At 47.0% G+C, this 71,761-nt stretch overlaps 3 protein-coding genes across 6 annotated transcripts in view; 2 read left to right on the forward strand and 1 right to left on the reverse strand.

The window, feature by feature from the left end:
• Positions 1–2,871: 2,871 nt before the first annotated feature.
• On the forward strand, positions 2,872–30,924 carry PAPOLA (poly(A) polymerase alpha). Of its 4 annotated transcripts, none has more exons than XM_040412644.1 (22): positions 2,872–3,044; positions 11,542–11,709; positions 12,271–12,337; positions 13,289–13,370; positions 13,490–13,599; positions 13,850–13,903; positions 14,505–14,616; positions 15,722–15,811; positions 15,894–16,032; positions 16,790–16,862; positions 17,723–17,843; positions 17,983–18,067; positions 22,567–22,620; positions 23,178–23,297; positions 23,383–23,492; positions 23,577–23,698; positions 26,332–26,474; positions 27,142–27,236; positions 27,328–27,554; positions 28,039–28,107; positions 28,942–29,001; positions 30,348–30,924. In XM_040412644.1, exons 1-22 carry the CDS (start codon positions 3,037–3,039, stop codon positions 30,441–30,443), a joined length of 2,205 nt encoding a protein of 734 aa, XP_040268578.1. In that variant the 5' UTR covers positions 2,872–3,036; the 3' UTR covers positions 30,444–30,924. The 4 variants fall into 4 exon arrangements, with proteins under 4 accessions (XP_040268578.1, XP_040268579.1, XP_040268580.1 ...); XM_040412643.1 differs by having other exon boundaries at positions 2,873–3,044; positions 27,139–27,236; XM_040412645.1 differs by lacking the exons at positions 22,567–22,620; positions 23,178–23,297; positions 23,383–23,492; ... (5 more) ...; positions 28,942–29,001; positions 30,348–30,924 and adding an exon at positions 19,765–20,035.
• A 19,738-nt stretch (positions 30,925–50,662) lies between these two features.
• RPS29 (ribosomal protein S29) lies at positions 50,663–52,614 on the reverse strand. Its single transcript, XM_040412648.1, has 3 exons — positions 52,466–52,614; positions 51,182–51,281; positions 50,663–50,795 (listed from the first exon to the last, which is right to left on the reverse strand). Exons 1-3 carry the CDS (start codon positions 52,525–52,527, stop codon positions 50,787–50,789), a joined length of 171 nt encoding a protein of 56 aa, XP_040268582.1. The 5' UTR covers positions 52,528–52,614; the 3' UTR covers positions 50,663–50,786.
• An 8,481-nt stretch (positions 52,615–61,095) lies between these two features.
• The window catches only part of LRR1 (leucine rich repeat protein 1), a 13,103-nt gene continuing 2,437 nt past the window's right edge, over positions 61,096–71,761 (forward strand). Inside the window, exon 1 of the mRNA XM_040411686.1 lies at positions 61,096–61,334. Coding sequence (XP_040267620.1) covers positions 61,149–61,334 — 186 coding nt within the window. The 5' untranslated portion in view covers positions 61,096–61,148. The remainder of the gene's footprint in view (positions 61,335–71,761) is intronic.

Genomic DNA, 71,761 nt, shown 5'->3' on the forward strand with positions numbered 1-71,761 from the left:
GGATTAACGTGTTTTTTGCACAGATAGGACAGATAGATCATCCATAATCTACATGCATAGTTCATAGAAGTTACCCAAATTTGTAAATTAGATTAATTGCTTTATCATGGCTCTACAGAAAATTATGTAATATGTTACATTGCCTAGTTTGTAATTGTATTTGCAGGCACTAGATGCCGCTGGTATGCGTGCTGCCTGTGTGTGGACGGTAGGTGTCGCTGGTGTCCCATGATATGTCAGCCCTATCTAGGAGCTTTAGTAACTCCGATCGACTTTACTCATTTGTAACACCAGGTGTCGCTGGTGCTTAAGGATCTGTATATGAGAGCCGCTGCAGATGAGAACTGAGAGCAGGAATACTGATGTCCAACACCAGGTGTCGCTGCTGCCCCTGCAACCAGACCTCTGTGTCATTAACCCCTTTAGAGCTGAGCAAAACCAGACCTCTGTATTATTAACCCCTACAGTGCTGAGTAAAACCAGACCTCTGTATTATTAACCCCTGCAGTGCTGAGCAAAACCAGACCTCTGTATTATTAACCCCTGCAGTGTTGGGCGAGACCCATAACTTTATATTAACCCCTGCAGTGCAGAGCAAAACCAGACCTCTGCATTAACCCCTGCTGTGCCAAGCAAGACCCAGACCTTTATATTATTAACCCATGCAGTGCTGAGAACCAGACCTTTATATTATTAACCCCTGGAGTGCAGAGTGAGACCCAGACCCCCAATATTATTAACCCCTGCAGTGGCAAGACAGACCCCTGCAGTTCGAGAAAGAGCAGACCTCTATATTAACCCCTGCACTGCAGAGCAAGACCAGACCTTTTTATTATTAAACCCTGCAGTGTCTTTTTATTATTAACCCATGCAGTGCTGAGTGGGACCCAGACCTCTATATTATTAACCCCTGCAGTGCTGAACAAAACCCAGACCACTGTATTATTAACCCCTGCAGTGCTGAGTAGTCTGGACACCACAACGAAAACCAGACTATTAGGCGAGGGCTACACGACGACATGTGTCGCGCGACATTGTTTATAATGATAGCTTATGGTGTCGCACTGCGACATATTGCGACAGTCACAGAAAAATCAATTTTGGATGGGATTTTTGCGACTGTTGTGTCGCAGTCGCAGCATGTCACATATCGCAGACTATCATTATAAACAATGTCGCGCGACACATGCCGTTGTGTAGCCCTCGCCTTAATATTAAAACTGTTTTATTCAATGTAATTTTCAGATCATAGACTTGTATAGAGCTCCAATGCAAGTCTATGGGAATGAATAAGCCGTTTTTCCAGACATAAACAAATCTTCAGACGTAAAGAACAGAACTAAACCAGACGGTCAGGTCAGTGGGAGACATTTACTAACCATGTTGTGCCAAAATAAGTCCAGAGAGTCGGGGTCTGCAGTAACCAGTGAGCTTCGTTACTGGAGGAATTCAGGTGCAAAACAATACAGGTGAGGCATAGGGCCGGCGTCTCCAGTCTCCTCCCTGAGACGAGGCATAGGGCTGGCGTCTCCAGTCTCCTCCCTGAGACGAGGCATAGGGCTGGCGTCTCCAGTCTCCTCCCTGAGACGAGGCATAGGGCCGGCGTCTCCAGTCTCCTCCCTGAGACGAGGCATAGGGCTGGCGTCTCCAGTCTCCTCCCTGAGACGAGGCATAGGGCCGGCGTCTCCAGTCTCCTCCCTGAGACGAGGCATAGGGCCGGCGTCTCCAGTCTCCTCCCTGAGACGAGGCATAGGGCCGGGGTCTCCAGTCTCCTCCCTGAGACGAGGCATAGGGCCGGGGTCTCCAGTCTCCTCCCTGAGACGAGGCATAGGGCCGGCGTCTCCAGTCTCCTCCCTGAGACGAGGCATAGGGCCGGCGTCTCCAGTCTCCTCCCTGAGACGAGGCATAGGGCCGGGGTCTCTAGTCTCCTCCCTGAGACGAGGCATAGGGCCGGGGTCTCCAGTCTCCTCCCTGAGACGAGGCATAGGGCCGGGGTCTCCAGTCTCCCCCCTGGCAGAAGAAAGTTCTGTGCTGAGGTCTGAGCTAGCTGTCTCTCTCTCAGAAGGCTGGCGACCAATGGTCAGTGACAGAGTATCCCCATCTCAGCGTCTTCTTCTGGTCACTCAGCAGTCTGGCAGAGTCTCTTCTATCAAATTGGTCCCTATCTGCAGACAACTAGGGGCTCTGACCGCCCTCCTTATATACAGCTAATCTAAAGCTTTCTATTGGGTGGAGTGAAGTGGAGAAGCACAGCCTAAACAGATACACTGTTACAATTTCTGTCTATCATAGAATTGTATGGCTCCAGTGCAAGTCTATGGGAATGAATAAGCAGTTTTTTCCAGACATAAACAAGTCTTCAGACGTAAAGAACAGAACTAAACCAGACGGTCAGGTCAGTGGGAGACATTTACTAACCATGTTGCGCCAGAATTATGACGGAAAATGCGCCAAAGAGACTGGTGTTTTGATTTGCGCCAAATATATAGTTTTCTCCAGAATGCATCATGCCAGAAATGAGTTAGAAATGTCAAAGTGGGCGGGGCTATCAAATTGGCGCATGTTACACCTCATTTATCATCCCCTTTATCAGCAGAAGGGGCTCAGATTGTTGCGGACAATGAAACCAGCTTCCACCAGTTTGATAAATCTCCTCCTGTCAGGTGAATGGAGCCCTGTGGTTACAGGAGGAGCTCTTCTCATGGCAGCTGCACAACCCGATGTGAACAGCCCCTCACTCCGGTGTAAGCAGCGCTCATGGCCGCTAGGAGCCGCTGCTGGGCACAGAACTACATTTCCCATGATGCCCGGAGAAAATCATGGGCGTGGCGAAGCAAGGAGACGCACGGGCGTCGCGACGTTGACGTATTCCAGAACGTTGCTGTGGTAGCGGCGGGCGCCATGTTGGGACAGACGGGAAGCGTTTAGGCGGCAGGTTCCGGTCGCTCATTGTTGTCCTCCAAGCCGGGTTTGTTGTGGAGAGCGCCGGCTTCCTCATGCCCAGGATCGGCCGGCGGCGGGCGGAGTGAGGTCACCATGCCTTTGTGAGTAGCCGGGTGGGGATAATGAGCGGGAATGACGTCACTAGTTGCTCCTGCGGGTGACCCGGCTGTGAGGTACTGGGCGCAGGCTCCCCCGGGGCCCGCAGTGCTGCCGCCGCCCCCTCACCTCTATACACACACATATAGAGATATACCTACCGGCTGTGGTCACCTGACTGCTCCGCCATTGTGTCCAATCACACAGCAGCTCCTATTAATAACCCCAGGTGTATCTGAACGTAATACTGCCATCATGGTGTCTATGGCGACAGACTGCGTGTCTGACCGCAGAGGGTCTGTATACACTGGGGTCGCCGCGTTAGTACCAAGGCCAATGAGGGGTTTTCATTTATGACAATTTTCTCTTTGATCAGATTAAAGAGGTATTCCTGATGTCAGGGTCCGCATCGCTTTATGATCAGGGGAGGGGTCCTGAGAATTAAAGGGGGTTCTCCGCTTTTCCTGTATTGATTCATCAATATCAGATCTGCGTGATCCTGTGAGGACCCCCGCTGATTTGCACGGCTTGCCAATATAATATTGATGACCTGTCCTGAGGCTGTGTCATCAATATAGGAAAAGTGGAGAACCCCTTTAAAGAGGACCTTTCACTAGAATAAAACATCTAAACTAAGTATACAGACATGTAGAGCGGCGCCCAGGGATCCCCCTGCACTTACTGTTATCCCCGGGCGCCGCTCCGTTCTCCCGGTATAGGCTCCGGTATCTTCATAGTTAGGCTCCTCCCAGGGGAACCTGCCGGCGTCTCTTTCTCCCATGCTGTAGCGCTGGCCAATCACAGCGCTCAGCTCATAGCCTGAGAGGCTTTTTTTTCTCTCAGGCTATGAGCTGAGCGCTGTGATTGGCCAGCGCTACAGCATGGGAGAAAGAGACGCTGGCAGGTTCCCCTGGGTGGAGCTATGAAGATTAACTATGAAGATACCAGAGGCTATAACCGGAGAACGGAGCGGCGCCCAGGGGGATCCCTGGGCGCCGCTCTCCATGTCTGTATAGTTAGTTTAGATGTTTTATTCTAGTGAAAGGCTACTTTCACACTCGCAGCAATCTGCATGCCAAACGGACAGCATTTGTAGATGGATCTGTCTTACAAATGCATTGCAAGAACGGATCCGTCTCTCCGGATGTCATCCAGAGAAACGGATCCTTTATATATTTCTTTTTTCAAATTTTTACCGGTCTACGCATGCGCAGACCGGAAGGACGGATCCGGCATTGCAGTATTTTTAATGCCAGATCCGGCTTTTCGGCAAGTGATCAGCATTTTGGACGGAGATAATACTGTAGCATGCTGCGGTATTTCCTCCGTCCAAAATGCTATTCAGTGACTGACCTGAAGACGTCCTGATGCATCCTGAACGGATCGCTCTCCATTCAGAATACATCGGGATAAAACTGACCAGTTCTTTTCCGGTATTGAGCCCCTAGGACGGAATTCATTGCCGGAAAAGAAAAACGCTAATGTGAAAGTGCCCTAAACTGACCACATCTCTTCATTGTGAGCCTCAGTGGTGGCTGGGTGACGATAAAGTGATGGTATCAGCGGTGTGGCCCCTAAATTATCAGGACCCCCACTGATCATAAAGTAAGGATACTTTCACACTTGCGTTTTTATTTTCCGGCACTGAGTTCCGTCCTAGGGGCTCAATACTGGAAAAGAACTGATCAGTTTTATCCTAATGCATTCTGAATGGAGAGCGATTCGTTCAGGAGGTCTTCAGTTCAGTCTCTCTTACGTTTTTTAGCTGGAGAAAATACAGCGGCATGCTGCAGTTTTCTCTCCGGCCAAAAAGACTGATCACTCGTAGGATCCGGCATTAATTTACATTGAAGTGTATTAGTGCCGGATCCGGCTTTCCCGTCTGCACATTCGCAGACCTTAAAAAATGCAAAAAAAAAATTAATACCGGATCCGTTTTTTCCAGATGACACCGGAGAGATGGATCCGGTATTTCAATGCATTTGTCAGACGGATCCGGATCCGTCTGACAAATGCCATCAGTTTGCGTCCGTATTGACGGATCAGGCAGGCAGTTCCGGCGACTGAACTGCCTGCTGGAATTTTCCTCCGCAAGTGTGAAAGTACCCTTAGAAGAGTTCTGAAATGGTCTCATGTAATCGCCGTTTGGAGTTCTGCTTGCTGTCAGTGAATGGTTGCTATTGTTTACATCCAGAGCCTGACAAGTGCAAGTCTCCGGACGGGAAATCTCCGAAATGCTGTTATGAGCCCTGCATCGGCTAGAAATGATCCACATGGGTTTGAGGCCTATGTATGTATTTATTTCTAACATTTGCATTCACTGACAGCAAGCTGAAATCTAAAAATGGTGAGAAGTTGATCTCTATGCACCCATGGGTAACCCAATAAATTGATTAAGGTGTCACATCGCTGTCCAGGCCAATCTTACATTGTCCATGAAGAGACCTGGCCCCACGCGGGACTGTGCAGTAGTCACAATACCTGCCAGGGGCCCGGCACGTTACCTGTGGCCCCGGGGGACAGTGTCTGTGTAGTATACTTCTATAGGGAAGTGGGTAACTTTTATTAGAAAACTGAATGGACAGTCTGTCCTGAGCAGCTGGAAGACTGGCGGATGTCTCAGCCTGCCTCTGCTCTCCCTGCCTTCCTGCATGTGTTAGATATCAATGATTCCCCACTGGAGGCGATAGAAGGCGCTTGTACAGTCATTGTTTTTTGGTAATGTTCGCATTACTCATCTCTTGATGCGGTGGCCGGGACAGCCAAACAAAAAGGCCTCAAAAAACACCCGACTTGATGTTTTTGCTCTGCCTGTAATATTTCCCGCAGACTTCAGTTCATTGTCTGGTGTTTTTTGCCTAAAAAAGCTGCTAAAAACTCCAGAAAACCCCAGTTTGTGACGGCAGCCGCTGAAGGTGCGGGGTTCTCGGTCAGTAGTTTAGACTACTTTCACACCGGCGTTTTGGCTTTCCATTTCTGAGATCCGTTCAGGGCTCAGCGGTCCAAAACGGATCGGTTTGGTCCTAATGCATTCTGAATGGAAAAGGATCCGCTCAGAATTGATCAGTTTGCCTCCGATCAGTCACCATTCCGTCTTACGAAACGGAGCCAAACGGATCCGTCCTGGCACACAATATAAGTCAATGGGGACGGATCCGTTTTCTCTGGCACAATAGAAAACGGATCCGTCCCCCATTGACTTTCAATGGTGTTCAAGACGGATCCGTCTTGGCTATGTTACAGATAATACAAACGGATCATGACGGATGCAGGCGGTTGTATTATCTGAACGGATCCGTCCATGACCGATCAGCACAAAACGCGAGTGTGAAAGTAGCCTTAGTTGTACCTCAGTTTATCTAGAAACGCCGATATTGCTGAACGTCCTGCTGTCCACCGTAGAAGTCTAGCAATGATCCTTCGTGGGTTTTGTGTGAATATTGGAATATTCTTTTTGTGCTCTGACCCTCGGATAAAGGATGTTTTACAAGGGCAGAAAAATTGTCCGCTGCGGTCGATACTGGTTTACCTCCGTTTACCGACGTGAGGTTTTTTCGTACATGGGATCTTTAGTGCTGTTTCCAGCAGAGGCCTGTGTGTACGCGAGGGGACGTGGTCTGTGACGAGCGAGTGATTGTGTGGAGAGCCGTCAGGGTGCTCCCACGCGGTTCGGCCCGGCCACAGGATCTGCAGGCACTTTACTGCTAATTGTATGAAATAGCAGCACCCCGGCCGTTAGCGATACCTGCTCGGCCGTACTGTATTTGGGCAGCGTAAATATTAGATTGGTGGGTATTGAAGTCTTTTTAAAGAGGCAGCGTCCTCTTCGTGGTTTACTGAACACAGCTCCGTACCGTCAGTAGTGGCTGTGCCTGGTATTGCAGCTTATGACCACTTTGGCCCATGCAAGTCAATGGAGCTGATCTTCTGCCAAACACGCGAAGCCGTGCCTGGTGTATAGCTGATCAGCGTCAGTGCCAGGAGTTGGATCCCCATCGGCTTATTTTAAGAATAGCCCATTGGTTTCAAAGAGCCGGGAACCCCTTTTAAATGCCTTGTGATCGCCCCGGGTGTCGCGGTCTTGCGGAGGTGGTAAAGCGGAGGTTTTACGTGTCTGCAGTTGTGAAAGGGATTCGGTAGTAGAAGGTTCTTCTTGTGTATAGTGGATTCTGATGGTCTTCCCTGTATAGAACAAGCCACACGGGCTTTTCACAAGATATTACATTTGAGGTATTGCACATGTAATAACCCCTGATCTTAAAGGGCTTTCCAGTGCGTGGATGATGAACGAACCTGCTGGGAATAAATAATTGGAAGTTCTAAATGTCAGACTGCTTCCTCGCGGTTTTAAATTAAGACCTTTTTTGTATGCCTGAAACAGAAAATGGTAAATGATATGGTCTGAAGGTCCGCCCCCTTCCCCGCCCACACCACGCCCACTTATTTAGACCTGGCGTGAGCGGGGGGGAAGTTGCAGATTGTTGTGCCGCAATGTGCGTCTGAAATGCACCTAATATACGCGTATTTAAACTTAATAAATGACCACCTAAGTATCGAAGTCCTGGAAAAACCCCTTAAAATACATGGAACCCTGGGATTTGTAGTTCTGCGGCATCCTGGGAGAGTCATGTAGGAGCGCACTGTCCTGAGTCCTGACAGAACAAAGGTTTGGACCTGTTCACATTGAAGATACTTGACCAAAATCCCATTTTTACACACCATATATTCATTCCGATCATTTTTTGCCTGTTAAAGGGACATTCCAGGACCTTTTTATATTGATGACCTGTCGTTAGGACAGGACAGGAGTATCTGATTGGTGGGGGTCTGACTCCCTCACCTCCACAGAACAGCTGATTTACAGTAGCTCCATCTATTGTGTAGTAGACAGAGCGGTTACTGCTGTGCTGCCTCGGTATAATGCGTCTGAGCTGTGCGGATCCGCTGCCGCCAGACCTCCTGAAAAAATGTTGATCAGAGGGTGCAAGAGTCGGACCCCCTCTGATCCGATATTGCTGACCTATCCTAAGGATAGAAGATCAGTACTAAGATCCTGGAAAAGCCCTTTAATATAAAGTCTGAGATCTGGCTGTGGCGTCTGATCATTAGTTTTAAGGTTTCTCCACTTTCTTGTGTGGCAGTAATGAGGTTTTCTAGAAATGTTGTATCATGTAAAGCTTTTCCAGCTTTCATATTTTTTTTAAATTTATTTTTTAGATCCCATAAATTTCAAGATCTCACTCTTTAACCCCTTAAGGACACATGACGTACCGGTACGGCATGTTTCCCGAGTCCTTAAGGACACATGCCGTACCGGTTCGTCGTGGGTTTAAAACGCGATTGCTGCGCGGCGGGGGTTAATCGGAACAGGATGCCCCCTGAAATCATTCAGCGGGCATCCTGTCACAACGCCGAGGGGGGGTGTCATGTGTCATTGCAGCCCCCAGACAGGATGGTGTCACAGAGGGAGGGAGCCCTTTCCTTCCCCGTCTGCTCAGTTGTGGCAGACGGGGAAGGTTCCCATGGCAACAGGACGCCTTCTCAGGCATCCTGCTGTCCATGGTGCTGAACAGATCTGTGCTAAAGGCATAGATCTGTTCAGACAAAGTGTAAGTAAAATACAGTACAATACACTATATAGTGTACTGTACTATACAGACATCAGACCCACTGGATCTTCAAGAACCAAGTGGGTCTGGGTCAAAAAAAAGTGAAAAAAGTAAAGATTTAAAAAAACACATTTATCACTGAATAAAAATTTAAAAAATAAAATACACAACACATATTAGGTATCGCCGCGTCCGTATCGACCAGCTCTATAATATCACATGACCTAACCCCTCAGATGAACACCGTAAAAAATAAAAACTGTGCTATATAAACCATTTTTTGTCACCTTACATCACAAAAAGTAATAGCGATCAAAAAGTCATATGCACCCCAAAATAGCGCCAATCAAACCGTCATTTCATCCCGCAAAAATCATACCCTACCCAAGATAATTGCCCAAAAACTGAAAAAACTATGGCTCTTAGGGTACTTGCGGCAGAGAGATCCGGCAAGCAGTTCAGTCGCCGGAACTGCCTGCTGGATCAGGCAAAATGTATGCCAACTGATGGCATTTTTTAGTAAGACTGATCAGAATCCTGATCAGTCTTAAAAATGCCTGATCAGTCGAAAAAAATGCATTGAAATGCCGGATCCGTCTTTTCGGTGTCATCTGGCAAAAACGGATCCGGCATTTATTTTTTTCAGCTTTTTTTCAGTCTGCGCATGCGCAGACCGGAAGGGCGGAGCCAGCATTTAGGCAAGTCTTCAGTTTTTTTCGCCGGAGATAAAACCGTAGCATGCTGCGGTTTTCTCTTTTGCCTGATCAGTCAAAACGATTCATATACTTCCGGTATAGACTAGAGCCCCTGTGACGGAACTCTATGCCGGAAAAGAAAAACGCAAGTGTGAAAGTACCCTTAGACTATGAAAACACTAAAACATGATTTTTTGTGTTTCAAAAATGAAATCATTGTGTAAAACTTGCATAAATAAAAAAAAGTATACATATTAGGTATCGCCGCGTCCGTATCGACCGGCTCTATAAAAATATCACATGACCTAACCCCTCAGGTGAACACCGTAAAAAAATAAAAACGGTGTAAAAAAAGCCATTTTTTGTCATCTTACGTCACAAAAAGTGTAATAGCAAGCAATCAAAAAGTCATATGTACCCCAAAATAGTGCCAATCAAACCGTCATCTTATCCCACAAAAAATTTGATCCTACCTAAGATAATCGCCCAAAAACTGAAAAAAAAACTATGGCTCTCAGACTATGGAGACACTAAAACATGATTTTTTTTTTTGTTTACAAAATGAAATCATTGTGTAAAACTTACATAAATAAAAAAATTGTTTACATATTAGGTATCGCCGGGTCCGTGACAACCTGCTCTATAAAAATGCCACATGATCTAACCTGTCAGATGAATGTTGTAAATAACACAAAAAAAAAGGTGCCAAAAAAGCTTTTTCTTGTTACCTTGCCGCACAAAAAGTGTAATATAGAGCAACCAAAAATGTACCCTAAACTAGTACCAACAAAACTTCCACCCTATCCCATAGTTTCTAAAATGGGGTCACTTTTTGGGAGTTTCAAAAACCGTATGGCATTCCTTTCCATTTGCGCCCTGCCGTGTGCCCGTACAGCAGTTTACGACCACATATGGGGTGTTTCTGTAAACTACAGAATCGGGGCCATAAATATTGAGTTTGGTTTGGCTGTTAACCCTTGCTTTGTAACTGGAAAAAAAATATTAAAATGGAAAATCTGCCAAAAAAGTGAAATTTTATCTCTATTTTCCATTAATTCTTGTGGAACACCTAAAGGGTTAACGTTTGTAAAATCAGTTTTGAATTCCATGAGGAGTGTAGTTTCTAGAATGGGGTCATTTTTGGGTGGTTTCTATCATGTAAGCTTCACAAAGTGACTTCTGACCTGAACTGGTCCTTAAAAAGTTGGTTTTTGAAAACTTTTACTTCGAAACTTCTAAGATTTACTTCTAAGCCTTGTAACGTCCCCCAAAAATAAAATGTCATTCCCAAAATGATCCTAACATGAAGTAGACATATGGGGAATGTAAAGTAATAACTATTTTTGTAGGTATTAATATGTATTTTAGAAGTAGAGAAATTGAAACTTGGAAATTTGCAAATTTTTCCAAATTTTGGGCAAATTTGGTATTTTTTTATAAATAAAAAAGATTTTTTTTGACTCCATTTTACCAGTGTCATGAAGTACAATATGTGACGAAAAAACTATCTCAGAATGGCTTGGATAAGTCAAAGCTTTTTAAAGTTATCACCACATAAAGTGACACTGGTCAGATTTGCAAAAAATGCCCTGGTCCTGAAGGTGAAAATGAGCCCGGTCCTTAAGGGGTTAAGCTGAATTCACACACAGCCGGTTTGTTTCCAAAATTTCTGCAACTGAAAACTCCTTCCATTCATCTGAATGCGGTTGTTTTGGCGGCGAGCTCCATTCATGCCGATCAGCTGTTTGAAGAGTGTTCGCTCTGTAATTACAAGTATGGCGGCATAGGAAGGAGCCTTCCCATAGAAGTGAATGGGGAGGCCATATTGAGGACCTATCCTGAGTATAGGTCATCAATAGTAAACAGCGGACAGGGGTTTTCCCAACAACAGCACTTTCCCCCTGTCCTTGGAAAGCAGCCATCTCCTTTATAGAAGATGCCTCCAAGGAAAAAAGTAAATGAATCTCAGACAACTGACCCCAAATCGCCTGGAGACCTGGAATAGAGGGGAATGGCCAGTATGCATGATGGGCCGAGGGTGTCCTAAGAAAGCTGGTGGGTGGTATTGGCAAATTTTCAGTACCCCGTCTACATGTGCAGAGTTTGATAAGAACCATTGTACCCACCCGAACCGCCTGCTTGTCTTCTGAAATCTTTTCTGTTTGAACCTTATCCATTTTTCCTTCTTTTGTTTCCAGTCCACTGACAAACCAGGGAACACCGCAGCAAGCCCAGAAGAACTTTGGCATCACCTCCCCTATCAGTTTAGCGGCTCCTAAGGAAACCGATTGCTCCCTGACCCAGAAGCTCATAGAAACGTTAAAACCTTTTGGTGTGTTTGAAGAAGAGGAAGAATTACAGAGGAGGTGAGGCTCGCTCCGCCACCATAAGCCTGCAGTACGGCTTCTTATATGTAAAGGATCTATGAACGTGCAATGGTTCCTGATGTCACAAAATAGGCAGGCCTAGTGAGAAGTCTAGAACGGACGAGGAGCGTCCTGATACATCAGAGCGCGACCTGCAATTGTGGGTCTATAGTTACTACAACATCATGATAGAAGCTCAGGAGTGTGTAGGACCCCCTGTATGTTCTCCAGTAATGGGTTTGCTTTTGAGATTTCCGGGTCCCTCTAACGTGCAGATAAGCACAGTCTGCAGTACTATTCTATCCAGGTAAGAGGAGTCCTAGATCTTACTAGAAGGGGATCTATTATAAAAGATAGATCAGTCATGAATCCTTTCAAAACAGAAGCCACCACCCAACGTGAACAGAGCTCTGCACACAGCAGTCTTTTGGGGCATTTTGTTTGGGTATATAATATAATGTATTTGTTGAGATGAAGATTTTTCATTACCCTGGTTATGTTATAGGCTATCCGTTTGTCTGTGGTAGATTCTTATAAAATCTTGACTCTATTCTCCTACAGAATTTTAATTTTGGGGAAACTGAACAATTTAGTTAAAGAATGGATTCGTGAAATCAGTGAACTCAAGGTAAGGTCACGCAGCAATGTCGATGAATGTGAGTCACTTGCTCACACCTTATGTGTTCAGACCTGTTTAAGGAGTTCCCATTTACTTGGCTCCTCTACTTTGCATTTACTCTACTTTTCCTTTGCACTCGTTTTGATGCCCCCCCTTTGTGTTGTGTGACATTACAAACTTTAACACTAGCTGAGATTCCATTATGATAAGCAGCTTAAAGGGGCTGTCCCATCTTGACGTCTTTGGCCTAGGTGTCTGATAGGTGCGGATCTTTCCTCTGGAACTCCTATTTATCTCAGATCTGCTGTAAACAAACAGGTAGCTGGGCATGCGAGGCTGTCTCTAGGAATGAGCGAACTTGTGTTTACAAGGTTTGGGTTATTTAAGAATTTCTGTTATGGATTCCGCCACCACCGCTATGGTCCATGGTAGCGGAATCCATAACAGAATTTTTAGAGAACCCAAACTTTGTACACTGAAAAAAATAATAATAAGTTCACTGATCCCTAGTTGTCGCCATTCACTTCTGTGGGAGTTCAGAAAAAAGCCAACTGAACACACTCAACTGTTTTCGCAAATCCCATAGAAGTGATAAGAGAAACAGGACCCCGTTTTCAAGAGTGGTGGGGGCCCGAGTTTGGACTAACTCCTATCAGACATTTTTGGCATAACCTGTGGATATGTTATAATGTCCAGATGGGAATACCCCTTTAGCAAAAAGCCTACATTGGATACATAGGGGAAGTTTATCAATGTCTTCTGGTGTACAAAAGTTGACATTTTTGTTCAAGGTACATTTTGCATTCTCCATCACTTTTGGCATGGGAGGGTGGGGTCTCCCGCAGCCTGACAGGTTTACCAGAAATCATGCCGATAGCAGGTGTAGATTTACTGATAGAATTTACCATTTCTAATAGTGTTTCCTGTTTGTAAAATCCTCCCTCTTTTTTTTCCCACCAGAATTTACCGCAGTCTGTAATTGAGAATGTCGGCGGCAAGATATTCACTTTTGGGTCATACAGATTGGGCGTCCACACGAAAGGTATGTAAGCTTCATCTGAAGCTGATTCCGACTGAGTCTTCTCGACTGGAAAGTCTGAAGAGCCTAATTGCACATTTGACTTCCCATGAAAATCATATGTGTAATCCGTCTGTTTGCAGGCGCTGATATTGATGCCTTGTGTGTGGCACCCAGACATGTCGACAGAAGCGACTTTTTTTCTTCCTTTTATGAAAAGTTGAAGCTGCAAGATGAAGTAAAGGATCTCCGTGTAAGTCCGGCCCAAATTTATCCTACACCTATATAGCTTTGCTTTTTAAAAACATTTCATATCGATTTCATGCTTATAAGTCTGATACATTGCTGCACATTTCCCATTGTCCTCAAATATTCTGGGCCGTGCTTTTGGCAAGACTTCATTCTTATGAAAGCATTATGGAAATAAGATGATTGATATGATATTAAGGTCACAGTCAACTTCCCTGACAGTCTGTAGGATTTTTGTTCCCTCTGTTTTATAGGCCGTGGAAGAAGCTTTTGTACCTGTGATCAAGCTTTGCTTTGATGGAATAGAGGTATTTCCTTTTTAATTTTGTCTGCTGCATAAATAATGTTCTGTGTAAACTGCACCTCAGCCCTCCCTTTGGTGAATATGCCAGGAAATTTTTATTATTTTTTTAACTTGTGTATAGGAAACCATAATAAACTGCAACTTTCCTATATAGTGCACCATTGCTAAAAACATTGTGGCCAATAAATGGTGTACAAAAAGTGGACTACATCAGAGGAATATGTCGTGTTTGAGCGCAGTGTGCACCGAGCTTAATAGTTTGATCATTTCATTAAAGGGGTGGATCCATGGCATAGGCCATCAGTATCCGCCGATCAGCTCCACAGCTCTGTCCACTGTGTTGCTGGGTCGCTGAATAGGAGCAGTGCTGCAGTAACCAGCTCCGTCCTCTAGTTGTAATGCTGGAGCTATTGCAGAACAGCTGATCAATATCTGTGTAAATTCAACCCTAGATACTGCAAAAAGTTGTCCGTCACCCGGAAATGTTTTTTGGTGTCACATTTTACTGCACTCTTTGTACAATATGGCAAAATCTTATTCTTGTTCCTGTTTGAGGTTTCTTCCTTTACTTGTATTTGGATTTGTTGCATTTTTTTTTCCTTCAGATTGATATTTTATTTGCAAGACTTGCACTTCAGACAATTCCTGAAGACCTGGACCTAAGAGATGACAGCCTGCTGAAGAATTTAGACATAAGATGTATACGGAGCCTTAATGGTAAATGCTCTACAGAAGAAATTGCTTTCCAAAAAAAAGCCTTTTGATAATCTTTATTAAAATATAGTATTTTTCACTCTGCAAGACACACTAGCGATACCCGGCCCCCAAAACGGGGGGGGGGGACGCGGCGCCTGTCAGTGCGTCTTATAGAGCAACATGGCCAGCACAACACGTGTACATCGCAGGCCATGCTGTGCTGCATACCGATAGTGGCCTGTGATGTATATCGCCTGTGTTTACTGACCTGGTTGTAACCTGTCTCCCGTATGTCAGTTGGCGAGAAAAGCCTGGTTGGATGATTGAGATGGTGGGTGGTTACGCTGGTGGAGGAAGACGGTGTGCAGGTGCAGGCCTTCCTCCAGCTGCCCACGTGCCTTCTCTGCCTGGTGTACTTGGGTACCAGCTAAGGTGCCGTATGCCAACAGTGTGTAACCCTAATAAAGTGGTCCCCCCCATAACAGTGTGTAATACTAATAAACTGTCCCCTATAAGTGTCAGAAGCAGCAGTGACAGGATAGGGGATGACTATTAGATTGGAGGGGGTCCTACCGCTGGGACCTCCACCGATCACGAGAACAGGGCCCCATACCCCCTGCAGCCCAAATGAAAGAAGCGGCCGGTCAGGAATGCATACAGCCTCTCCATTAATTTCTGTGGGAATTTCAGAGATAGCGGAGTACAGTGCTCGGCTATCTTCTGAACTCCCATAGAAATTAACGTAGCATCCACGCACATGTATGACTGGCCGTCCTGTTCATTTCGGGGGGGGGGGGGGGGGGCGGGTGCAGGGCCCCTGTTCTCTTGATTGGTGTGAGTCCTAATAGTTATCCCCTATTCTGTGGTTAGGGGATAACTTCAAACTCCTATAAAACCTAGGTGCGTCTTATAGTCAGGTGCTTCTTATATTGTAAAAAAAATATGCAGTATCGTACTGTTGTGTAACCTGTGTGTACAGTGTGCTACATAATCCTTTTTGAAAGGTAAATATGCAAAACTGTATTTTTCCTATGGCGTGTTAATGTTGCAGTAAGATTACATTTGAATTTGCTGGAATTAACTTAATTTCTCAAACTGCCTTAACCCATTGTTATTTCTTCTCAAGGTTGCAGAGTAACCGATGAAATCCTCCATTTAGTGCCCAACATCGATAATTTCAGGTTGACTTTGAGAGCAATTAAACTATGGGCCAAGCGTAAGTCAGTCAGCAAATCTTAATGTTCTTTCAGTGACGCCTCCAAGAAACTCTGCTGACCCATCTGTTTTCCCTTCCGTAGGCCATAACATCTACTCCAACATCTTAGGATTTCTTGGTGGTGTCTCCTGGGCTATGTTGGTGGCAAGAACATGCCAGTTGTATCCAAACGCAATAGCATCCACACTGGTCCACAAGTTTTTTCTGGTGTTTTCGAAGTGGTGAGTGTATTTTATAAATTGTTAACATTACGTTTCAGGCATCCGTTTAACGTGTACGTCAGGACGACGGTTTATGTAGTTTATTTATGAGGAGCTCTGTTGAGGTCTATGGAAGTATTAAATGGAAGACTTTTTGTTTTATAATGCAGACCGTTTGGATTACGTAAACCGTTATATCTACTTATTCTAATTTATAATGGGTATTCATTGCCTTTAAAGAGGACCTTTCATCAGAATCAAGTATGTAAACTGAATATACATACATGGAGAGCGGCGCCCAGGGACCCCCCTGCACTTACTATTATCCCCGGGCGCCGCTCCGTTCTCCGGTGATAGCCTCCGGTAAAGTCATAGTTAGGCTCCACCCATTTGAGCCTGCAGGCGTCTCCTTCGCTGTAGCGCTGGCCAATCGCAGCGCTCAGCTCATAGCATTGCTAAGAGCTGAGCGCTGCGATTGGCCAGCGCTACAGCATAGGAGAAAGAGACGCCGGCAGGCTCAAATGGGTGGAGCCTAACTATGACTTTACCGGAGGCTATCACCGGAGAACGGAGCCGCGCCCGGGGATAATAGTAAGTGCAGGGGGGTCCCTGGGCGCCGCTCTCCATGTATGTATATTCAGTTTACATACTTGATTCTGATGAAAGGTCCTCTTTAAGACAGTATGTCATTTTGTCTACAGTCAATTTATCAGTGCGTCTCCTACATATACATTATTGTGGTATTGTGCTCGAATGTCTTTTTTTATTTTCTATGCAGGGAATGGCCAAATCCAGTTTTGCTGAAGCAGCCAGAAGAGTGTAATCTTAATTTACCTGTTTGGGATCCAAGGGTCAGTATATTGCGCTAATTTTTAATAGTGAAAGAAATTGAGAACAAATGGATAATCATGTTTTTATGTGTCAGCAGAATATGCTGCCTTATGAAGGGACAGCATGTTATACAGCTACGGGTCTGTTCTCCTATTGACCAAAACAGCACTGGTTCCCTTTAAACCAAGTGTAATGCCTTTTGCTTAGCAATCCTTTGCTTCATTCTGGAGAAAAGGGACTTTTAATCCATATACAAAAGAGCAGTTAAGTGCACAGAGGGTGGGCCCAAGTCGCTCTGTGCACCCTTGCTTCGCTGCCTTTCTCTGCTAGCCTCTCCGTCACCTACCTGATTGGCGGGGTCAGGAGAGATGATGATGCAGGAGCCTGGAAATGCTATAAAGTGATGGCCTACCTTTTAGGAAATGCTGAGACTTCTTGAACATTGGACTTCTGACCTCTGAGACTCTCGCCGATCCTAAGAGTGAAGGGGCTGCAGTGCTGGTGAAGCATGCCTTCTAGGTTTTACCTGCGCAGTGGTGGGCGCTCGCTTCCACCCAGTTTGAATGGGATTGTGTCGGAGTTCCCCACACTGTAGGTAGCTGCAACACTTCTGGGCACAGTGCACAATCAATACAATGCCCCGATTCATTCTCAGGATCCACTGGCTATAAAGTGATGGTATATCTTAATAATATGTCATCACGTAATAAGATGGGAATATGCCATAAATGACTGCTGTTCTGCAAATATGAAGAAATAGACCAGTTATTGAATGGGTTCTCAGAAGCCAAAATGCTAAATATATATATATATATATATATATATATATATATATATATATATATATTATATATTATTATTTTTTTTTTTATAAATGAAGGTGAATCCCAGTGACAGATACCACCTCATGCCCATCATCACGCCAGCCTACCCACAGCAGAACTCTACCTACAACGTGTCTGCGTCCACACGAATGGTCATGGTAGAAGAATTCAAGCAAGGTACGTCCAGTTTGTATGAATACCTTATGGCTCTGACACAAGGCAGTTATATTCTCCCTTTATATTCCGAATAACCATCTGAAATCATGGTTTTGAAATGTATCATACCATTGATATTGTTCAACTGCTTCTTCCCCAGGGTTGGCCATCACGGATGAGATCTTGCTGGGTAAAGCAGATTGGTCCAAACTTTTTGATGCTCCCAACTTCTTTCAGAAATACAAGTATGTATATTATAATCTGTCCGCACTGTTTGGTGAGGGAGGACTTAAAAATAAAACCAATTTAATTTCTTTACTGAGGTATGTGTGGAGTATAATTATTTTCAATGACATTATATACTGTTTGCCCACTAGTGACCTGTTAATAAACCACCTTATATCCTGGTGACATGCACGTGGACTATAGGATTACATAATGACATTGTAAGTTACAGTAATTGGCCATACATACTAGAAAAAAGGTTTGCTGGTCAGTCCCAGCGGGCATGTGTAGGGAGGAATAACCGTCAGCCTTTAAGCTGGCCATAGGCATGAGCTATTGGGATGGACATGAATGGCTGAAGTATTCTAGCAAGCCCCTTCTCTATAATGATCAATAGGGATTCTAGGGGGTGGACCCATAACCTATTGATGACCGACCCAAAGTATAGGGATTATCTGGGAATTTGTTATTGATGACCTAGCCCCAGGATAGGTCATCAGTATCAGATCGTCAGGGGACCTACCTTTGGAACCCCCGCCGATAAGCTGTTCTAAGAGGCTGCAGCGCTCCATAAGCGCTTAGGCCTCTTCCTAGGCCAGTAATGTCACTGTATATCAGTCACGTGGCCTAGACGCAGCTTAGTCCCATTAAAGTGAATGGGGTTGAGCTGCAATACCAATAACGGCCACTATACAATGGATGGCGCTGTGTAGAGACCCGAGCTCCAGTGAATACAGTGTCCTCTTCAAATGGCTGATTGGTGGGGGTCCTGGGAGTCTCACCCCTGCCAATCTGATATTGATGACCTATCCTGAGGTCAAATTCCTGGATAACCCCTTAATGGTAGTCAGCCGGCTGTAGGTACATGTATAGTACATCAGCTTATTACTAGTGCGGCATAAATAAAATCCTAGCTGCAGGTCCAGATAATAAAATACATGGCGTTGATGAAGAATGTATAGAACCATTTACTTCTAATGTTATGGCCCCGGATTTACTAATCCTATAAATGGCGGCGGTCTGGACCTGCACCAGATTCATCACAGGCTGGATGATAAATGTGGAGCAGGGATAGACGCGTTCATCTAGCTTTATACCACCTATTGCTTGGCTTACTTTTTGAGAGAATTTTACGCCAGAATTGTGGTGCAAATTTGGTACAAAATGGTGGAATCTTTCCAACTAAGCCCTGCCACCTGTTCAAGGGGAGGAATAGAAACCCTTGTTGCTCCAAATTTGCACTGATTTAGGCAGATTTTAGGTGCAGGCACATTAGTAAATCTAGGCCATTGACTGTCTTGTACAAGCAGATACTGCGGTATAAGTGGACTACTCTCACTGGTATCGGAACTGGTATTGGCTCCTTGACTGGTTGAACATTTTTTACTTACAGACTTTTCTAAGTGAAAAGTTGAGTAACTTTAAAAAGTTGTAGGTTTTCTTCTCCATTCACACCCAAAGCAGAGGCCGTGTTTACACTGATGTCATGGCTTCCGTTTTTTACAGACGCTGTCACCCACATACCTGTTACTGTGTTTGACACCAGGAACCAATTATAAGACAATGGTTTGATAACTGGGAAGCCATGACAGTAGTGTGAACAGAGCCCGATACAATCCTAAGTGCAGCGATTGATTGGGAAGTTCAACAGATATGTTCCAAGTGCACAATGTAGGGAAAATAATATTTCATTTTTTTCATTCCTGGCTGGGTCCAGTAGCTTACATAAAAGCATGGAAAAGCCATTTAGAAGACAAGGCACCTTCTCCCTGTTTATGCCGCCCGCGTTTGATGGGAGATGCATTTGGCCTCCTGGAGAACTATTAAAATACTTTACAAACCCTTTTCCCGTTGATCTGTCTGTTATACAGATGCAGCATTTCTGTTTTCTCTGACTCTTTTCTGCATGCCAGATTTCTTGTACTTGGTTTTGGGTTGGTTTGTGTGCGTGAGCTTCTACCGTTGTACATTTTATCTCTGTATGTTAATAGCTAATAAAAAAAAAAAAAGTTGCAAAAAAAAAAAAAAAAAAGGAAATAAGGTTAAAGTGTCCGTGTTTTAATTTGCCTTTTTAAACGCAGGTTGTTTATATATTTATTTTATTTTTGTTAAGAATTTCTTGTGGAAGTCGGTGATCAGTGCAATTGTGAATATGAGGACAGGCCATCAACGCCAAAATCCTGGACAACCCCTTTAAAAGGGTTATCTACCTTGCGCTGCGCTCCTGTGTGTCGTGCCGTACTTTAGGTCAGAACCCACAGCACAAGTGAGAGATTCATTCTCATCCATGCGCTGTAGGTTCTGACTCCTAAAGTACGGCACGTGATCCCCGAAGTGGCTGCCCGCACAGGAGCGCAGCGCGAGTTGGATAACCCTTTTAAAGTGTACCCCACATTTGAGTATTAAAACTGTCTCCGAAGTATCCTTGCTGCCTACAGAGAATAAAGGAGCACTCTGGAAAAAGCTGATTTATGCCTAGTGTGGGGCCTGAACGGTGCTGGTGATTTAAAGGGGTTTTCCAATTAACAGAATTTATCACTTATCCAAAGGATAGGTGTAAAATATATGATTGCTGGGAACCCCCACAATCATGAGACTGGGTCCCCTCTGTGAATATGTGATCGCCACTCCATTCACTTCTTTGAGACTGGCGAGTACAGCGCTCGGCAATATCTGGCAGTCCTATAGAAGTGAATGGAGCACTGCTCCATTCACACAGAGGATGACCCGTTCTTGACTGTGGGGATCCCAGCAGTGTTAAATGTGAACCCCAGGGACAGAAGTCACGTATTGCCCCCTTCAGGACCTGCTCTAGATGGAACGTGTGGAGTGTTCCTTTTTTTCTGTAGGTCTGTTTAGATAAAGCTGAAATCTGACTGCTATGAGCAGCTTTCAATAGACCAATATGGCTGAAGAGACCTCCTGTTGGAATGAGATTCAATACACCGGGCTGGTGATGGGCTGGCTGATCCACTGTTTTAACCTCTGGGACCCTCCTGTCTCAGGAAAGGGGTCCTGATGTGCACTGCAGTGGCCGCACGTGCCCGTCTCTCTCCATTGCCTGCAATGAGACTTCCAAACATATTGCAATGAATGATAGAGACGCTCATGCATGGCCACCGCTCCATTCACTGTAGCATGCACCAGTGTACTGAGATAGTCGGGCCCCAGAGGTGAGACTCATTCCCATTGATTTGCCATGAATGTTCAGATGGGACAACCCCTTTAAGCCTTTTTTTAGCATGTAACATTAAGGCCTTTATGGTCTGGTGAATGCCCCCATTACACATTGCAGGTCTCTTTGCCAGAAACTGAGGTGACTTTACTTCTGCCAGTGCCATTCTGGAGCATATGGAAAGGGGTTTTCTGTAGTGAGACGGTCCTTTTTTTTGCTGTGTAACTTGCAAATCTAATATAAGGGAAAGATGAGCTAGTACTATATCCTGTAGTCCTGTAGGGAAACTTTATTTTTATTTTTTCCCCCTCTTAGAAATGGCGCTGTTCCAATCACACACAGAAAAAAAAATCTGAGCTTAATTTCTAATCTTATTCAAGTTGCTTTAGTCATACACCGTCAGTAGAACATGGAAAGGAGCATGTAAATCCCAATTTTAAGGGGTATTCCAGTGTCAGCCAGTCGCCGTCTGTGGCCGGAGTCACGGAAATAGCTGAGTGGGCTGCGCTATGCTGTTTCTGCAACTCCCATGAATGGAGCTATGGAGTCCTCTCCGCTCGGTGAGCTGTGACGTTTCCGTAGCTTTCATTGACTTCTACTGGAGTTACAGCCCGCTCAGCTCTAGGAATACCCCTTTAAGACCCTCTGCATTGATTGCAGATTACCACTGACAGGGTGGGTATTGGCGAGTAGTTCTTCTGCACTGCTACATACAGTGTCTCTTGTGTCGAGGGGGGTCATCTTTTTTTAATGCATTATTTTATATTCCCAGATGTAAGGATCTGATGTTTTTTATTTTTTGGATCCATTGCGGTTGGCGGACCCATAGGCCTCATGTTTGGCAAAAATGTGGGCGTCTGCTACCATGTATGACGTGGCGGGAAAGAAATGACACTGTATGCTTGTATGAATCAGGGTTATGTCCTCTTCAGCGTGGACCTTGGTGTTGTCCACGGCTATTAGGTCGTGTTTTGTAAGTGACATGAGAAGACAATGGCTCTTACTTCAACATGTTTGATCTGGGTGATTGGTAGAGACAGAAGTTATTGCGCTATATTGTGAGAGACTGGTAATTAGTTTCAGCAGGAAAATGCCACTGGAGACCATCGTCTGTCCAGGTAAGGAGGTCTGCCGCTTCTGCCACAACTGTATTGTGCTCTGCCCAAATATCGCAAGCAGCCAGGCTTCTGTGTGCAGCGGGAGATGAAGGGTTACAGACAACGCTTGTGTTTGAATGCATTTTTTTAGAAGTTGCCCAATTTTTTGGGCGGGGGGTTATTTGGGCAGGTGAACTCACTGTGTTAATATCCTTGCAATAAAATAGCATTGTCTTTATCTTCAAAGGCATTATATTATTCTGCTCGCAAGTGCACCAACCGAAAAACAGCATCTTGAATGGTAAGTACGATCCAATGGTAAGTGTAGCTCTGCTTCTCTTTTACGTGTTATACATTGGTTGTAAATAATTCAGCCAACGAAAGGGGACGCCATCAGTAAGGTTTCACGTGCGCTTAAAGGGGTACTCCAATCATGTAATTTCATATAGCTAGGATATGCCATCCCTTCATGATCATGGGGGGGGGGGGGTCTTATAAGTCCTGAGGATGAAGAGGCCACAGCACTGATCCAGCTCTGTATCCGCTGGCCACCCGGCTTTGAAGGGCGCTGCAGCTTGTATGAGAATGTGCTGCAGTTCCCTTTACAATGCCGGGGGGTGGGGGAGCTGGAGGGCCGCAGTTTGAGGATGCCTGCTTTAGAGTGTAAACCATTACATAGTAAAGCTCTTTAATTTTCTAATATACGTTATTTCAGCTGCTCATCATTTCAGTATTTCTGCTTGCTATCTATGAATGGCAAGAGTGGCCCTGTTAACTATTGTCATAGAGCAAATATTGTCTTGTCTAATACAGTTTTCAAAACCAGTCCTATTCAGAGCACGATTAATGCCGTTACAGGGTGGGTTTAGTAGAGTCGAAGATCCGTATTCTCGTTGGAAGTCTAGAGAAGAATGAATTTATCACACTCGCTCATGTGAACCCTCAGTCATTCCCAGCACCTGGAGAAAACCCAGAAAAGTAAGGCCGGTCTACTTAGAGCCGTGATGTCTGGGGTTGTGGATCTCGTGGCTCTACCAGATTTACAAATGCTCTCCTATTACAGGGAAGAATTCCAGACCATGTGGGTTATTGGATTGGTGTTCAAAAAGATGGAAAACTCAGAAAATCTCAGCGTGGACCTCACTTACGACATCCAGGCCTTTACGGACACTGGTAACTCTTCCTGCTCTTAGACAAGGAGAGGGTGATGGGTTTTATTTTTTAGATGGCTTCTTACCTTTTTTATGTTTTGGACAGTTTACAGGCAGGCAATAAACAGCAAAATGTTTGAAATGGACATGAAGATTGCAGCAATGCATGTGAAAAGGAAGCGACTGCATCAGCTCCTCCCGACACACGTATTGCCGAAAAAGAAAAAGGTAAATCCCTGATCTGAAACGTTAAGTTGTCGAGGACGTTCAGTCAGTATTATATTTTTAGGATAACTATTAATTTGTCTTTGGCAGAGGTCTGATCTCTGCACTCTTAAAGTTTATACAGACACATCAGCAATCATACTTTGCTGGGTACTGCAGCTCAATTTAAGTGGTCTCCCTGTACATTAGAATAGTTGTCACCAGTCCAACACCATTGGTCTCTGCAGTCATGTGTCTTGTAAGCATGTGACCACTACAGCCAATCACTGCTCTAAGCGGTATCGTCACTGAGACAATTAAAGGGATTGTCTGGGTTCAGAGCTGAACCCAGACATATCCCCGTTTTCACCCACTCAGCCCCTCTGACTTTTATGCTCTGCCTTGCCCTGCACTGGATCACGCAGGGCCAGGGCTTTTGTTTGTTTTTACACTGCTAAGCGGCAGATTCCGCCTAGCAGTATTCCCGGTGACGTCACCGGCACTGATGGGCAGGATTTAGCACTGCCCTAGCCATTTTACAGGCAAGGGCAGCACTAAAGCCCGCCCATTAGTGCCATCACCGGCTCACTGCTAGGCAGAAGCCTCTGCCTAGCTTTTGCATGGAGAGCCCGATTCATCGCCGGATCTCCAGAAAAAGCCTTTGCCCTGCGTGATTCAGCACAGGGCAAAGGACCGCATCGGAGCCAGAAATGCATGTCAGAGGGGTTGAGAGGGAGAAGCGGCTATGTCCGTGTTCAGCTCTGAACCCGGACAACCCCTTTAACCACTTTTCTGGCTCCGATGCGGTCCTTTGCCCTGTGCTGAATCACGCAGGGCAAAGGCTTTTTCTGCAGCAGTCATGGGCTTAGCACATGACCTCCTACCTGAGTTCAGCAGGGACCAGAGCAGTGACTTAAAGGGAATCTGTCACCACATTTCTGGACTATATGTGCAAGATCACCATATTTTTTTTCCCACTGCCTCCAATTCCCTGCTGAAACACGCAGTCCGGACTGCTGTACTGTGCCAACATAATGGAGAGGACTCCTGTGCACATGCACAGCAGTTCTGACTGTGTATTTCAGTGCAGCTTTGAGCGCTGACAGCGAGGGAACAGGGGCAGTAGGAAAATGAAAAATAGCAATCTGGACTGCTACTTTCACACTGGCATTTTGGCTTTACGTTTGAGATCCGTTCAGGGCTCAGCGGTCCAAAACGGATCAGTTTTGCCCTAATGCGTTCTGAATGGAAAAGGATCCGCTCAGTTTGCCTCCGTTCCGTCTCCATTCCGCTTTGGAGGCGGACACCAAAACGTTGCCTGCAGCGTTTTGGGGTCTTTCTGATGAAACTGAGCCAAACAGATCCGTCCTGACACACAATGTAAGTCATTGGGGACGGATCTGTTTTCTATGACACAATCTGGCACAATAGAAAACGGATCTGTCCTCCATTGGATGCAGACGGTTGTATTATCTGAACGGATCCGTCTGTGCAGATCCATGACGTATCCGAGAGTGTAAAGGTAGCCTTATCTGTGGTAGTACTCGTGTATTACTGCAGGTAATAACAAGATTGTGGTGACAGATTCCCTTTAAAACATGTTTTTGTTTGAAGCGCCCCACGTAGTTGACTGGACAGCCCCTCTAAGGTTGATCTGCGGTACCATACAGTCACACCTGGCACTGTGCTCGAATAAACCATAACAGTTCAGGAGGTCTCCTTCAGTCTGCGCCAGTTTTTTTTGAATAGTTCCGATATTTGCTAAAAGACCATGTCTGCCTTCACAACCGCTTTTTTTTTAATTTATTTATTTATTTATTTTCTCTCCTTTCAACCAAGTAAATTATAGTATGTTTTTACAAAGCTGGGAACAGATAGAAGGTGCTGTGGCTGTACTTGTTTGTTGTCTGTTACCATGGAGATGCAGCTGTGGATGCAGAACGATAGAAATGTTTTACTTAGAGTAACTGCACTTTACATAAACCTTTAATATGTCAGTGACATATCAAAGGATTAGGTTGGCGGGGGTCCGGACACTAGGACCCCTGCTGATTACTTAAACACTGCTGAAGACGGCTGCAATAGACTTTCCTTTTTAGATGCACCGATGGCCATCTTCTGTCCGTGACAACGTCTGCACATTTTCTGTCTGAGTCAGCCATCTGATTCTCTAACAACCAGTCCATTCGTCAGGGATTTCCACACTATTTGCACACTGGTATTAGAACTAGCTCCCTGACAGTCCCTCCTCTGTCCCAGAGTGCAGTGTTGTTTTTACTAGACCAGTCTTTTTGTAGTTGTGTAGGATGACACCAGTGACAATGAGTACGAAACCAGACATTGTTAGACTGAGGTCACCAAATCTGTTTCGTCCCAGTGCAGACAGAGCAGAGCGAGAGAGTACAACTCCTATCAGACAATTGTATTATCCGCAGTGCCCTAATATACTTCATAGCAGTCTGTAGTATGTGTATAGCCATGTTATAAAGAATAGCCAGTCTCTGGGTGAGCGACAGATTCCTTCCCCTCCCCACGACCTGATCCTGCTACAGGCTGATGGTGCAGGTCACCGATATTCATACAATGCAGCGCTTGTATCTCATAAGAAAAGTTCAGTCTTTCTGCCGATCTGAAGAAGTTTGCCTTATTTTTTGCAGCATTCAATGGAGGGCGTGAAGCTCGTCTCCCTCAATGACAGCAGCTTGGACCTATCGATGGACAGTGACAACAGTATGTCTGTGCCTTCTCCCACCAATGCTACGAAGAGTAGTCCATTGAATGCCTCAGGATTGTCCCAGGGGTAAAAGCAACATTTTCTTATATGGCTTCCCATCATGCACGTTAGCCATTCTTCCGATCCCCACATGCACACTCGGCCAAGCATGCATATATTCTTGATGGAAAGAGGGGAGAAAGCAGTCGCCAAGCTCATCTTTCCCTGAGAACAAAAGGATCAGGCATGATGAAAGCCAGCTGCCCAATCCTTCTTTCCCCATCGCTGGGATATGCCACTGATGTCAGATGGTGGGACACACCTGTTTCTCCAGAACTGTCCACCCAAAGTGAAGAAGAGTGTTGAATGGAGAACACGTCCGGTACGCTCTCCTTCATTTCTATGGGACCTCTGAAAATAGCCAAGTTTGGTCACTTGGCTTTTTTCGGAGCTTCAATAGGAGTGAATGGAGAGCATGCGCAGCGCGCACCCCTTCACTTTGGGGGGGTTCATTCTGCAGATAGGTGCAGATCCCACCTCTGGGACCTGCTCCTTGACATTGGAAGCATATCTTAGCAATATGCCACCAATGTATGAGATGGGTATAATAATTTAAGGAAGAGTCGGAGGCCCCCCATACGCTTTAGATGGTCATGTGACATTAATGTGTATAACCAGCTTAATACATGCTCTAAATGTAGATGAAACGCAGACGATTATTATACAACACTTGTCTGTGGTTTCCAATTAGTAGAAGCAGTCCAGCAGTACCTGTCAACTCTTCAGCCTCGACCACAGCTGCTGCAGAAGTCATTGCACCTCCGAGTAATCCCGGCGATACTTCATGGGGTAGGTTTGAAGGGCTTTGTGATGTGTACAGCCTAGGGCCTGCTGTACAGATTTTGTTTTCTCTCATAATTTAGAGACCCATTTCTTGCAGATAACCTCAACGATAGCATTCCTTCTGATACTGCCATGCAGCCCGCCAATTCCTCGACACCGAAGCCTGTGGTGTCCAGAGTCGTGACCGCTACCCGTTTGGTGAACCAAGTCTCAAAGCCATCAACGAACATAGCGGCAAAATTGCCCAGTCCTGTATCTTCTGGTATAAAGCGGTCTTCCTCATCACCGAAAGAGGAGAGTCCGAAGAAAACCAAAATCGAAGAGGTATTTATTGCATCAGAGCAGTTCCATTAAATCTGTAGATCTATATTAGGGAATTGCCACTCACTCTATTCCCGATGATAATCCTGCAGGGGTGAACTTATAAATCTCCCCCTTTAAAATGTAAGAACTGGTGTAAAGGAAAACAGCCTGAGGTTGCTATGGGCAACTATCAGATTCCACCTTTCATTTTCCAAAAAAGCTTTGAAAAATGAAAGGTGGAATCTGATTGGTTAGGGGCAACTAAACCAATTCGACTTTATGCCCGTTTTGATAAATCCTCCCCTAAGTGTGTTGTTAATAATCACATATGCAGGTAAATGGCCATACTACTAGTTTCAGCCAAATACCTGCTAGTGGTGGTCCTAGAGATGATGATTTTCCGTCCTGCTATTCATCCAGTGTTTTTAGAGAAGCCTGTGTATGTCTCCTGGAGGAAGAATCGCAGCCCCAAGTAGTGATTGTATGTTTTTGGGTCTTTTCATAGGATGAACTCTATGCCTGTACTGCGAATGAGGTGGAGGAATCGCAGAAAGTTGAAGTGGAAGTTGTAAAGGTAAAAATAGGAGCTTATTCAGACTATGTTATAGTTATGGCGACTACATCTTAGAATGACTTACCGTAAGGATAAGGACACGTGGTGGAATCTGCATTTCTTACATGCGGATTTTGCTCAGGATTTCACTGCATGCACATTGAAGGGAAAAAATACTTGGTGAAAATCCACAGCATGCTAGTTCTTCCGTGCAGAATTTTTCCGCTACATGTGGAGGGTTTTTAAAAACGCATCCAAATGTATTGTACAGTATTTCGCTGCAGAGTTTCACAGATAATAAGAACGGGTGTCACCCCACGTAGCCACAGAGGACCAGAGCACCACCAGACCCCAATAACTGTAATTGGAACTGGCAACGATCCAGCCTGTAAGCATTAAAAAGGTTTTCCGATATCCGAAATTCCAAAATATATCCCCCCAGTGCTTGGGCTTCTTCTATGGATTATACTTACCGGCTCCCACTTCGCTCTGGTTCCCTGCATGGCCGCCGCTGCCTCTCCCAGTCACTTGGATCAAAACATCTAGTGGTGATGGGGGCGGGGGGGGAGCAGATAAGTATAATCCATACAAGGGTCCCGGGCATTGGGGGGGATATTTTAGATATTGGACAACCCCTTTAATACTGGAAACAGGTCGGATCCCTGCCCACCACCACATTATAGTCAAGGAGGTCTGGCGATGCGCCGGCCCTTTCTGGCTATGCTGAATATGATGAAATCCACCAGGCTGTTCCTCTACCGGAGCAACCTTCTAGAAGATTTTAGCACGTGCGTGTGAAACTGGCCTTAATGGAGTATTTTTTTTTTTTGTTTATTATTTTTTTTTTTTTTGCAGGAGCAAGATGGAGACGTGAAATCCTCATCCCCTGTCCCCGGAGCTCTGCCATCTTCTCAGGTACCACCGGTTGTCTATTAAGCCATAGATGAGCTAGACCAGATACTTTTTATTCTGTTCTCTTTACTTTCAACACCATCTCCTTATCTATAGTATAAATAGGATTTCTGCCAGGAACCGTCACGTCAGGAAGATGCAGTTTGAAGTCTGTATTTTATCTGGCTAAAGTTGATGAATGTTTACCTTTGTACATATTGAACATGGAATTAATCTACATAAAATGCTGAGAAGCTGTATAAATGCAGTACACTATTTATTTATTTATTTATTTATTTATTTTTACTCCTCTTCTACTGATCCTGAGTTACATCCTGTATTATACTCCAGAGCTGCACTCACTATTCTGCTGGTGCAGTCACTGTGTACATACATTACTTATCCTGTACTGATCCTGAGTTACATCCTGTATTAGACTCCAGAGCTGCATTCTCCCAGTATCCTCTGCTTGTTCATTTTTTGCACATAAGCTTTCTCTGGTGATTTGTTTTTTGGGAAATGTCATCTCTACATCAGACAACATACAGTGGTCACTGCACAGGAAAGGACAACTGTCCCACTGCATTAACAAAGCTTAGCCAACATGATGGGGGGCTTTGTATGTCAAAAAGCAAGTCTTCTCTTTCCAGTGACAACCAGCAGACTAGTGAGTGCAGCTCTGGAGTATAATACAGGATGTAATTTAGGATCAGTACAGGGTAAGTAATGTATTTCCCAGTGATTGCAACTAGGGATGAGCGAATTTCATATTTTGAAATTCCTTTTTGGTTCCTGTTGTGGTATTTACTGCATTGCATTATGGATTTCATTACCACAGACCATAACGCAATGCCTTTAGAGGCATTCCATTGTTCATTCTGTCATAATAGAAGTCTATGGCCTGCATAACTGATCTGTCCGGTTTCCGTTATGCTGGAGTCCTCTCCTGTCCTGCATAACTGAAACCGGACGGATCCGTTATGCAGGCCGTAGACTTCTATAATAACGGAATGCCTCTTATGGAATTGCTTTATGGTCCGTGGTAACTGAATCCATAACGCAATTCAGTAATTACCACGACACAAACTGAAAACGAATTTCAAAATATGAAATCCGCTCATCCCTAACTGCAACAGCAGAACAGTGAGTGCAGCTCTGGAGTATTTATACAGTTTATATACAAAGTGACTCGGCTTTTTATGTAGATTAGTTTGGGTGAACCTGCATTATAACCTGCACAGACCTCATTAACCAGTCTAGTTAGCTGTGAGTAGAATGCTCTTGAAGCCCCTTACATAGGATAGAATGCAGTTGTCGGTAAGAGCGTTACTATTTTTCTCACCCCTTTTGATCCTGTCTTCTATCCCTAGCGATCGTCCAGTACCGATCTGTCTGATATCCCCGCACTACCGGCTAACCCTATCCCAGTTATCAAGAATTCTATAAAACTAAGACTGAACCGGTAAAACTCCCCCCAGTTTTAGTTCCTCAGGGTCCATAAACGATCTCTCCGCCAGATGAACAGTGGTCTCCTGGAAGTGCTGGAGAAGACGAGTACAGAAGCGTGGTGTTACTAAAGGAAAAAATTAAAAAATAGTTTAAATAATTGTATTGGCCTGTAAGCACCGATCTGGAAGTCCAGGTTAGTACGATGTCTGAAGCAGCAGTAACTGGTCGCCATTTACCGTAAAGGACTGAAATCTTGGGCGATCAGACTGATCACTGCATCTGTACTCAACGATAGTTCATGTATCTCTCGCAGAAATCGACAATACAACCGGCCTAAGCTCTCAGCAGACGCACTTTTATGTTTCGTTTCTTTTAACCGTAGTGAGGAACTTTTAGATGGGTTTCTTTTAATTGTCCTTTTTCGGTTTCATTCATGTGCTAGAATTTTTTGCATGTTGGATCCCAACACTGGACTCGTCATTTTGATGGGTTTTCCCCCCTTGAAGAAAAAAAAAATGGAAGTGAAAAGTTGATGTTTTTGTCTTACTGTCACTAGGATCATTTGTGCGAGTTCTGATGCGACAAGAGGCCAAGTTCAAGGGTATTTTTGTTTCCTGCCTCCTCACATAATTCACACTGGTCATATGCGTTCTAGCCTTTGTTTCCCGCTCATGCAATCTCTTGGGGGGAGGCGCGGCTTCCCGCTCACAGCAGTAGACGTGTGCCTTCGTCACATGACACACAACGGCCAATGAGAAGAGCGGCAGTTTCTTTCGGTGATATCGGGTTCTGGGTTTTTTGTTTTTTGCTGTAGTCACGCTGCAGAGTGCAGCAAAGGTAGAAACGATCAGGTACAAGTCAAGTAACTTGTCTGGTTTGAAATTCTTTGAGAACTTAAGCTGTGATTTGTCCTTTAAGCTATGTAGGGTACTGGGTGTCTGTAGGAACGTTAGGGGTTAATTAAGTGAATCAGTGGGAAGTGCAAACCCGAAGCAAGTTACTCAGGGCGTGCAGCAAGCGAACTCCCCACAAGATTTTCGGATGGTGACCTTCTTTGTACTTTTGTGGCCATTTGCATAGTGCAAACTTTAAAAGGGTTTTAGCGCCATGGCTGGATGCAATATCGCAGGTCATCTCCATTCAAGTGAGTACTGAACTACCAGACTAAGGGTATGGACAAGATCAGCGTGGGGGAGGGGTGCAGAAACACTTTTTCTTTTTATAAAGCCTGGAAAACGCCTCCTAACCTTTACAGTCTGGCATAGCTGTATATATTATTTTTACTTTACGCCCTGTGCAATGATTACGACTTGCTTCCCCACCCAATCGTACTACATTTTTGCAGTCCCCCATGACTAGGCCTATGCGTATCCCATGTAGTTACTCCAACCACAAGGTTACAGTAATCGTCTGTTTACTCCAGAGGATAAGCCTCCCCCCCCCCCCCCCCCCGCCCCCGATTCATTGTTCGCAGCCTTCTAGAAACCTAAGATGTTTATATTGTTTTTTTATTTTCCATTCTCCCCCCCCCCCACCCCCATGACAACGTTGGCCTTTTTTTTTTTTTTGCCCACCTTCTGTGTTGTAACTTTTAACTCTTAGTTTCCACCGGTTCGGACTGTTGCTTCCGCATGATGTATGTATCGTCTCATGACTGGAGTTTGCTTTGTTTTTTAGTCCCCGTTCTCCTTGTATTTTTCAGAAGCTATTTTGTAAACAGATGATGTATTTCTCAATTGAAAAAAAAATAAATAAAAAAATAAAAAAAATAAAAACTGCACAACCCCACAACGCTGCTCCTTATTGTGTGTGTTCAGGGGTGATCGCCCTATCGGATCATACATACCATCCACACATTGCAAGGCCACCGCAGGGGAAAACACTGCTTATGTGTCGGCCTCATGTCCCGCACCGACTGCATCCTAGTGATTTATGATGGTTTCTGTCTGATCGCGGGGCTATTGTTCTCACATCGTCATGTTAACAAAAGAAAAAAAGAACTACTAAAACTAACGTACGTGGCCAAATAAGTTAACAGTGCAGGATTAATGGCACACTAGTAAACAGTGACCATGGTACAAGCTCCCAAAATCACCAGAAAAAACCTACATAGAAAAACAGAGCCCACAATGTACCCATGATTCATGTTTTTTACTGGGTACATTGTCGCCTCCGTTTTTCTATGTAGGTTTTTTCTGGTGATTTTGGGAGCTTGTACCATGGTATCGTAAATCACTATGATGCAGTTAGGCCGCGTCTCCCGGACCGAGCACTGTCGTGTAAATCAGCCTGAATTTAAAGAGGTTTACAGGGGATATATTATAGCAGAAAAGTTTAAAAAAAATAAAAGCCGCACTGTTCTCAGATTCCCCGCCATTCTGGCTCTCGCCGGGTCCCCTGGACCCTGTTTCCTGGCCTGAGCTTGAAACGGCAGGAAATGCTGCTCAATCACTGGTCGTAGTAGGAATGTTCTGCTGCTTTCTGTGTCGAGCTGGGGCCCATTAACGCTCGGTGAGTTAGGCCTCATGCACATGACAGGGAAAAATGGCTGTGTGGAGGCCGTTTAAGTAACTGTGGTTACGTCATCACGCATATCGTAACCACGGCGGAGCGCACAGTGATGTCATCGCACACCCTGTTCAATGGAGAGAAGAGACTACTGCAGCGAGATCAAGTGGGTGAGGTGAGCTAAAAAACTGCTGGGGGGAACTATATAGCTGGAGGCAGTAAAAAAAAATAAAAAATAAAAATAGCTACACTATGGGGGACATTATTTTAGCTGCGGGCCTACCATCCTGTAGGTGTTCTCAGAAGGGTGGGGTCTAGAAATGACTGCCAATCAAATGCATTAGTTTTTAATGGACATGAAAAAGGGATGCAGAAAATGGATGCACACACTGATGCAAAATGGCCATGAGAAAACGTACACACATTTGGTATCGACATAATCGTACGGACCCACAGGGTAACAGTAACGCGCTACTTGTAATGCCGCTCAGTGCAAGTTATATGTACCACAAAATGGTGTCGCTAAAAAAAAAAAATATACAATCCACCCTACAAACAGCAAGCCCTGCTATGGGAACATCCGAAAACTAAAAAAGTTATGGCCAGAAAAAAAAATACCCAGTTGCCACTTGTGTTCTTGTACTCCTCCGTGGCTGAAAACACTACTCGGAGGAATATTTTTACTCTTTTGGAGAAAATCTAGTGTGGTATCTGGTGCAAGGACTGAAGTGACTTATTCCACCTCATTCGTCAGAGCCTTTCAGAAAGTGGGGGCCCAAATGTGATTAGTTCGGGTTAAAGGGGGTTTTCCCCCACAAAAAACACATCCCCTATTAGGATCCTTGTGTGCGCCATGGTTTGAATACAGCAGCGGCCCCCACTTCCTTTCCATTCAACTCTATGGGGCTGTTCTTGTGATTGGTGTGGGCCGATCTGTCCAGGGGTTATTTGTTGTCGTTACAATCCATTTAATGGGAACCGGTCATCAGTTTTCTCCTGCCCTCCCTGAGGGTGTCAGATGTGTGATTTCAGTGGTTTGCTCAGAACCTGCTGTCTCTTCTCGAGCAGCCATGACTCTCTTCTGGCACAGGCTGACAACCACTTACTAGCTCACGTGTGCCAAACCACTGAAATCACAGCTGCCACTACTATTTGCTGTATTCAGTGAGGGCAGGAGAATGCTGATGACAGGTTACCTTTAATGGCAGCTTCAGTTTCATGGATTGGATCAAACGATGCGGGCAGTCACAGCCGCCATAGATTCTAATACATTGTTAAAGGGGTTTGTTAATTTCTAACGATAATTTGTTTTCCCTTAGTCCTAACAGCAGCACAACCGGGGTATTACTGCCCCTGTGAACAATCAGGACAGGTGCAACTTTTATTAAGTCAAACAAAGTGGTAATTATAGGGTGCCCCCTATAAAGCCCACTCCCAACACACAGACTGTGCAAAATAGTAAGTATTAACATCAACAAAAAATCTAGACGGAGGGATATGCGTGTGCTGCTGTTAGGACTAAGGGAAAACAAATATTGTTAGAAATTAACGATTCCCTTACGTCCAAACAGCAGCACAACCGAGGATTTGGCAAGAAGAAACCCTATGTGGGAGGGTCCTCCAGCTGAACTGAAGTCAGGACGGACCTGCCAAAGGTGGCATGTTCTGAACTTCTTAGATCAAGCCTATAATGGCTTACAAATGTAGCATGGAAACTCCATGAGGCCGCAGTGCAAATGTGTTCCAGTGGTACTAGGCTTCTCTCAGCCACCGAGGTAGCGACCGCTCTCGTAGAGTGAGTGTGGACAAATGCCGGTGGAGTTGACCCCTGAGCGACAAAAGCTACTCTGATTGCCTCCTTGATCCAGCGGCTTAATGTCTGTTTTGGAGCTTTAAGACCTCTGTTCCCTTCGGCAAAGAGAATAAAAAAATTCTCGGATCTTCAAAAGTCTTTAGTTCTTTCTAAGTATACCTTCATGCTTTTGGCAACATCTAGGGTCTGAAGTACCTGTTCTTGCTCGGATACTGGAGCTAGATAGAAAACCGGTAAAGAAATACCTGGTTTATGTTGTGGAAGGAAAGAACTTTAGGAACAAAGGTCGGGAGAAAATGCAGTAGGACTCTATCCGGTAAGAAGAGTGTGTATGGTTCCACCGCGGCCAAGGCCTGCAATTCTCTTTGCTGACGTAATAGCCAGCAAAAACAGGTTTTCCAGGATAGGAACTTTAAATCCACGCTCTGAAGGGGCTCAAAGGGGGGAGAGCATAACCCTCCTGAGCACGACTGACAGATCCCACTGAGGTGTAGTGCTCAGGATCCTGGGATGTAGTCTTTCGGCTCCCATAAGGAACCTTTTGACTAGAGGGTCCTGAGAAAACTGTTTTCCCAAATTTGCAGACAGCTGAGGTATGTACCCTTAAAGAGGACCTTTCACCGATTCTTACCCTATGAACTAAGTATACAGACATGTGGAGCGGCACCCGGGGATCTCTCTGCACTTACTATTATCCCCGGGCGCCGCTCCGTTCTCCTGCTATGCCCTCCGGTATCTCCGTTCCCTAAGTTATGGTAGGTGGAGTCTGCCCTAGCGCTGGCCAATCGCATTGCAGAGCTCACAGCCTGGGAGAAAATAACCTCCCAGGCTGTGAGCTCTGCGCTGCGATTGGCCAGCGCTAGGGCAGACTCCGCCTACCATAACTTAGGGACTGGTATCTCCGCCTACTAGTGAGCGGAGATACCGGAGGGCATAGCAGGAGAACGGAGCGGCGCCCGGGGATAATAGTAAGTGCAGTGAGATCCCCGGGCGCCGCTCTACATATCTGTATAGTTAGTTCATAGGGTAAAAATCGGTGAAAGGTCCTCTTTAAGGTCGATGGTCTGAGACCTTTGTCTAATCTATCCTGTAGAAACTGGAGTATGGCCAAAACAAGGGGATCCCCAGAGGACACCAGAGTTAGGTCACATCACTGCTGAACAATCCTACTGATTCTGGAATAGGCTCTGTTGGTAGACTCGGCTCTAGAATGAGATAAAGTCGTCAGGACCCCTGCCGAAAACCCTCTAGATTCTAGAAGGGGGCAATCAACCTCCAGGGTGTCAGGTTGAGACTCTTCAAGTCTAGGCAGGACCCAGCTAGATGAACTAGGTCCTCCCTCAGGGGAAGCTTCCAGTATTGTTCCTGGCTCATCTGCATGAGCTGGGTGAACCAAGACCTCTTTGGCCAGAAGGGTATTATGGCGATCACTGGGGTCTGGTACTTCCTGAGTTTCATCAATACTGTTGGTATCATGGAAACTGGAGGGAATATGTAGGCCAGCTTGAACCTCCACGGAATGGACAGAGCATCCACTGCCCAGGGATTGTCCCCCCTGTATAGGGAGGAAAACCTGGTTATCTTGGCGTTGAACCTTGTTGCCATAAGATCGATCTCTGGCGTTCCCCACCGTTGTGAATCTGACAGAAGACCTCCTGGCTTAGTGACCACTAGCCTGGCACCAGAAGGTTTCGACTTAGGCGATCCGCCACCACATTGAGCATTCCTCTGATGTGAACTTTGGTCAGGTGGGTAAGGTTCTTCTCTGCCCAAGCTAGGATCCATCCTACTTCCTGGAGGAGAGATTGGGACCTCGTTCCTCCCTGTCGGTTTATGTAAAACACTTTCATCATATTGTCCGAGCGAACCTTCACTGCTTTGCCCTGGAGTTGAGGCATGAAGTGCAGGAGTGCTAACTGGACCGCTCTCAATTCTCTTAAGTTCGACATCTGGCTCTTTTGGGTAGTCCAAGTACCTTGTACTGGAACTTCTAGATGGGCTCCCCAACCTAGAAGGGATGCATCTGTGGTCAACATGATCCACCGGGGTGGAATCAAGGACCTCCCATTTTTTAGCTGTTTCTACCACCTGAGGGAGCGGCCACTTCGAGGAGACAGGGAGCATTTCTTGTCCAACCCAGTAGGGTTGCGGTTCTACAGGCCTAACACTTCTTGACTGAAGAGGACGCAAGTGTGCTAGGGCCCAAGGGACTGCCTCTGCAGTTGCTGACATGTGGCCCAACATCTTCATCAAGGTTTTGATGGAAACCACACGGGGGACCATTAGAAACTCTGCGGCGCTGATTACATTTTGGCGCCTCTCCGGAGTGAGGGAAAGAGTTATCCGAGAGGAGTCTATTATGAACCCCAAAAAATCTTCTTGATGTTGCTGGCACGATCTCTGATTTCCCCCAATTTTATTATCCAGCCTAACTGCTGGAGACAAGTAAGAGCTCGATGAAGATGGTTCTGCAAGACCTCTAGAGATGTGGCCTTTAGTAGCCAGTCGTCTAACCTCAGGGCTGCCACTACCGCAACCACAACCTTTGTGAAGGTGTGGGGGGCAGAAGAGATTCCAAAGGGCAGGACAGCAAACTGAAAATGTCTTACAGTGCCCCTGAGGGAGACAGCAATGCGTAGGTATCTTCTGAACTCTGGATGCACAGGTATATGAAGATACGCATCTTTGAGGTCTATAGTGACCCTGAGATCCCCTGGTTGCAGACTTTGTATGACCGAGCGAATGGTCTCCATCCTGAAACGCTTTTGTTACAAACTGGTTCAGATAGCGGAGGTCTATAATCATTCGCCAACTCTCGTCCGGTTCGGGAACAAGAAACACTGGTGAATACACTCCAAAGCCTATCTCTGGAAAGGGTACCTCCTGTAGCGCTTCCTCCTGTATGTAAAGAAGGATGGCCTGCTCTAAACATGCTTGTTTTAGCGAGAAAGGAGTGAGGTCCTCACGAATCTTGAAGAGTGAGGAGCTGAGAACCTTATTCTGTACCCCTCTCATGACCTGAAGGACCCACGGGTCCAAAATTTTGTGTTTTTAATCTCCTTGGAAGTGGCGGAGGGGAAATACGGGTTTACAGTAAGGTCTGCCAGAGGAGTAGAGATGGTGTCAAAGGCTCGACTTCATTTTTCTAGGCTCCTGGGTGCGCGGATTCCCTCTGCCGCGAAAGCCTTGTCCCCTGTGAGATCTATAGTAGGATTGGGATCCGGATCTTCTAAATTGCCTACTTCTCCCTCTAGAGCAGGGATGGGCAAACTCGGCCCTCCAGCTGTTTTAAAACTACAAATTCCATCATGCCCTGCTGTAGGCTGATAGCTGTAGGCAGACTGGGAATGATGGGATTTGTAGTTTTGCAACAGCTGGAGGGCCGAGTTTGCCCACCCCTGCTCTAGAGGATTGCTGAGGGAGACACGTTTTTTTTTTTTTTATTGGAGAGTCACTCCATTATCTTATCTAGCTCGGACCCAAATAGTCTACTAGGTTCATAAGGGAGACCACAAAGATTGTATTTGGAGGCATTGTCTGCCTTCCAGGGTCTAAGCCTGTTGGACGAAACAACACCGATAAGCGAGAAGGAGAAGAAGAGCGCCAAACTTCAAATCTAATGCCAGATGTGGTGAAGGCTAAATATATTATGTAGTGGTTAATAAATAAATAAATAACCTTACACACAAGGAAATAAGGAGATGAATAAAATATAAATTGTTAATGGGAACGGTAATCACTGTGACCATAAATGGACTAAACACCAGTGTGTGGATGTGCCCAATAAGGATCAAAGTGAAATTAATATGTTCTTAAAACAGGCAATTAGTCAGGTCCATAAATATTGGGACATAGACACAATTCTAACATTTTTGGCTGTATACACCACCACAATGGATTTGAAATTAAACTAACAAGATGTGCTTTACCTGCAGACTGTCAGCTGTAATTTGAGGGGATTTACATCCAAATCAGGTGAACGGTGCAGGAATTACAGCAGTTTCCATATGTGCCTCCCACTTGTTAAGGAACCAGAAGTAATGGGACAATTGGCTTCTCAGCTGCTCCATGGCCAGGTGTGTGTTATTCCCTCATTATCCCAATTACAATGAGCAGATAAAAGGTCCAGAGGTCATTTCCAGTCTGCTATTTGCATTTGGAATCTGTTGCTGTCAACTCTCAAGATGAGATCCAAAGAGCTGTCACTATCAGTGAAGCAAGCCATCATTAGGGTGAAAAAACACAACAAACCCATCAGAGAGATAGCAAAAACATTAGGCCTGGCCAAAACAACTGGAACATTCTTAAAAAGAAGGAACGCACTGGTGAGCTCAGCAACACCAAAAGACCCGGAAGACCACGGAAAACAACTGTGGTGGATGACCGAAGAATTCTTTCCCTGGTGAAGAAAACCCCCTTCACAACAGTTGGCCGGATCAAGAACATTCTCCAGGAGGTAGGTGTATGTGTGTCAAAGTCATCAATCAGGAGAAGACTTCACCAGAGTGAATACAGAGGGTTCACCACAAGATGTAAACCATTGGTGAGCCTCAAAAACAAGAAGGCCAGATTAGAGTTTGCCAAACGACATCTAAAAAAGCCTTCACAGTTCTGGAACAACGTCCTATGGACAGATGAGACCAAGATCAACTTGTACCAGAGTGATGAGAAGAGTATGGAGAAGGAAAGGAGCTGCTCATGATCCTAAGCATACCACCTCATCAGTGAAGCATGGTGGTGGTAGTGTCATGGCGTGGGCATGTATGGCTGCCAATGGAACTGCTTCTCTTGTATTTATTGATGATGTGACTGCTGACAAAAGCAGCAGAATGAATTCTGAAGTGTTTCGGGCAATATTATCTGCTCATATTCAGCCCAATGCTTCAGAACTCATTGGACGGCGCTTCACAGTGCAGATGGACAATGACCCAAAGCATACTGCAAAAGCAACCAAATAGTTTTTAAGGGAAAGAAGTGGAATGTTCTGCAATGGCCAAGTCAATCACCGGACCTGAATCCGATTGAGCTGCATTTCACTTGCTGAAGACAAAACTGAAGGGAAAAAGCCCCAAGAACAAGCAGGAACTGAAGACAGTTGCAGTAGAGGCCTGGCAGAGCATCACCAGGGATGAGACCAGCGTCTGGTGATGTCTATGCGTTCCAGACTTCATGAAACTTCATGAAATCTCTCTTTATTATAGAATAAACGTACATTTATTCTATAATAAAGAGAGATTTCATTAAGTTGAGGATCCGGCCTCTATTTTCCATCTCCACTGCAGACCTGGCCTACTTACCTGGATCTCTACCATTCTACAAACGATCCTGGCTCAGGGGGGAACTTACCCCAGGTGTATTGAGCTTATCCTGGAGGTGACCTCCCCTTGTGAAGTGAGTGGAAAGCTCTTCTACTCTTCATTTGGTATATAATTGCCTGTTGTAATAACATATTAATTTCACTTTGATCCTTATTGGGCACATCCACACACTGGTGTTTAGTCCATTTCTGGTGACAGTGATTGATTGGGTTACTGTTACCATCAACAATTTATATTTTATTCATCTCCTTGTGTGTAAGGTTATTTATTTATTAACCACTACATAATATATTTAGCCTTCACCACATCTGGCATTAGATTTGAAGTTTGGCGCTCTTCTTGTCCTTCTCGCTTATCGGTGTTGTTTCGTCCAACAGGCTTGGACATAATCACTTCACTGGTAATAGATTTTCCTTTTTTTCCCCTTCATTGACATAGTGTTAAACATTGCAAACACTAATTGAAGCAGCCTACTTCGACTGTTGTTTTACATCCTTCACCTACTTTTACGTAACGTAGTCCCAGTCCTGTTGGCGCCTCTCTCCACTTCTTCGGGGGCATTTTGTTGATCCCTTGAAAGAATTTGGATAACCTCTTTTTTCACGTTTTCTATTCCAGGGGTCTTCTACTGCCAGAGGGGTCTTCTACTGGCTAGAGAAAGGGCCCTGGACTTAGAAGCTAGCTTAAGTTGTTGAGATGATGATTCAGTTAGAAAATCCGCACCTAAGAGAGCAGACCTGAACTGGGAACTGATGTCCGCTCTCGCTACGCCAGCGTCTAAATCTGCCTGAATTTCCAGGAGCTTCTTTCTTAGAAAATTAGCAACCTCTGATGATGCAACCGCAACTGAGGCGGAAGCGGCAGAATAGCCGCCTCTTAAAGTGCATGCCACTCTTCTATCTAGTGGATCCTGGAGATTAGACCCATCCTCAGATGGGACCACACTTTCGTCTCGACAGCTTGGCTATGGCTAGATCCCAGTCGGTACTGGATTAAGGGGTATAAGGTTTTGAATCTCTTAGGTATCACCGGTCCCTTCTCAGGATGCTTCCATTCAGTTGTCATTAGACTCCTGAGCGACTTTTCCACCTTGAAGGCCCTAGGCCCCCTAGAGGTAGATGCAGAAGCTTCCCCTTGATCAACATCCTGGTCCCTTGACCCGATGGATCTTAAAAGTCACCTTCTCCACCGGAAATATCTTGGTGGTAGTGTTCTCCTCTTCCTCACTATCAGAAGCAGAGGAGTGGACTTCATCGATAATCATCAAGTCTTCTCCAAGAGACGACGATCTCCTAGGACAAGGGTCTGCAACCTTTAAGACATAAAGAGCCACTTGGACCCGTTTCCGAAGGAAAAAAACTGGGAGCCGCAAAACCATTGCGACATTTAAAACAAATATAACACTGCATATATTGTTTCTTACCTTAATGCTATATACAGGATCGTGCAGTCAGATGTCAATCTGAAGAAAAAAAGGACTTTTTCACTTAACAATGTAAAATATATTTTTGCAAATTAATAGCTAATTAAAATATTTAATTTACCTTTACCAGACCACCCCCAATCATGTGCCAGTAATACCAGACCCCCCTCCAATCATGTGCCAGTAATACCAGACCCCCCTCCAATCATGTGCCAGTAATACCAGACCCCCCTCCAATCATGTGCCAGTAATACCAGACCCCCCTCCAATCATGTGCCAGTAATACCAGACCCCCCTCCAATCATGTGCCAGTAATACCAGACCCCCCCTCCAATCATGTGCCAGTAATACCAGACCCCCCTCCAATCATGTGCCAGTAATACCAGACCCCCCTCCAATCATGTGCCAGTAATACCAGACCCCCCTCCAATCATGTGCCAGTAATACCAGACCCCCCTCCAATCATGTGCCAGTAATACCAGACCCCCCAATCATGTGCCAGTAATACAAGACCCCCCAATTATGTGCCAGTAATACCAGACCCCCCTCCAATCATGTGCCAGTAATACCAGACCCCCCTCCAATCATGTGCCAGTAATACCAAACCCCCCTCCAATCATGTGCCAGTAATACCAAACCCCCCTCCAATCATGTGCCAGTAATACCAGACCTCCCCAATCATGTGCCAGTAGTAATACCAGACCCCCCCCCCCAATCATGTGCCAGTAGTAATACCAGACCCCCCCCAATCATGTGCCAGTAGTAATACCAGACCCCCCCCCCCCCAATCATGTGCCAGTAGTAATACCAGACCCCCCCCCCCCAATCATGTGCCAGTAGTAATACCAGACCCCCCCCCAATCATGTGCCAGTAGTAATACCAGACCCCCCCCAATCATGTGCCAGTAGTAATACCAGACCCCCCCAATCATGTGCCAGTAATTCCAGGGACCCCCCAAATTCCCCAATCATGTGCCAGTAGTAATACCAGACCCCCCCAATCATGTGCCAGTAGTAATACTAGACCCCCCCCCCCCCCAATCATGTGCCAGTAATTCCAGCCCCCCCCCCCCCCAAATTCCCTAATCATGTGCCAGTATAATACCATTATGTGCCAGACTGCCAGTTAAAAAAAATAATTATTAACACTTATACTTACCTCTTTGGAGCGATGCGATGCAGGCCTCTTCCGGCCTGTGTCCCGACTCCAGCGCTGTACGGCTCAGGTGGCGCGATGAAGTCATCGCGCTGCCTACGCCGGCCTCTGATAGGCTGCCGACCTAGTAGTGCCGGCAGCCTATCAGAGGAACAGGAAAGGGACACACCTCCCTGCCCTGCTCATCCGCACAGCCTTCTGTTTGTATCGCTGTCCTGAGGACGGCGATACAAACAGATCACTATGGAGATGAAGGCTTCGCTTCCACAATGGAAGCGCTCATCTCAGTGCCTGCCCAGCCGCCGCCGAACACACACTGCTCATGCCCATGCCGGAGCCGCGGCAAAGGTTCAAAAGAGCCGCGGGTTGCTGACCACTGTCCTAGGAGAACTCTGTCTAGGTCTCTTCTGGGCCAATGCATCAGCTATGGACTTCCCTACAAATTCCTTTACCCAGGATATTATATCCAGAGACTGGGTCACAGTCTCAGGAGGGCGACAACTCGGACACTTATTATAGAGATAATCGTCAGGCAGCGGAGTGTCACATTCCCAACATAACAGGTGTCTGCGTTTGGAAGAAGTTTTGCGTCTCGAAGAGGGCATTTTGCCAGAGCCTGGAGAGGACATCTGCAAAAAATAATAGGTGGATGCTTACAGCAGCAGAGGAGGTAGGACAATCTAGCGGGGAGTAACCGCCTGTAGTACTCACTAGACTGCACCAACGTGTTAGCAACTCTCAGCACAAGGGTGGCTGAGAGACAGCTAAAGGGAAGGGCCACTTAAATAGGTAAGAGCGGAGGGGCCAACTTTACTGCCCCTTCAAGTTCCAAATACAGAGGAAGAAAAATAGAGCGTACAGATGACTAAAGGTGTAAAAGCTCCTAACTACCTGTTAGTAGCTGGAACTAATGATAAGGGACTCCTTAACCTTTTGTGCCGCTCCGCTTCCGGTCTGACGGCGACTGGAAGTTGGAGGATCACTAGAGCCCGACGCCGAGAAGGAGGAAGCGGACCCGACCTTTCACTGCCAGGGCTGGACAGCGAGGCTTACCCTACGACCTCCGGTCCGGAAGTAAGAACTACACAGATCACCAAGGCGATGTTAGAGGCGCACGGAGGCACCTATAATCCATACGATCACCGCATGCTTGAACTATCTTACACTTAAATACCGCACCATGTGAATCACAATAAGATTATATATACATACACACACACAACACCTCAGAGACATACCGGCATTATATATAATTTGTATACCGGCATTTGTATAAAAAAAAAATTAAATTATTATATATGGAATTTACATATATTGTGGATCGAGATTATTTATAGCTGCAATAAATGTCTAGACTGGGACAGTTCAATTTTGTCAATTGGGTGTTGATATTCTTCGTATTGTTAATAAGTGTTAGTTTTTTCTTTTTGAAATATACCGTATGTATAAACCTGCCCATCATTACCACACAATTTTCTCTAGGCACCAATAATTCACAGATATATTTAAAACTTTTTTCTTCCCAATTTTTTATTCGGTGAGCCATACTTCACCGAGCTGTGTGTTCGTATCCTAAGGCTACTTTCACACTTGTGTCATGGACGGATCCGTTTGTATTATCTGTAACATAGCCAAGACAGATCCATCATGAACTCCATTGAAAGTCAATGGGAGACGGATCCGTTTTCTATTGTGCTTACATTGTGTGCCAGGACAGATCATTTGGCTCAGTTTCATCAGACTGACACCAAAACGCTGTTTGCAAAGCGGAGACTGAACTGATGCACTCCGAGCGGATCCTTTTCCATTCAGAATGCAAACTGATCCGTTTTGGACCGCTTGCGAGAGCCCTGAATGGATCTTAAACGGAAAGCCAAAACGCCAGTGTGAAAGGGAACCTGTCATCAACTTTATGCTGACCTCACTGAGGGACATGCTGATGTCAGCGCTGTGTCACTCATGAGCTAAAAGTGACCGCTGAGAACCAGCATCATAATCATTACAGCCCAGGGCTGGAAAAGAGTCAGATCTACCTGAGAAGAGTCAGTTATTCCTAATCTCCTGATGATTGGCAGTTCTCTCCTAGAGAGAAAGGGAGAAAACTAGGCAGAAGACGGTCAGTCATCAGCAGGTGGACGGGAGAGCAGGGATTTCCAAATGACTTCTCAGGAGGTCGTGACTCTTCTCCAGGCCCAGTCGGCAATGATTGTGATGTTTGTTCATTGACAGACCACTGAAATCAACTCTCCTGTCTCTACTTTATGCTGCAGTTAGTACGGGCAGCATAAAGTTGATGACCGGTTCCCTTTAAAGACACCCTTTGCATGCTGGGAGTTGTAGGTTCACCACAGCTGCCGTGTCAAACATGTTCAGCTGTTCTTCTAACTCCCACAGAAGTGAATGGAGCATTCTGAGAGTTGTAGTTTCTGGACACCTGGAGAGGGTGCTGATCCCTACAACCCACAGCTATGTTGTTCCTGTGCCACGCTGGGAGACTAGTGAGGTGCGGGCTGTCAGACCACATTTCCAGTACACAGCAGTGAGCCACTGGCCTTCACAAATGATACACTTCTATTAAGGCACAGCAGGTTCCCCCCCCCCAGAATGGCCATTTTTTGGCAACTACATAAGGGACAGGGTAGTCAATTATTGGGTCTGCTCCTTCACGGGCCCTGCAGTCTGGTCTGGAAGCTTCGCTGTGAGTCCCATAGGAATGCATATAGACCCTGCGGTTCTGTGCTGCAATGGCAGACCTTCTCCAGACTGACCGCTGCTGTGAGTGATCAGAGCCATTCAGTTCATACAACTAAGAGTTGTAAGCCCTAGCTTCCCTGCTATATGCTGGGTGTAACAAGTCATCCATGAGCCAGAGGATAGGGGATAACGCGTCACAACTGGAATACCCCTTTAAAGAGGACCTTTCACCGATTCTTACCCTATGAACTAACTATACAGACATGTGGAGCGGCACCCGGGGATCTCACTGCACTTACTATTATCCCCGGGCGCCGCTCCGTTCTCCTGCTATGCCCTCCGGTATCTCCGCTCACTAAGTTATAGTAGGCGGAGATACCAGTCCCTAAGTTATGGTAGGCGGAGTCTGCCCTAGCGCTGGCCAATCGCAGCGCAGAGCTCACAGCCTGGGAGGTTATTTTCTCCCAGGCTGTGAGCTCTGCAATGCGATTGGCCAGCGCTAGGGCAGACTCCGCCTACCATAACTTAGGGAACGGAGATACCGGAGGACATAGCAGGAGAACGGAGCGGCGCCCGGGGATAATAGTAAGTGCAGAGAGATCCCCGGGCGCCGCTCCACATGTCTGTATACTTAGTTCATAGGGTAAGAATCGGTGAAAGGTCCTCTTTAACCCCTTAAGGACCTAGGACGTACCGGTACGCCCTATTTCCCGAGTCCTTAAGGACCGAGGACGTACCGGTACGTCCTGACTTAAAATCGGAACTCCGGCGCCGCAGGGGTTAATCGGAACGGGATTTCGGCTGAAATCATTCAGCCGGCATCCCGTAACAATGCAGGGGGGGGGTCATTTGACCCCCCCGTATCGGCGATCGCAGAAAACCGCAGGTCAATTCAGACCTGCGGTTTTCTGCGTTTCCGGTCCATTCGGGTGTCCTGTGACCCGATGAACCGGAAAAAGACTGCGATCGGTGGCGTAATTATACACCACCTATCGCAGTCCGAGGATTTGGAGAGGCGGTGCTGGCCCTGGTGCTGAATGCCGCTGTCCAGGGTGCTGATTGGTGCAGGGGAGAGAGGCGCGAGATTCAAACTTCCTGCGCTCCTCTCTCCCCTCCTCTTCCTGTCCAGCACCAGCTCCTGTGTCCCCCTAATCGGAATCCATCACCCTCCTGCACCCATCGCCACCCAGGTAGGTTAGGGTCAGTGAGGGAGAGGCACCGTTAGGCAGGGAAAGAAGGGAAAAGTAAGTTAGAAAAAAAAAAAAAAAAGTACTTTTATTCCAAACTTCCAAACTTCCATCTAACCCTAACCCAGACCCCTCCTGCCACTTGCCCCCCCACCCACCCCCCACCAGCCACTGCATATGGGTCTAGTCGTGCTGCATATGGGTCTAGTCCAAAAACCCAGTGTCAGGCAATACTGGAGTGGGGACGTCCTATACCAGACCCCACTGTACAGTATGGTCATGATACGTCACCGGTTTGAGGCCATCCGGAAATGTCTGCATTATTCCGATAATGCAGCATGTCCCCCCCGAAGTGATCCTGCCTATGACCGGCTGTATAAGATACGGCCGGTCATCGATCACTTTGGGGCCACATTTCAGCAGGCCTACGTACCTGGAAGGGAGGTCGCGGTTGATGAGTCTCTCGTTGCGTTCAAGGGGAGACTCAGTTTCCGCCAATACATTCCCACAAAGCGGGCGAGGTATGGCGTGAAGCTATACAAAATTTGTGAGAGTGCCTCAGGGTACACTTACAAATTTCGTGTGTACGAGGGGCGAGATTCCCGTATTGAACCCCCAGAATGTCCCCCCACTCTGGGTGTTAGCGGGAAACTCGTGTGGGACCTTATGTACCCACTGCTGGATAATGGTTACCACTTGTACGTGGATAACTTTTATACCAGCATTCCCTTGTTCAGGTCCCTTGCCGCCAGATCCACGTTCGCTTGTGGGACCGTGCGGAAAAATCAACGCGGCCTCCCTGCCTACCCCCTCCAGGTACCTATCCCCAGGGGTGAGACCCGTGCCCTTACCAGTGGAAACCTGTTGCTGGTCAGGTATAAGGACAAGAGGGATGTCCTTATGCTTTCCACAATCCACGGTAACGGCACCACCCCTGTCCCTGTGCGAGGTACCGCGGCAACGGTCCTCAAGCCCGATTGTATCGTCGACTACAATCGGTATATGGGAGGAGTTGATCTCTCTGATCAAGTCCTCACGCCATATAACGCCATGCGCAAAACCCGGGCATGGTACAAAAAAGTTGCGGTCTACTTGGTGCAGGTTGCCATGTACAACTCTTTTGTACTATCCCGAAGCGCTGGCAGCACAGGGACATTCCTCCAATTCTATGAGGCAGTCCTCAAAGACCTGATCTTTTCGGACCGGGAAAGAGCAGGCCGGAGTACCTCGGGAATTGGAGGCGCCCGGATCGTCCCTGGCCAACACTTTCCAGGTGTGGTCCCCCATACTGGAAAGAAGGGACGAACCCAAAAAAAAGTGCAGAGTGTGTCACAAGAGGGGGATACGGAAGGACACCACTACTCAATGTGACACGTGCCCCGATCATCCGGGCCTCTGCATTATCAATTGCTTCAGGGAGTATCACACTTCCATGGAGTACTAAATTTTTATAATCCTCAACAGTCCACTAGAGAACATAAAACACTATGGCTCTCAGACTTTGGAGACACGGAAACAATTTTTCTTTCCCCAAAAAATATTAGTTTTAGAGCAGGCATCCTCAAACTGCGGCCCTCCAGATGTTGTAAAACTATAACTCCCAGCATGCCCAGACAACCTACAGCCATCAGCAGGGCATGGTGGGAATTGTAGTTTTACAATATCTGGAGGGCCGCAGTTTTAGGATGCCTGCTTAGTGTCTCCAAAGTCTGAGAGCCATACATATTGGGCATCGTCGCGTGCGTAAAAGTCGTCGCTATAAAAATAACTTTTGACCAAACGCCTCGGATGAACGGTGTTAAAAATATAAAATAAAAACTGTGCCAAAACACCAATTTTTGGGCAAAATTTCAATTTGAATCCATTTTGCCGGTAATAAAGCAAGGGTTAACAGCCAAACAAAACTAAATATTTATTGCCCCGATTCTGTAGTTTGCAGAAACACCCCATATGTGGTCGTAAATGGTTATATAGCCGCACGGCAGGGCATAGAACGAAGGGAACTCCATATGGTTTCTGGAAGGCAGATTTTGATGGACAGTTTTTTTTTTGACACCATGTCCCATTAGAAGCCCCCCCTGATGTAGCCTAGACTAGAAACTCCAAAAAAGTGACCCCATCTAAGAAACTACACCCCTCAAGGTATTCAAAAGTTACTTTACAAACTATGTTAACCCTTTAGGTGTTCCACAAAACTAAATAGCGAATGTAGAAACAATTTTAGAATTTTTTTTTTTTGTTACATTGCCTCAAAAAGAGTAAAATAGAGCAACCAAAAATCTAATTTACCCCTAAAATAGTCCCAAAACAACAACCACCTTATCCCGTAGTTTCCTAGATGGGGTCACTTTTATGGAGTTTCTACTCTAGGGGTGCATCAGGGGGCTTGAAAGGGTACATGGTGTCAATAAACCAGTCCAGCAAAATCTGCCTTCCAAAAACCATATGACATTCCCCTTCTTCTATGTCCTGCCGTTTAGCCAAACAGTAGTTTACGACCACATATGGGGTGTTTTTGCAAACTACAGAATCAGGGCAACCCATTTTGAGTGTTGTTTGGCAGTTAACCCTTGTTTTACTCCTGGAAAAAATTGATTATATTGGAAAATTTTCCAAAAAATAGAAATTTCTAAATTGTTTCTCCATCTGCCATTAACTCTTGTGGAACACCTAAAGGGTTAACAAAGTTTGTAAACCCAGTTTTGAATACCTTGAGGGGTGTACTTTCTTAGATGGAGTCACTTTTTTGAAATTTCTATTCTAGGGGTGCAACAGGGGGCTTCAAATGGGACATGGTATAAACAAAACCAGTCCTGCCAAATCTGCCTTCCAAAACCCATATGGTGTTCCCCTCCTTCTATGTGCTACCGTTCGGCCAAACAGTAGTTTACGACCACATATGGGGTGTTTTTGCAAACTACAGAATCAGGGCAACCCATTTTGAGTGTTTGGCAGTTAACCCTTGTTTCACTCCTGGAAAAAATTGATTATATTGGAAAATTTTCCAAAAAATATAAATTTCAAAATTGTTTCTCCATCTGCCATTAACTCTTGTGGAACACCTAAAGGGTTAACAAAGTTTGTAAACCCAGTTTTGAATACCTTGAGGGGTGTACTTTCTTAGATGGAGTCACTTTTTTGAAATTTCTATTCTAGGGGTGCAACAGGGGGCTTCAAATGGGACATGGTATAAACAAAACCAGTCCTACCAAATCTGCCTTCCAAAACCCATATGGTGTTCCCCTCCTTCTATGTGCTACCGTTCGGCCAAACAGTAGTTTACGACCACATATGGGGTGTTTTTGCAAACTACAGAATCAGGGCAACCCATTTTGAGTGTTGTTTGGCAGTTAACCCTTGTTTTACTCCTGGAAAAAATTGATTATATTGGAAAATTTTCCAAAAAATAGAAATTTCAAAATTGTTTCTCCATCTGCCATTAACTCTTGTGGAACACCTAAAGGGTTAACAAAGTTTGAAAAAACAGTTTTGAATACCTTGAGGGGTGTAGTTTCTAGAATGGGGTCATTTTTGGGAGGTTTCTATTATCTAAGCCTCACAATATGACTTCAAACCTGAACTGGTCCATAAAAAGTGGGATTTTGAAGATTTCTGAAAATTTCAAAATTTGCTTCTAAACTTCTAAGCCTTGTAACATCCCCAAAAAATAAAATATCATTCCCAAAACAATTCAAGCATGAAGTAGACATATGGGGAATGTAAAGTCATCACAATTTTTGGGGGTATTACTATGTATTACAGAGGTAGAGAAACTGAAAATTTGAAATTTGCTAATTTTTCAAAATTTACGGTAAAAATTGTATTTTTTTATGCAAAAAAATTAACTTTTTTGACCCAATTTTAGCAGTGTCATGAAGTACAATATGTGACGAAAAAACAATCTCAGAACGGCCTGGGTAAGTCAAAGCGTTTTAAAGTTATGAGCACTTAAAGTGACACTGGTCAGATTTGCAAAAAATGGCCTGGTCCTTAAGGTGAAAATGAGCCTGGTCCTTAAGGTGAAAATGAGCCCGGTCCTTAAGGGGTTAAGTCACCCGCTTTATAGTGTGTCCCAGTAACACATTTCTCCCCCCCCCCCCCCCCCCCCATTGTGACAAATAGACCAGAACACAAAGATAGTGACAACTGAACCAATTTATTTCTGCACAGATGAGGGTGTTCGGCCGCACAAGTCTTCTCATGGTGCAGACACAAAGATTTCTAGAACGCGGCCATAGATCTTGTCCAAACTGGAATCTGCTTAATCCAACTGAAAGGGAAAAGGGAAACAGTCAGAAGAGCCATTGAAACCAGAGCAGAGGCAGCGCAATGGAGAGGAGCGAGCAAACTGGCGCAGACAGGGGCCGCTTCCAACGTGGCCCTCAGGAGACTGCATGGGGAAGCTGCTGGCCCACCACATACCGCCAATACTACGTAAATGAAACCAAGACCCCAAATAAGAGCCAATTCACATGCAGCAGATTCCTAGCAGAAATCCCTGCATTTGCAGCAGAGGCTTCGCTGTTTAGATGAATGGAACAGATTTTCGCTCGCAGACATTTCTGCAACAAATCTGCCGCGTGCGATTCCAAGCGATAGTCAACGGCGACGCCTGGGAGCGCGACTACAGGGGGTCACTACAGAACCCAAACTCACCTTACAGAAGCCAATGTCCTTGGCGTACTGCCTGAAGCACTGACGGCACATGTTCAGCCCGTATTTGCGGATCAGTCCATGTCTGTTAGAGCACACACGGCTAAAAGAAAAAAAAAAAAAACGCCATAAGCATGTAGTTAAGTGAAACCGCCACCGCACTTACACGACACGTGCAGGCGACATAGCTGGAGTCCTCCATTCCAGTTCCCTGTTGGATTCCTTTAAAGATGGCCGCCAATCTCAGTCTTCATAGTCCACACAATGCTGTAGGAACGGTTAAGACGAGCCCCGCCGCCCTCAGACCAAAGCTACCAACGCTGTGCCCATCTTTAAAGGAAGCCGACGGAGACCTGAACAGGGGGCTCCAGGTGGACACTATACCCGTGCCACTTTCCTTAGGGCCCCCGGCTGCCAATACCAGTTGCACCCCAGCTGAATGTGTGTATGCCATTGTCTCAGCACCTGAATATGACCACCGCAGCCAGTATCCCAATACCTTTGAGGCCCATCACTTCAAGACCTCTGCCTACTGTCAGCGAATGATACCGAAAACAGATCTACCGCTCTTCTCATGGTACCATGACAGGGGGAAGAGCTGCTGATGAGCCGCACTATGGCTGCCTATACAGTGTGAATGAGGACCCGCTCCGACTCCTCGGTTCACACCTGCAGCAGAGGATGTGTTCGGAGCCGCCGCGCAGATGCCAGGACAATATACCCCCGCTCAGCACCATAAACCCGACAGGCGCCATTATAGTCGATGGGCGAGCGCCACCGGAGTACATCGCATGGCGGCTCCTGCACGTCCGCTTTTAGTCAGTTTGGCGAGGCTGCGGGCGCGGACCCTCCCTGAGGAGCTGTTCACATCACCCAGATCCAGCGGCACAATGTATACAACTGTATGACCGTATACTGTGCAGAGCGTCCTAACGGCCCAGTGTATAGCACAGCGTAGACCAGTCAGAAGCTTCAGTGTGAACACAGTCTAATTAGTCCTAAGCAAGCAATAGGTTGTCTAAACTAGATTAAACAATTTTATTCACTGACAGCAAGCAGGCCTATAGGCTTAACTCTGGAGGTCATGTCACATGACCTCATGACTGAGGACTGATGCCGTCCCCGGCGGAGGGATATACAGGCCCCGAGGTGAGGGCTCTGCCGCCCGCCATGATGCGCTCCATGCGGCCTACCCACATCCCCCCTCCACCGCCGGCCCCGGCCGCTCTCCTCCGCCGCCCGCCCCCTGCACACCCTCCTGAACACAGCGAGCCGCCACACACGCACCAGGAGCGGGATCCCTGCCCGAACTTCCTCGGGTGGCTCCAGTACAGCTGCTGGTGACCCATCTCGTCCGTCTCTCTGTTTGCGAAAAGGAAGAGGCGGGGCTGCGCAGGCGCTAATCAACCCAGCAGAGGCCTCCCAGCATGCAGCGCGAGCAGCAGCTACTAGGTATCCCGGCTGGCACCGCGGCGGCCCTGGCTGCCATGGAAACCGAAGCGTCGCCTGTTTATTATCGGTAAAGGCTAAATACGGTACTATACTCCGTAAGGACCTCCTGACGTCACAATAACACGTGACATTCCTAGGTCATGTGGGTCGGCAGCCGCTCTGCTAGCACAGGCACTGGCCGACTCACCGACTGTGTGGAGAGAAGGAAGGTTCGGGGATGGCAGCTCAGCAGCTTCTGTATCACGGAGACAGTCTGACAGCGCTGGAGAGGGGGGCTGCCGTGTGACATTATATACCTGGGGGGCTGCTGTGTGACATTATATACCTGGGGGGCTGCCGTGTGACATTATATACTGGGGGGGCTGCCGTGTGACATTATATACTGGGGGGGCTGCCGTGTGACATTATATACTGGGGGGGCTGCCGTGTGACATTATATACTGGGGGGGCTGCCGTGTGACATTATATACCTGGGGGGCTGCCGTGTGACATTATATACTGGGGGGGCTGCCGTGTGACATTATATACTGGGGGGCTGCTGTGTGAGATTATATACTGGGGGGGGGGGGGGCTGCCGTGTGACATTATATACTGGGGGGGGCTGCCGTGTGACATTATATACTGGGGGGGGGGGGGGCTGCTGTGTGACATTATATACTGGGGGGGCTGCCGTGTGACATTATATACTGGGGGGGGGGCTGCTGTGTGACATTATATACTGGGGGGGCTGCCGTGTGACATATACTGGGGGGGGGCTGTGTGACATTATATACTGGGGGGGGCTGTGTGACATTATATACTGGGGGGGGGGCTGCCGTGTGACATTATATACTGGGGGGGCTGCTGTGTGACATTATATACTGGGGGGGGGGCTGCTGTGTGACATATACTGGGGGGGGGGGCTGTGTGACATTATATACTGGGGGGGGCTGCTGTGTGACATTATATACTGGGGGGGGGCTGTGTGACATTATATACTGGGGGGGGGGGCTGCCGTGTGACATTATATACTGGGGGGGGGCTGCTGTGTGACATTATATACTGGGGGGGCTGCCGTGTGACATTATATACTGGGGGGGGGCTGTGTGACATTATATACTGGGGGGGCTGCCGTGTGACATTATATACTGGGGGGGGGGGGCTGCTGTGTGACATTATATACTGGGGTGGGCTGCTGTGTGACATTATATACTGGGGGGGCTGCTGTGTGAGATATTATATACTGGGGGGGCTGCTGTGTGACATTATATACTGGGGGGGCTGCTGTGTGAGATATTATATACTGGGGGGGGCTGCTGTGTGAGATATTATATACTGGGGGGGCTGCTGTGTGACATTATATACTGGGGGGGGCTGCTGTGTGACATTATATACTGGGGGGGGGGCTGCTGTGTGACATTATATACTGGGGGGGCTGCTGTGTGACATATACTGGGGGGGCTGCTGTGTGACATTATATACTGGGGGGGCTGCTGTGTGACATATACTGGGGGGGGGCTGCTGTGTGACATTATATACTGGGGTGGGCTGCTGTGTGACATTATATACTGGGGGGGCTGCTGTGTGAGATATTATATACTGGGGGGGGCTGCTGTGTGACATTATATACTGGGGGGGGCTGCTGTGTGACATTATATACTGGGGTGGGCTGCTGTGTGACATTATATATTGGGGGGGCTGCTGTGTGAGATATTATATACTGGGGGGGCTGCTGTGTGAGATATATACTGGGGGGGGCTGTACACTGAGGTGTGTGGGGGGGCTGTACAATGAGGTGTGTGGGGGGGGGCTGTTCACTGAGATGTGGGGGGGGGTTGTACATCTCAGTGTATAGCCCCCCCCCACACATCTCAGTGTATAGCCCCCCCCCCACACATCTCAGTGTATAGCCCCCCCCCCCCCCCCCCCCCCCCCCCCCCCCCCCCACACATCTCAGTGTATAGCCCCCCCCCCCCCCCCACACATCTCAGTGTATACCCCCCCCACACATCTCAGTGTATAGCCCCCCCCACACATCTCGGTGTATAGCCCCCCCACACACCTCGGTGTATAGCCCCCCTCACACACATCTCAGTGTATAGCCCCCCCCACACATCTCAGTGTATAGCCCCCCTCACACACATCTCGGTGTATAGCCCCCCCCACACACCTCGGTGTATAGCCCCCCCCCCCCCCCCCCCCCCCCCCCCCCCCACACATCTCAGTGTACAGCCCCCCCCCACACATCACACACTGCACCTCGCGCCCCGATGGGTGTGTGATGCATGTAGTGAATGCAGGCTATTTAAGCCAAGTGGTAAAGTACAGGGAGGATCCGCCATATTGGACTGGACTTTATCACTTCGCTATAATTACCTCTGCGGTTATTAGGAAACTGCAATATGGCCATATCGCTGTTTCTTAATACCGTGGTATACCGCCCAACCCTAATGTGAACCCGGACGCTGATCAGACTCCGCCCACTATGATGGAGTCCGTTCAGTTTCTGTTCAGGATCCTGTCTTTATAGCAGACAATGGAAAACTGAATCCAGCCGGCAATGGAGGCAACATGGGGAATCACAGCACATTAGGAAGGGCTGAAGTGAGAGGACCCCTTTAACTGGGTGAGAGGCCTAGGGCAGGATTTGGGGGTAGCATCTCTCTTTATGGAGAGTACAGTTGGCAACAGTTTTTGTTTTATTGCATTAAATTGTATTATTATGTAGGTCCAATGGGAATGTGTTTTTGGCAGTAATTACATTTACCTTTTGTAGCCGTCAGTCGGATTCCAGCGAGTCCACGGAGTGCACCGGCCGGCGGGCTCTGCGCGCTGTGACAGCGCTACTTGGAAACTCATTTTCCTATTAATAAGGGCTCATCGTTTGTGCCCTGCATCACGGATGCTGAATGGCGCCCCCGATCCTACGCACTGCGGAGCGCTTCCAGGGGTTTTCTGTCTGTGCCTCTGCACTGCAAAAACTTGTTCTATTTTTTATATATATATATATATATATATATTTTTTGCAGTGAGGACAGATCTGCTCCAGCCCCAGTGCAGGGAACGGGCGGAACATGTGCATGAGCCCTAAAAGTCAGAATTTCTCAATATTGGAAGCATCTGACCAGATAAAAAAAAGTTCCTGTTTGAAAGAGTGTTACCTGCTGACAGACTCCCTTTAAAACATACGTTTTTTTATTTCTTTTTATAGGGATAACCATTATTTGTGGTTAAATAAATGTTTCAGATGAATAAAATATGTAAACATTTCAAATGATTGTCTTCAATTTTTTTTTTTGTAAATTATCCATTTTTTTTTAAAAATAACAATATACTTTGGGATGGTTAGCCGCGCATGCCTCCGATGGCACACTATGGGGGAATGTGTCTGTGCTGTCCCTTACTCCACATTTATCACATGTCACAGGTTCTCTGATAAATGTGGCCCTTCTGCCTAGAGAAGCTCCTCCTCCAGTTTTCCTCCCTCCTCCTCCTGGAGTCAGATTGCAAATTTTTTTAAAAGTCGCAATGATAAATCTGGAGTGAAGCTCATTAACATAGTTAGCCACACCCACTTGTCCATCCATTATACAAAAACTGGAGTGATTGGTGTAAAAATGCAAAAAGTCACATTTTGTGACTTTTTGATGCCAGAATTCTGGTGTTCTGATAAATCAGGGCCTATGTATGATGGAACGGACACACACATTACTACTAGGGGCAGCGTCTACTGCTACGAGGGGCCTCCCTGCATTGTACAATGTGTCACAGGCCAATTCTGATGCTTCCTAGTCCACAGTCCCTCCTTAAAGGGGTTCTGCATTTTTTTTTTAAACTGATGATCTATCCTCTGGCTAGATCATAAGCATCTGATCGGCGGGGGTCTGACACCCGGGACCGCCGCCGATCAGCTGATTGAGGCGGCACTGGCAGTAGTGCCGCGGCCTTCTCGCTGTTTACCGCAGGCCCAGTGACGTCACGACTAGTATCACTGGCCTGGGGGCGTGGCTAAGCTTTGTTCAAGTGAACAGAGGATAGCCCCGCCCAGGCCAGCGATACTAGTCGTGACGTCACTGAGCCTGCAGTAAACGGCGAGAAGGGCGCAGCGCTACTGCCTTCTCAAACAGCTAATCGGCAGGGGTCCCGGGTGTCGGACCCCCGCCGATCAGATGCTGATGATCTAGCCAGAGGATAGATTATCACTTTACAAAAAACTGCAGAACCCCTTTAATGAAGTGCTGGGCCCTAAACGCGGAAGGTACAGTGGGGTCAAATGACTAACTAGTGACTGATCGGCCAAAAGCAGGTAAAAACAAAGCGGAAACGGACAAAACCGCATGGAACCAGCAGACACAAATCAAGAACCAAATTACACCAAAGTCAATACCAGGAGAGACACACAAGACATTTCCACTGTCACCCCTGCAGTTTCTGCACAGTGTGCCAGGCAGGGTCACAGCATCCATTTACACAGGGTGTGTGTCACCGGCCGCATCACGTTCACAAATTCTCACCCCATCTATATGTGCAGAAGAAAACGGACCCTGTAGTGACTGTGCGCTCTGGATTTCCTGCAGAACCAGCCAAAATTGGCATTTTGTTTTTTCTTTGAGCAAAAACTGCATTTTATACAGCAGGTAATCATCACACGCCATTTTGGGGTGAAAACTTACATTTCAATATTGCATTTTTATGTTTATATTTTAAATAAAACCGTACACTGGAATATTGCTTGTAGTACAGGAAATTGGTTTCTTGCATCATAGACTGAAATTTAGGGTTTAGTAGGAAACTGAGGTACGTTTGATAAGATGTTTGGCAGCAGAAAATGACAAAAGTCAGGATAAGGCTACATGCACGCGGTCCGCAGAAAAACGGAAGCCGTCCGTGTGCCTTCCACAATTTGTGGAACGGGCGGCCCATTGTAGAAATGCCTATTCTTGTCCGCAAAACGGACAAGAATAGGACATGCTATTTTTTTTTTTTTGCGGTGCCACGGAACGGAGCAACGGATGCAGACGGCACACAAAGTGCTGTCCGCATCTTTTGCGGCCCCATTGAAGTGAATGGGTCCGCTCCCAAGCTTCAAAAACTGCAGCTCGGATGCGGACCCGAAAAACAGTCGTGTGCATGAGGCCTTAAAGGAGGAAAAACCACGTCATCCACCAGTAGCGGCAGCGGCAGCACTGCCCGACTCGGCACCAGCCTGTATCAACCAGTGACTCCACCTGCTGTCATTATAGAGGAAGGAGATGAAAATGTGGAAAGCGTCATCTCACAGCCGCATGATGTCACCTCTGACAGTGACGTCACCCTCAGCCCCTTCCTACAAAGTTGGCCATTTACACACTGGCCTTTCTATTCTGCCGCCGTCCACCTGTAATGTGTCCGCTCCATCCAGGATCTGCCCCTTCTAAAGGAACACAATTTGGAAGGCCGTATAAAAGAAAAGTCGCTTCTTCATTTCTGAACCACAATCATGATCACCGCCACAATAGTTTTTATAAAATTTGTGTAACAGCTCACTAGTACATAATGGATGGAAAAGGTCCTTTTGGGGTACGGGAAATAGTCACTTCAGAGTGAGCTGGCTCAATCCTGTCCCTGAAAAGGACCTCAGCAGTATGAATCCTCCCTAGTGCATAATGGATGGAAAAGGTCCTTTTGAGAATATAGGAAATGTCTAATTTATTTTTTAAACAATAATGTTAAAGGGGTTATCTGATATCTAAAATATCCCCGGGCCCCTTGTATGGATTATACTTACGTGATCAGGGCGCCCGCGTCGCTTCGAATCCCTGCATGGCCGCCACTGCATCTCCCCGTCACTCAGATCAAAATATCCGGCGACGGGGAGAGCAGGCAATAGCAGGCCGCGACTGGGACAAGCCCCCTTGGGTCTGGTCTCCGTTGCGGCCTGCTATTGGCTGATCCCCCCTTCACTGGATGTTTTGATCCGAGCGATGGGGAGATGCAGCAGTGGCCATGCAGGGATCCGGAGTGACGCGGGCGCCACTGAGCAGGTAAGTATAATCCATACAAAGGGCCCGTGCATTGGCGGGGATATTTTCGATATTGGATAATTCCTTTAAAAGGATTCTGTCACCTGGATTTTAGTAACAGAGCTTTAAACATCATCAGTCTGCTCGTTTTGTATTAGAATACACTAGTATTACTACCCTAAGTGTTGTCCTTTGTCTAGAAAATCGCTTTTATTAACATGGTAATTACCTGAGTAAGGAGCCCAAGGGGCTGTCCCTCCGGCCGTTGGTGCCCAGCCGCGCCCCTTCTCCAGGAGCCCAGCACCGCCCCACTGCTAATTTATTCACTCCTCATTGCCGGCTGGCGCATGTGCAGTGCGTCCTATGAGGCCGATTCCAGGCGCTGACATGTGTCTCCACGGCACATGCGCGAGCTTATGGCTCAGTGAACGCATTCTGTGGATACACATGTCAGCGCCCCCGGAATCGGCCTCATAGGACGCACTGCACATGCGCCAGCCGGCAATGAGGATTGTGCCTCTGACAAGCTGTGGCCCCTCATAGCTTTGTCATTAGGTGATATGTCTAGTATTGGAGTTTAGGTGAATAGGGGGTGGGATGCAATACCCGACACTGTGCCCGGTGAAGAGCGGTGTGAAAAGGGCAAAGTGGCCATTGTGCTCGACGGCCGGGACCCCTTCCTGGACCTCGACTGATCGTGCATAGATTCCAATGCGAGTGCATTCTGGCCCCCTGCTTCCATTAAGGGCTCACGCACATGTCCGTATTTTCTTTCTGTGTCCATTCAGGTTTTTTGCAGCCGGTATGCTGAACCATTCACTTCACTGGGACTTGAAAAAAAATTTGAAATGACTCTGTCTGCATTCCTTGTCCGTTCCGCCAAAAAAATAGACCATGTCCTATTCTTGTCCATTTTGCGGACAAGGACAGGCATTGTTACAATGGATCTGCAAAAAAAAAAAACGGATGCAACACGGACATCACACGGTTGTGTGCATGAACCCTAAAGGGGTTGTCCCGCACTGAATCAGTTCTGCGTTGCGTGAGAATGGCAGCATGTTTTAAATTCTGCGTTTTTCACTCAGCCCTGGTCCCATAGAAGGGAATGGGGCTCCGTGAAAAACGCATTTCATCCGGATGTGACCTGGATGCAGTCCAGACGCTTTTTTCACTGATAGTTGCTGGGAGATGTTTGTAAATCTACAGGTTTTGTTTTTTTTCATGCGGGTAAAAAACGCATCAGAACTGATTGCACTGAACGCAAACAAAACTGACTGAACTTGCTTGCGAAATAGTGCGAATTTCACTGAACGCACCCTGAGCCAATCCGTATCGTTCATGTACGGCTTTATTCACACATTGTGGCCCTGTCCACAGGATAGCGGATAAGTGTCAATCCCTGGGGCCCCCACCGATCATGACAGCTCTCTGGCTTGGAGTGGCGATCAGGCATGCTCGCTGCTGCTCCACCCATCTGCACAGCGCTCACATATATCTGGCACTCCCATAGAACTGAACGGAGTGGCAGCCTTTCCATTTGAACAGGAGGGCCTCCGTTATCGTGATTAGCGGGGGCCCCAGAAGATGGGCCCCCATCACGGGACAACCCACAGTAGATATTCATCATCTATCCACAAGTTAGGTGATGAATATCAGATCCTTGGGAGCCCCATCGCTGAAATCTCCAATGTTCACTGGAATGGGGGGCCCCAAGTCCCTGAGGTCGTGCAGTGAGCTGGAATGGAAAGGGAGGGGGGTGGGAGTGAACCCCCATTTCAGTAACTGGTGGCGCTCCCCCCAGTGATCAGACATGTATCACCTATCTTGGAGGACAACCCATTTAAGGGCTGTTTCCGACGGGCGATCTTAAAATCACCCACAAAAAAAGAACACTGTTTTTAAATGTTTTAATCGCACACCCGTCCACTTGAATTAGCGATTTTTGTACAAAAATCGGACCTAAATGGTGCACTTTGTGAGTTTCTCTGCATGGATTGGCCCATTGACTACACGCGTGTGCCGCCGTCCACATGACACGAGAACGGCGCTCATCTGAATGGGCCCTAATAACTGCGGCTAATTAAAGGGGCACTCCAGGCAGAACCATACATTGTGATATACCTGGTGCAGTGCCTGAGGAGGCGGAGCCCCAGGGAATCCTTGTCATGCTCCACCCCCTCCAGACAAGGCAACTACTCCATCCAAAGACTGAACTTGCATTGATAATCCCCCCCCCCCCTCCATTGGCCCTAATCAATGCAAACTAATACAAATGCGGATGTTGCCCATGGCAACCAGATTACAGGAGGGGAATTAAAAGCAACGTTCTACTAGGTTGCTAAGGGCAACAGCCTCTCCCTATGTCCCTAGCATACATATGACGTCAGCGCGCCTCTGCTTGTGACGTCTCCCGCCACGTGCTTTATTATTACAAGGCGCTCTAGCCCGTCCTCTCTATCACTTCGGAGGAGCGATGACGTCACCGGCCGCTGAGCGGGAACACCAAGTTGTCAGTGTGCTGAGGAGACCGCGGCGCCATGAAGCTGCAGTGTGAGGTGGAGGTGATTAACCGGATGCTCCCCACATTCGGCATGAGGAACAGGGGGCGAGGGACCCGGGCCGTGCTGTCTGTGGGGCGGCAGGAGGAGAAGGGCTCCGGCCAGCGGGGACCGATCTACCTCATGATCTGCACCATCAAAGACAAGGCGGGCTCCAGATACAAGGCGAGTGCCTGCTGTCACCATAGCAACACCGGAGGCGGAAGAGGTTCTGCAGCAGCTGTTGGTGGACTACCACTCCTAGCATCCTCAGACCGGCTGGAGTGGTAGTTCTGCAGGTTACCGCTCCAGATTCACCGGATAGGTGCCGGATCATCAGATTGCGCGTCGGGCCGCGTTCCAGGGAATGTTTCTGGCAGGACTCTTCCGGTTGAATTCCGAGGCTCTGCGGCGATCCGGACGCGTTCTAGAAAAGCATTGCACGCAGCGGTTTTTGGTCCGGTTTGCATTTTGTGACAGTTCTGAACGCTGCTTAGGGCACTTTCACACTTGCGTTTTTCTTTTCCGGCGCTGAGTTCCGTCACAGGGGCTCAATACCGGAAAAGAGCTGATCCGGCATATCCCCATGCATTCTGAATGGAGAGCGATCCGTGAAAAAAGATACAAGACGGATCCGTCTGTCCGCATGACAAGCCGAGAGACGGATCCGGAGGCCTCTCACAAATGCTTTCAGTCACATCCAGATCAGCAGTTCCGACGACGGATCGCACTGCCGCAAGCGTGAAAGTAGCCTTAACCACTTCACACCCGGGCCATTTGCCCCCTTCCTGACCAGGCCTAATTTTGCGAATCTGACACGTGTCACTTTATGTGGTAATAACGTGGGAACGCTTTTACTTATCCGAGCCATTCTGAGATTGTTTTCTCGAGACACATTGTACTTCATGACAGTCATAAATTTGAGTCAATATAGTTCACCTTTTATTTATGAAAAAATCCCAATTTTACTAAATTGAGATTTGCAATTTTCAAAATTTCAATTTCTCTGTTTTTAAAACAAAGTGATACCTCGTAAAATATTTATTACTTAACATTCCCCATATGCCTACTTCTTGTTGGTATCCTTTTGGACGTTAGAAGGCTTAGGGTACATTAACACTTGAGGCAGGACCGATCCGACAGGCTGTTCACTCTGTCGGATCCATCCTACCGCTATTTCGCCGGACCGCAGCTCCGTCACCCATTGACTATAATGGGGACGGAGGTCCGGTGCAGCACGGCGAAAGGCCGCCGGACTAAAACTACGACATGTCCGACGGCCTCTCACAGTGCTGCGCCGGAACTCCGCCCCCGTCCCCATTATAGTCAATGGGGACGGAGCAGCGGCACGGCGAAATAGCGGCAGAATGGATCCGACGGGGTGAACAGCCTGTCGGATCCATCCTGGCGCTAGTGTGAAAGTACCCTTAGAAGTTTAGAAGCAATTCTTAAAATTTTTAAGAAAATTTCCAAAACGCACTTTTTAAGGACCAGTTCAGGTCTGAAGTCACTTTGTGAGGCTTAGGCTACTTTCACACTGGCGTTTCTGGGTCCGCTGGTGAGATCCGTTATTAACGGATAAAAGCGTTTGCATTATTCGGGTGGATCCGTCTGTGCAGATACCAGCCTTACATAGTAGAAACCCCCATAAATGACCCCAGTGTAGAAACTACACCCCTCAAGTTACTTAAAACTGATTTTACAAACTTTGTTAACCCTTTAGGCGTTCCACAAGAATTAAAGGAAAATGGAGATCAAATTTTTTATATTTCACTTTTTTGGCAGATTTTCTTCACATCGAGGGTTAACAGCCAAACAAAACTCAATATTTATTACCCTGAACCGGAACACATACGGAATGTACTCCGTATGTCTTCCGTATCCGTTCCGTTTTTGCAGAACCATCTATTGAAAACTTTATGCCCAGCCCAATTTCTATGTAATTACTGTATATTCCAAACGGAATGGAACCGGAAACACTACTGAAACAGAAAAACGGATCTGTTAAAAACAGACCACAAAACACTGAAAAAGACATGCGGTTTGCAGCTTTTACCTTATGCGGCGGTGCCATCGGGTCCCCATGGGGCTGTAGGGGGACCCGAAGGCAGCGCAATGCCTCCCTTTGGCAGCGCGATGCCTTCCGGTGATGAGCCTGTGAGATCCAGCCCCCTGGATCTCACAGGCCGGAAGCTGTATGAGTAATACACACTGTATTACTCATACAGCCAATGCATTCCAATACAGAAGTATTGGAATGCATTGTAAAAGGGATTTGACCCCCAAAAGTTGAAGTCCCAAAGTGGGACAAAAAAAAGAAAGTTTTTTCCCCCCCAAAAAATAAAGTTTCAAGTAAAAATTAAACAAAAACTTAATTTTCCCCAAATAAAGTAAAAAATAGGGGGGCGGGGGGAAGTAGACATATTAGGTATCGCCGCGTCCGTATCGACCGGCTCTATAAACATATCACATGACCTAACCCCTCAGATAAACACCGTAAAAAATAAAAAATGTGCTAAATAAACCATTTTTTGTCACCTTACATCACAAAAAGTACAACAGTAAGCGATCAAAAAGGCGTATGCCCACCAAAATAGTACCAACCAAAATAGTACTAATCTAACCGTCATCTCATCCCGCAAAAAATCAGACCCTACCCAAGATAATCGCCCAAAAACTGAAAAAACTATGGCTCTCAGACTATGGAGACACTAAAACATGATATTTTTTATTTTTTGTTTCAAAAATGAAATCCTTGTGTAAAACTTACATAAATAAAAAAATTGTATACATATTAGGTATCGCCGCGTCCGTGACAACCTGCTCTATAAAATTACCACATGATCTAACCTGTCAGATGAATGTTGTAAATAACAAAAAAGAAAACGGTGCCAAAACAGCTAGTTCTTGTTACCTTGCTGCACAAAAAGTGTAATATGGAGCAACCAAAAATCATATGTACCCTAAACTAGTACCAACAATACTGCCACCCTATCCCGTAGTTTCTAAAATGGGGTCACTTTTTTTGGAGTTTCTACTAGGGGTGCACCGAAATTCCGGCAGCCGAAAATATCGGCCGAAAATGCACCTAATCCACTTCGGCCAATATTGTTACATATCGGCCGAAAATATGGGGTGTGGGATTTGTCACCCACCATCTGCGGGCGGGCGCCGGGCGGGCGGTTTACTTTGTCACTGCATCTTTATTTTACCTTACAATCGTGACGCTCCAGTAACTAACAACTCTGCAGGCAGAGCGGAGGCCGGCGTAACGTCACTTACTCACGTGACGCGCCTGCTCCGCCTCCTTCATTCATAAAGTGGGCGGAGCAGGTGCGTCACGTGAGTAAGTGACGTTACGCCGCCCTCCGCTCTGCCTGCAGAGTTGTTACTGGAGCGTCACGATTGTAAGGTAAAATAAAGATGCAGTGAGTGATGCTGTGAGCAGCAGGGCTGGGGCTGTTATGGGTAGGGGGATCGGTCTATGGCACTGCTATGGGGAGGGGGGATCTGTGCACTGTTATGGGGAGGGGGGATCTGTGCACTGTTATGGGGAAAGGGATCTGTGCACTGTTATGGGGAAAGGGATCTGTGCACTGTTATGGGGAAAGGGATCTGTGCACTGTTATGGGGAAAGGGATCTGTGCACTGTTATGGGGAAAGGGATCTGTGCACTGTTATGGGGAAAGGGATCTGTGCACTGTTATGGGGAAAGGGATCTGTGCACTGTTATGGGGAAAGGGATCTGTGCACTGTTATGGGGAAAGGGATCTGTGCACTGTTATGGGGAAAGGGATCTGTGCACTGTTATGGGGAAAGGGATCTGTGCACTGTTATGGGGGAAGGGATCTGTGCACTGTTATGGGGAAAGGGATCTGTGCACTGTTATGGGGAAAGGGATCTGTGCACTGTTATGGGGAAAGGGGTCTGTGCACTGTTATGGGGAAAGGGATCTGTGCACTGTTATGGGGAAAGGGATCTGTGCACTGTTATGGGGAAAGGGATCTGTGCACTGTTATGGGGAAAGGGATCTGTGCACTGTTATGGGGAAAGGGATCTGTGCACTGTTATGGGGAAAGGGATCTGTGCACTGTTATGGGGAAAGGGATCTGTGCACTGTTATGGGGAAAGGGATCTGTGCACTGTTATGGGGAAAGGGATCTGTGCACTGTTATGGGGAAAGGGATCTGTGCACTGTTATGGGGAAAGGGATCTGTGCACTGTTATGGGGAAAGGGATCTGTGCACTGTTATGGGGAGGGGGGATCTGTGCACTGTTATGGGGAGGGGGGATCTGTGCACTGTTATGGGGAGGGGGGATCTGTGCACTGTTATGGGGAGGGGGGATCTGTGCACTGTTATGGGGAGGGGGGATCTGTGCACTGTTATGGGGAGGGGGGATCTGTGCACTGTTATGGGGAGGGGGGATCTGTGCACTGTTATGGGGAGGGGGGATCTGTGCACTGTTATGGGGAGGGGGGATCTGTGCACTGTTATGGGGAGGGGGGATCTGTGCACTGTTATGGGGAGGGGGGATCTGTGCACTGTTATGGGGAGGGGGGATCTGTGCACTGTTATGGGGAGGGGGGATCTGTGCACTGTTATGGGGAGGGGGGATCTGTGCACTGTTATGGGGAGGGGGGATCTGTGCACTGTTATGGGGAGGGGGGATCTGTGCACTGTTATGGGGAGGGGGGATCTGTGCACTGTTATGGGGAGGGGGGATCTGTGCACTGTTATGGGGAGGGGGGATCTGTGCACTGTTATGGGGAGGGGGGATCTGTGCACTGTTATGGGGAGGGGGGATCTGTGCACTGTTATGGGGAGGGGGGATCTGTGCACTGTTATGGGGAGGGGGGATCTGTGCACTGTTATGGGGAGGGGGGATCTGTGCACTGTTATGGGGAGGGGGGATCTGTGCACTGTTATGGGGAGGGGGGATCTGTGCACTGTTATGGGGAGGGGGGATCTGTGCACTGTTATGGGGAGGGGGGATCTGTGCACTGTTATGGGGAGGGGGATCTGTGCACTGTTATGGGGAAAGGGATCTGTGCACTGTTATGGGGAAAGGGATCTGTGCACTGTTATGGGGAAAGGGATCTGTGCACTGTTATGGGAAAGGGATCTGTGCACTGTTATGGGGAAAGGGATCTGTGCACTGTTATGGGGAAAGGGATCTGTGCACTGTTATGGGGAAAGGGATCTGTGCACTGTTATGGGGAAAGGGATCTGTGCACTGTTATGGGGAAAGGGATCTGTGCACTGTTATGGGGAAAGGGATCTGTGCACTGTTATGGGGAAAGGGATCTGTGCACTGTTATGGGGAAAGGGGTCTGTGCACTGTTATGGGGAAAGGGATCTGTGCACTGTTATGGGGAAAGGGATCTGTGCACTGTTATGGGGAAAGGGATCTGTGCACTGTTATGGGGAAAGGGATCTGTGCACTGTTATGGGGAAAGGGATCTGTGCACTGTTATGGGGAAAGGGATCTGTGCACTGTTATGGGGAAAGGGATCTGTGCACTGTTATGGGGAAAGGGATCTGTGCACTGTTATGGGGAAAGGGATCTGTGCACTGTTATGGGGAAAGGGATCTGTGCACTGTTATGGGGAAAGGGATCTGTGCACTGTTATGGGGAAAGGGATCTGTGCACTGTTATGGGGAAAGGGATCTGTGCACTGTTATGGGGAAAGGGATCTGTGCACTGTTATGGGGAAAGGGATCTGTGCACTGTTATGGGGAAAGGGATCTGTGCACTGTTATGGGGAAAGGGATCTGTGCACTGTTATGGGGAAAGGGATCTGTGCACTGTTATGGGGAAAGGGATCTGTGCACTGTTATGGGAAAGGGATCTGTGCACTGTTATGGGGAAAGGGATCTGTGCACTGTTATGGGGAAAGGGATCTGTGCACTGTTATGGGGAAAGGGATCTGTGCACTGTTATGGGGAAAGGGATCTGTGCACTGTTATGGGGAAAGGGATCTGTGCACTGTTATGGGGAAAGGGATCTGTGCACTGTTATGGGGAAAGGGATCTGTGCACTGTTATGGGGAAAGGGATCTGTGCACTGTTATGGGGAAAGGGATCTGTGCACTGTTATGGGGAAAGGGATCTGTGCACTGTTATGGGGAAAGGGATCTGTGCACTGTTATGGGGAAAGGGATCTGTGCACTGTTATGGGGAAAGGGATCTGTGCACTGTTATGGGGAAAGGGATCTGTGCACTGTTATGGGGAAAGGGATCTGTGCACTGTTATGGGGAAAGGGATCTGTGCACTGTTATGGGGAAAGGGATCTGTGCACTGTTATGGGGAAAGGGATCTGTGCACTGTTATGGGGAAAGGGATCTGTGCACTGTTATGGGGAAAGGGATCTGTGCACTGTTATGGGGAAAGGGATCTGTGCACTGTTATGGGGAAAGGGATCTGTGCACTGTTATGGGGAAAGGGATCTGTGCACTGTTATGGGGAAAGGGATCTGTGCACTGTTATGGGGAAAGGGATCTGTGCACTGTTATGGGGAAAGGGATCTGTGCACTGTTATGGGGAAAGGGATCTGTGCACTGTTATGGGGAAAGGGATCTGTGCACTGTTATGGGGAAAGGGATCTGTGCACTGTTATGGGGAAAGGGATCTGTGCACTGTTATGGGGAAAGGGATCTGTGCACTGTTATGGGGAAAGGGATCTGTGCACTGTTATGGGGAAAGGGATCTGTGCACTGTTATGGGGAAAGGGATCTGTGCACTGTTATGGGGAAAGGGATCTGTGCACTGTTATGGGGAAAGGGATCTGTGCACTGTTATGGGGAAAGGGATCTGTGCACTGTTATGGGGAAAGGGATCTGTGCACTGTTATGGGGAAAGGGATCTGTGCACTGTTATGGGGAAAGGGATCTGTGCACTGTTATGGGGAAAGGGATCTGTGCACTGTTATGGGGAAAGGGATCTGTGCACTGTTATGGGGAAAGGGATCTGTGCACTGTTATGGGGAAAGGGATCTGTGCACTGTTATGGGGAAAGGGATCTGTGCACTGTTATGGGGAAAGGGATCTGTGCACTGTTATGGGGAAAGGGATCTGTGCACTGTTATGGGGAAAGGGATCTGTGCACTGTTATGGGGAAAGGGATCTGTGCACTGTTATGGGGAAAGGGATCTGTGCACTGTTATGGGGAAAGGGATCTGTGCACTGTTATGGGGAAAGGGATCTGTGCACTGTTATGGGGAAAGGGATCTGTGCACTGTTATGGGGAAAGGGATCTGTGCATTGTTATGGGGAAAGGGATCTGTGCACTGTTATGGGGAAAGGGATCTGTGCACTGTTATGGGGAAAGGGATCTGTGCACTGTTATGGGGAAAGGGATCTGTGCACTGTTATGGGGAAAGGGATCTGTGCACTGTTATGGGGAAAGGGATCTGTGCACTGTTATGGGGAAAGGGATCTGTGCACTGTTATGGGGAAAGGGATCTGTGCACTGTTATGGGGAAAGGGATCTGTGCACTGTTATGGGGAAAGGGATCTGTGCACTGTTATGGGGAAAGGGATCTGTGCACTGTTATGGGGAAAGGGATCTGTGCACTGTTATGGGGAAAGGGATCTGTGCACTGTTATGGGGAAAGGGATCTGTGCACTGTTATGGGGAAAGGGATCTGTGCACTGTTATGGGGAAAGGGATCTGTGCACTGTTATGGGGAAAGGGATCTGTGCACTGTTATGGGGAAAGGGATCTGTGCACTGTTATGGGGAAAGGGATCTGTGGACTGTTATGGGGAAAGGGATCTGTGCACTGTTATGGGGAAAGGGATCTGTGCACTGTTATGGGGAAAGGGATCTGTGCACTGTTATGGGGAAAGGGATCTGTGCACTGTTATGGGGAAAGGGATCTGTGCACTGTTATGGGGAAAGGGATCTGTGCACTGTTATGGGGAAAGGGATCTGTGCACTGTTATGGGGAAAGGGATCTGTGCACTGTTATGGGGAAAGGGATCTGTGCACTGTTATGGGGAAAGGGATCTGTGCACTGTTATGGGGAAAGGGATCTGTGCACTGTTATGGGGAAAGGGATCTGTGCACTGTTATGGGGAAAGGGATCTGTGCACTGTTATGGGGAAAGGGATCTGTGCACTGTTATGGGGAAAGGGATCTGTGCACTGTTATGGGGAAAGGGATCTGTGCACTGTTATGCCCATAACAGTGCACATATCCCCTTTCCATAACAGTGCACAGATCCCCCCTCTCCATAACAGTGCACAGATCCCCCTCTCCATAACAGCGCCACCCACAGATCCCCCTCTCCATAACAGCGCCACCCACAGATCCCCCTCTCCATAACAGAGCCACCCACAGATCCCCCTCTCCATAACAGAGCCACCCACAGTTCCCCCTCTCCATAACAGCGCCACCCACAGATCCCCTCTCTCCATAACAGCGCCACCCACAGATCCCCTCTCTCCATAACAGCGCCACCCACAGATCCCCCTCTCCATAACAGCGCCACCCACAGATCCCCCTCTCCATAACAGAGCCACCCACAGATCCCCCTCTCCATAACAGCGCCACCCACAGATCCCCCTCTCCATAACAGCGCCACCCACAGATCCCCCTCTCCATAACAGCGCCACCCACAGATCCCCCTCTCCATAACAGAGCCACCCACAGATCCCCCTCTCCATAACAGAGCCACCCACAGATCCCCCTCTCCATAACAGCGCCACCCACAGATCCCCTCTCTCCATAACAGCGCCACCCACAGATCCCCCTCTCCATAACAGCGCCACCCACAGATCCCCCTCTCCATAACAGCGCCACCCACAGATCCCCCTCTCCATAACAGCGCCACCCACAGATCCCCCTCTCCATAACAGCGCCACCCACAGATCCCCCTCTCCATAACAGCGCCACCCACAGATCCCCCTCTCCATAACAGCGCCACCCACAGATCCCCCTCTCCATAACAGCGCCACCCACAGATCCCCCTCTCCATAACAGCGCCACCCACAGATCCCCCTCTCCATAACAGCGCCACCCACAGATCCCCCTCTCCATAACAGCGCCACCCACAGATCCCCCTCTCCATAACAGCGCCACCCACAGATCCCCCTCTCCATAACAGCGCCACCCACAGATCCCCCTCTCCATAACAGCGCCACCCACAGATCCCCCTCTCCATAACAGCGCCACCCACAGATCCCCCTCTCCATAACAGCGCCACCCACAGATCCCCCTCTCCATAACAGCGCCACCCACAGATCCCCCTCTCCATAACAGCGCCACCCACAGATCCCCCTCTCCATAACAGCGCCACCCACAGATCCCCCTCTCCATAACAGCGCCACCCACAGATCCCCCTCTCCATAACAGCGCCACCCACAGATCCCCCTCTCCATAACAGCGCCACCCACAGATCCCCCTCTCCATAACAGCGCCACCCACAGATCCCCCTCTCCATAACAGCGCCACCCACAGATGAATTTCATTCATGAAAAATAATTATTAATAAAATCATTAAAAAAAAAGTATTTTAAAAGTATTTGGGCAAAAAGGCAGTTTCGGGTTTCGGTCAAGGGCATCCTGAATTTTCGGTTTCGGACCAGAATTTTCATTTCGGTGCACCCCTAGTTTCTACTCTAGGGGTGCATCAGGGGGGCTTCAAATGGGACATGGTGTCCAGCAAAATCTGCCTTCCAAAAACCATATGGCATTCCTTTCCTTCTGCGCCCTGCCGTGTGCCCGTACAGCGGTTTACGACCACATATGGGGGGTTTCTGTAAACTACAGAATCAGGGCCATAAATAATGAGTTTTGTTTGGCTGTTAACCCTTGCTTTGTAACTGGAAATAAAATATTAAAATGGAAAATCTGCCAAAAAAGTGAAATTTTGAAATTGTATCTCTATTTTCAATTCATTCTTGTGGAACACCTAAAGGGTTAACAACGTTTGTAAAATCAGTTTTGAATACCTTGAGGGGTGTAGTTTCTAGAATGGGGTCATTTTTGGGTAGATTCTATTATGTAAGCCTCGCAAAGTGACTTCAGACCTGAACTGGTCCTTTTAAAAAGGTTGGTTTTTGAAAATTTCTGAGAAACTTCTAAGATTTACTTCTAAGCCTTGTAACATCACCCAAAAATAAAATGTCATTCCCAAAATGATCCTAACATGAAGAAGACATATGGGGAATGTAAAGTAATAACTATTTTTGTAGGTATTACTATGTATTATAGAAGTAGAGAAATTGAAACTTGGAAATTAGCAAATTTTTCCAAATTTGGTATTTTTTTATAAATAAAAATGATTTTTTTTTTACTCCATTTTACGAGTGTCATGAAGTACAATATGTGACGAAAAAACGATCTCAGAACGGCCTTGATAAGTAAAAGCGTTTTAAAGTTATCACCACTTAAAGTGACACTGGTCAGATTTGCAAAAAATGGCCTAGTCCTTAAGGTGAAATGAGCCCCTTGGAGCAAAATAGTTCCTCTGCTCTTTACTTGGAGCCGCCCCCCTGATTGAAAATTATCTCACACCACGACTACTGCCTACATCATCCGCCACTCATCGGTGCATGCGCAGTAGTGCGGACTAGGAACTGGCGGCATGAGCCCTAATATATTTTATCA

The sequence above is a fragment of the Bufo bufo genome, chromosome 11, assembly GCF_905171765.1.
Source record: "Bufo bufo chromosome 11, aBufBuf1.1, whole genome shotgun sequence".
In the NCBI taxonomy this organism is placed as follows: domain Eukaryota; kingdom Metazoa; phylum Chordata; class Amphibia; order Anura; family Bufonidae; genus Bufo; species Bufo bufo.

Excerpts from the sequence above, each read along its gene's own strand:
- PAPOLA (XM_040412643.1), top strand. Across the intron at positions 11,710-12,270 it reads GAGGAAGAATTACAGAGGAG|AATTTTAATTTTGGGGAAAC; the intron begins GTGAGGCTCGCT and ends ATTCTCCTACAG. Across the intron at positions 27,237-27,327 it reads TCCCGGCGATACTTCATGGG|ATAACCTCAACGATAGCATT; the intron begins GTAGGTTTGAAG and ends CATTTCTTGCAG.
- RPS29 (XM_040412648.1), bottom strand. The coding sequence starts at position 52,527 with ATGGGTCACCAGCAGCTGTACTGGAGCCACCCGAGGAAGTTCGGGCAG. Across the intron at positions 51,282-52,465 it reads GGGCAGGGATCCCGCTCCTG|CCGTGTGTGCTCTAACAGAC; the intron begins GTGCGTGTGTGG and ends TTTTTCTTTTAG.